At 36.4% G+C, this 72,089-nt stretch overlaps 2 protein-coding genes and 1 pseudogene across 7 annotated transcripts; 2 read left to right on the top strand and 1 right to left on the bottom strand.

Moving 5' to 3' along the window:
• The first annotated feature begins 14,432 nt into the window (after positions 1-14,432).
• Positions 14,433-48,818, top strand: LOC105049216 (uncharacterized). Of its 6 annotated transcripts, none has more exons than XR_012142843.1 (10): positions 14,433-14,696; positions 19,838-19,975; positions 22,076-22,181; positions 31,147-31,266; positions 38,394-38,507; positions 39,456-40,823; positions 42,316-42,717; positions 47,405-47,509; positions 48,376-48,420; positions 48,630-48,818. XR_012142843.1 is itself a non-coding variant. In XM_073261049.1 (9 exons), the coding sequence occupies exons 2-8, from the start codon at positions 19,874-19,876 to the stop codon at positions 47,461-47,463; spliced, it is 2,271 nt and encodes a 756-aa protein (XP_073117150.1). In that variant the 5' UTR covers positions 14,433-14,696; positions 19,838-19,873; the 3' UTR covers positions 47,464-47,509; positions 48,376-48,608. The 6 variants fall into 6 exon arrangements, 3 of the variants coding, with proteins under 3 accessions (XP_073117150.1, XP_073117151.1, XP_073117152.1); XR_012142845.1 differs by lacking the exons at positions 47,405-47,509; positions 48,376-48,420; positions 48,630-48,818 and adding exons at positions 43,764-43,795; positions 43,891-44,024; positions 45,952-46,123; XR_012142844.1 differs by lacking the exons at positions 47,405-47,509; positions 48,376-48,420; positions 48,630-48,818 and adding exons at positions 43,764-44,024; positions 45,952-46,123.
• On the top strand, positions 32,472-35,610 carry LOC105049234 (uncharacterized acetyltransferase At3g50280-like; annotated as a pseudogene).
• Positions 48,819-55,106: 6,288 nt separating the features above from the next.
• On the bottom strand, positions 55,107-57,023 carry LOC105049218 (uncharacterized protein PHLOEM PROTEIN 2-LIKE A4). The gene is made up of 3 exons (XM_010928796.4): positions 56,862-57,023; positions 56,203-56,324; positions 55,107-55,834 (listed from the first exon to the last, which is right to left on the bottom strand). The coding sequence occupies exons 1-3, from the start codon at positions 56,913-56,915 to the stop codon at positions 55,432-55,434; spliced, it is 579 nt and encodes a 192-aa protein (XP_010927098.1). The 5' UTR covers positions 56,916-57,023; the 3' UTR covers positions 55,107-55,431.
• Positions 57,024-72,089: the final 15,066 nt, after the last annotated feature.

Below are 72,089 nucleotides of genomic sequence, written 5' to 3' on the forward strand. Positions count from 1 at the left end.
TTAATATGGTATACAGTTAAATTAATACTGCATGCAGTTAAATTAATATGGTACACAGTTAAATGAATATTGTATATAGTTAAATTAATATGGTACATAGTTAACTAGACATGATACATAATTAAATAAATACTATATACAGTTACATGAATACTGCATACAGTTAAATTAATATGGTATACAATTAACTAAATATGATATACAATTAACTTAACACAGCATATAGTTAAATGAACACTGTACATAGTTAAATTAACATCGTACACAGTTAAATGAATACTATACATAGTTAAATGAATACTGCACATAGTTAAATTAATACGGTATATAGATAACTAAATATGATACATAGTTAACTTAACATGATATACAGTTAAATAAATATTGTACATAGTTAAATTAACATGGTACATAGTTAAATGAACACTACACACAGTTAAATTAACATCATATATAATTATAGTTAAATGAATACTGTACATAGTCAAATTAATACAGTACATAATTAACTAAATATGATACACAGTTAACTTAACATGATACACAGTTAAATGAACACTGTATACAGTTAAATTAATATGGTACATAGTTAAATAAATACTATATACAGTTAAATTAATAGGTACACAGTTAAATAAATACTATACATAGTTAAATTAATATGATATACAGTTAAATAAATACTGTACACAATTAAATTAATATGGTACATAATTAAATGAATACTACACACAATTAAATTAACACAGTATATAATTAAATGAACACTATACATAGTTAAATTAACATGGTATATAGTTAAATTAATATGATACATAGTTAACATAGCTCAGATTGTGCTTCGAGCTGATTCGAGTTGCGTTCCTCAAAAATCCATATTCTGTTCTTCTGAGAGAGCCGACTCGAATGTGTCTCGAGCTAGCTCGAGTTGCAGTTTTGAAAAATCTTCTTTCTATTGACCTGAGAGCCGGCTCGGATCCTATTTCGAGCCAGTTCGACCTGCAGGATCCAAAAATTTTTTTCTGTCACCCTGAGAGAGTCGGCTTGGATCCATTTCGAGCTGGCTCAACTACATGCCAAGCCAAAATAGTAGGGATATACCATGCCAGAGTCAGCTCGATTTTTGGGTGGGTTGGCTTGAATTCTTTGAGGTGGTTTTTCTTGTGCCGAAAGTCTTCAAAATCAATTTTACTTGACTTAATTGATTTTCAATTATATTCAGAGTCTTTCAACGATCTTTTTTTCTACAAAAATATTATTAGACATCCTTGAAAAATATTATTATCGAATTATGCTCTAATATTTTGTGATCATCAAAATCATTCCTGAGGATAACATGGTACACACTGAATATTGAATGGTAAACAATTCCATTGCCACATATATACAGTGAATATAATATTTACCTACTGCACATTCGAACATGCCATATTGTAAAAAAATTTTGGATGCTATTAAATATAATATATGTATCAAAATAGTATGAGGATAGAATTTACAAAATTATTTACATTTGATATAAACTACCGATATTGTTTACATAGTCCATCATGTCCTAATCTTTTGTACTTATCTTCTCCCCATACCATGATCAAAATTTTTATATGTAACACTGTACCCATGGAATAAAATATTGCTCACAACCCAACTCCTATATAGCTTAGCATCCTTAAATTCATCGTGCAATGGTCTCTTACTACCTCTTGTGAGGATCTCCACAAATATCAGCATATGCACCCTATAATCTATAGTATCATAGCGCTGCTGCGTATAGCCACGAACATCACAAACTTGAGCTTCAGGGATATGGATTCCTACTTGTTTTGACAACCAAAAATGCACGAATGTTGCCTACAAAACATGGTACAAAATACAATACATTAGAAATAGATGTCGTCACACATAAAAGCAACAAACAAATATTAAACAATATTACATGCATATTTATTTGCATCATCTGATACGTTGAAGCTCCATATTGAGTTGTAGCATTCAAACTATTGTTCCTTCAAATCCAAGACTAAGAGGTACCAATGCCATGATATGTTCATCAGGATGAACAAGTACCTACGGTGCTCGAGATCAACTAATTGGAAATCAGCCATCCATTTTTGTATACTCGATTGTGCTGAATCTATGATTTGATTGGTGACTTCACAGATCACCATAGTGTCCCTTGAAAGGTATTGAAGCATAATAGTCTACACAAAAAAGGAAAAAGAGATGGGTAACTCGTAACATCTGTTAGTTGAAAACAAAACACATGCTTGTAATAAATTTTGTACCTATATCTCGCAATGCAAAAATAAAGCAACATTCTCCATGGGCTCCCTATACTTTACATGGAATCGCTCCATAATATAGAAGTATACATTAATGAGCTGTACATGATCCAAAAAAAAATTATTAGGATAAAAAAAAATATAAGAGCAAGGAAAATAGGTGAGCAGTTAATTTTTATACATCACTCCATAGCGGCCCATCATGAAGGAGGTGATCTAATGCATGACATGTGCAAGAATGTTTAGATGTATCTTGATCCTCCCAGATTGTCTCACTACATAAAAGATGCAAGTATTAACGAAAAAACTCATTCCGAATAATGTAATATAGAAACTATATTCTATTGACTTACTCAGAGTGATCTCCATGGACATAGAAATCAATTGATACTTCAAAAAATGATGAAAGTATACCTTTCTCCTTCCCGTGAGAGGTGTGCCTTCATGCCAATTGTATTGGCATATCTGGCAGCACCAATGTTTTAATATTTATAACTGTACTAGAATCTCAAATATGCTAAAAGTAATAAAATATAAGAAATATTTTGAGTAAGTGTATTGAATGTTTAATATATATCACACAAGCACACGATACAAAGACAAAAACCATCACAATAATTTAATAATTAATACATGAAAAAAAATTCTAAACCTCTCTATGGCTGGATCTATCTTCTTGATTCTTAACTGATTGACGTAGCTCCATCAGTGCAGTAGTGATAGATACTAAAAATAAAGACTAGTGAGCATTTGGATCACTCGCTGGTGGGTAAGGCCGTACTTCATTTATGTTCCCCTCTGATTGTTTCTTCCTAGCATGTTTATAGGTCTTAGGAAGGTATGATATAGCTTTTTCCTTCTCCGTAGGCTTTCTCTCGTGAGTTTTCATTTTCACTCACCTACATAATGAGGACACATATTTTGCGGCGGCATAATCCTTCTCACGATCAACTTCAGCCATAAAACTAACCTGTTAACAACAAACATGTTAGACACAATAAGCATTCCTATTATAATATAAAAATCATATCTTTGACCATAAATTAATAAAAACTACCTCCACAGCTTCACTATTATGAGGAATAGTAGGGTCTACTTCAGCTGAGTGGAGCTCTTCACATACAATAGAATACTCTGCCCTCACCTAATAATTAAGATTATTTAGGTCAGAAATAACATCATATCTAAATTTTCATATTACAACTACAGCATCGTACCCACCTCAATAGGATCTGTATCCATGCCTGCAATGTCATCTGCCAACATTAAATCCTTATCACGGAGCATCTTCTCGATGGACGAAAGCCTCCTATCGAAGGCAAGAGTCCATGCATCCTTCATTGCAACATCCTCAATGGATTGAGGATCCTCTAAGTGGAAACTATGACAAATCAAGGACCTGTCAACTACTGCCATACATGTCTCTAAAGCATGAATTGGACGTTGTTTGGGCTGGCTAGATGATGAAACCTGAAATACCACAAAAAATCTTAAAGATTATATGCAATAGGTAATGTGCAGTGAGGAGCTATATGTGTTCCTATATAGTAAAATTTAAGTACGCCATTTCAAAATTTAGGTTTTGTACGTGCCTGACCCTGTATAGAAACTGTCCCCTGTGGCCTTCATTGTTACAGGAGGTGTAACTCATCCTTCTTAGGATCTATCCTCTGGATCACCTCTCAAGGACAACAAAAAAAATTTAGTTATACTTTTTTTAAAATTTGTATGATGTTAGATATAAAAGTTAATACCTCAAATCCTTTTAGTTTCTTTATAACTTCGGTGATCGCCTCCATCTTTCAAAGGAATGGGGCATTGCTCCAACGCAAGAGACAGGAATAGATGAATGATGGTCTATGATTTCCAAGTAGACTGTTGGCATGCTCAACGGCCCATGCCTACACAAATAAAGCAATATAAGCATTATATTTTAGAAGAATCTAACTGTATATCATATCAAAATAATATTAAAATAACTATGTACCATATTAAATTAACTGTATATCATATCAAAATAATGTTAGATTAACTATATATCATAATAGATTAACTGTGTACCAATATAGATTAACTGTGTACTATAATAAATCAACTGTGTACTAATATAAATTAACTGTGTATCATAATAAATTAATTATGTACCAATATATATTAATTATGTACCAATACATATTAATTATGCACCAATATAGATTAACTGTGTATCAATATAGATTAATTGTGTATCATAATAGATTAACTATGTATCAATATAGATTAACTGTATACTATAATAAATCAACTGTGTACCAATATAAATTAATTGCATACCTATATATATTAACTGCATACCATAGTAAATTAACTGTGTACCAATATAGATTAACTATGTACCATAATAAATTAACTGTGGACCAATACAGATTAAATATATACCAATATAGATTAACTGTGTACTATAATAAATTAACTATGTACCATAATGAATTAACTGTCTATCATTCTATATTAACTATGTACTATGCTAGACTAATTATGTACTATACTAAAATAATTAATACTATATTAAATAACTATCAAATAACTAAAATAAAAATAAACATAGACAAGCTTACCACCATAGTGACCGTACATCTATCCATATACCCAACAGAGCCTCTTCCGATCGTATTCCTCATGTGCACACTCTTTGCTAGGCTAAAGATCTACTGTCGAAAGAAAGAAAAAACCGCAAGACCCCAACTAAATGATCCTAGATGGTCCAAATCATCAAAATATGAACATAATGCCTTAGTAACATGTAGCATCCAATTGGAAAGAGAATAGTTACAAATAGATAAAGAACCAAATACTTAGTAAAGTCCTCTGCATCTTACAACCTAGACTTTCCAACAAGAGATATCAATTTATTTTTAACTAAATTCTTAGTAGTCTTCTTGTGGTCACCATCAAAAAATCAGATGATGAGGTCCGACTGAACCCTCCCCTCCCTATATAATTCAACCTCATCACCCGTGCCCTCAAACCAAGGATGAGGGCAATATCGTGTTGGAATTTCGTGAAGAGTGCATGCATGTGTGTTTCAATTTTTTTTAAAATAATACAGTAAAATTAAGATTAAAATATCTTTTAATCTAGTTTGTGCATGCATAAAATCAAGAATACAAGGACCTACTTCATATGCTGAAGTTGAATGCATGCTGAATTTTATACTGAAATTAAATATGTGATCGAATCACATACCTGTTTCGCTTTTTCTTTTTTCGAAGCTAGATCTGAAAAATAGTAGATTTTTTCTTAGCTATGTAGGTTTCTGACCTCTATAGATATCCACTTAGGATCAGTTTGGAATAGCCCTCTATGGTGGTGATCTTTTTTCTTCAAGAATGATCACCCTTCGAATATGAATGAAGCCTGGATCGTGATCAACTCTTTGATCATTTCTTTAATCTTTTTCTTCTCTTCTTTTCTTGATCTCCTTCCTTTGATTTTGCAGCAACCAAGTTCTAGAGATCAGCAACCAAGAGGGGGATGCCCAAGCTCCTTGGGCATTGGTAGATGGGGATGCCCAACACCTTTGGGTGTTGGAACCAAGAGAGAGAAGAGAGGGAGGCATAGGGAGGCTTTTGGAGGCTTGGAGCTTGCTGGGATTTAGATGCTAGGACCCTTAGAAAGGGCCCTTTAAATAGAGAAAATGTTTGATTCCTATTCAAAATCAAACAGTCCCTTAATGTGAGTCCTACTCGCATTAGGAATCCTTGTTGCTCCCTTTCTTTGACCACCCCTGAGAGAACCATGGAGGTGCCCTCTAGGCCTCTCTCTCACATGCCATAGGGAAGAGGGGTGAGACCCTCCTTAGTCCATCACACCATCAATAAAGTGGGCACACCCAACTTGATCAAATCAAGTGGCGCCCCATGCAATTCAATCAAGGAATTGATTAGGATTTTGAACCTCTAATACATATGATCCAAAATCTTAGGCACCCAACAATTGGAGCCCAATGAATCTAATTCATTTAGATTATTAGTAGATAATTAACTCAAATTAATTTTATCATATAAGTAATTCAAGTGCAAAGAGAAAATTATATTCATAGCAAGGTTACCCTGAATCCAATAAGATTTCTCTAAATCCAATTGAGACTTCATAAGCCCAATTGCTTATTTCAGATATAATTTTTTTATTGTATGATCCTATAGATTTAATTCTGACTGATAGTGAGATATACCATGATCTTTATTATAGTATCATTGAAATTATTTTCCAATGGATCAGAATGATTCCATTCTAACTTAATAAGAATCATCGATACTGAATAATCCTAATAAGCTCTCACAATCCATCAGTGATATTTAGTAGTATATAGTGGCAACCTAGTAGAATCAAAAAAGAGCCTCAAGGTATAGTTCATATGTGATTTAGTTCCTCTATCGTAAGTTTTGACTAAATGACAGGTTATGGATAAATCATCAAACCTCATTATCAATCATATGATAGATTCGATTAGCTCAAGTTCAATTATGATCCTCATAAATTTTTTTTTCATTAATCACACTGCTGTGGTCATAGACTTACGGACTTAGCCTCTTAAATCTCATAAGACTTCTCCTCTCTATCAAGATCAATAGATCCCATCTAGATGTGCATCATACTTCTACAGTAGACCAACTGTCGCCAACATCTACTACAAAGATTTAATGAGGCCATATTTATGTGTCAGTCAAACTCTAACAGTTATATTGTGAGTAACCATGTCATCGTAGGTCAAAAGACTATTCACACAACTACAGTATCAAGATGATCCATGATGATTGAGTAGAAATCCAAGTGATCTCTCATATGGTCATGCTCAGTACTAGTTATTCTCTAACAATTATCCATACTTGTCGCTCAGTGTCTCTATACTGTAAATCAAAGACTCAATCTATGCATCGATCTATCAGGATCGATCACCACCCTCATAATGATATTATGACTGGAAGCAATTTAGGAATTAATTATACATGCCTCTAATTTTCAACACTTTAAAAATATGTATTGAAAGTATTAATTCTATGGACGATTCAAAGTCATATCACACTTGAATGAAAATAAAACTTGCCATTTTATTGATCAAATCAAAGTTTTAAGTACAAAATTATGCCTTAGAGTTATTATAATATGTCAACCGTATTAGCTTCTAGGACATACATCCAACATGTCGGTCTCCACAAAAAGAACCATAGTCTTATGAAATCTAAGCCCTCATTCTCATCATCCTAGAAGGAGAGCAACACATCTAATAATGGCCTACTTTGCTTGATATATGGAAGCCAGAGCAAATGACCAAATGGAGTCGTAGCCACCCTTACCTTCTGCTCCTTAGACATGGACTTCGTAAGTATGTCCATAATCTTGATGTAGTGGTTGAAATAGCACCTTCCATTCATATTTGTTGGGCCAACACAAAATTCTTTGCCTCCCATTGAACTACCCATCATAATACTGCATCACAAATCAAATTCAAACGATACATATTAGAAACATCATTATAATATAGTAAACATATATCAATCAAAATAAACTCAAAAAATCTAGAAAAAAATTATGAATGCAAAGCTACTACTAGAAAAGCATCATTCTATTTCATAAATAATAATGAAATCTTAGGTAAATCTAGGTACATTAAGAAAGATATAAGTCCATGATTGATGTAATGTGTTCAAAAGAATGATTGAATCTTAACAAAATCTGTTTGAAAGCTTATGAGAAAATTATTTTTGTAAATCCTTACCAATTGTTTTTTATTTGACATAGAATTTTTGAAATAAGTATTAATGGAGGATTAGGCTATCAAGAAAATCTTCGCTCCACATAATGCAATCCTATTCAAAAATAAGAGAACCCTTGCTCTAATAACACATCGAATGAAATTACTAAAATCCATTGAGAGGGAAGAGAGGGAGAAAAGAGAGAAGAGAGGGAGAGAGAGAAAATTACCGATGGACCTTGTCTCCACCTGCATCCGCCACCTCCGTCGTCATTGTCGTTGAAGAAAAGGCCACGAAACAGCACCGCAGCACTCACCACCTCCATCGTCGTTGCCCTCGCAACCCTCGCTGCCGATAGCATTGAAGAAAAGGCCACAAAATAGGTCACCGGAGCTACTCGTTGAGAAGAGAAGTAGGGAGATGGGAATCGAAGCTTCTCGCTAGGAAGAGGAGAAGTGGGAAGATCCGAACTGGAGCTTCTCGTCGGGAAGAGGGGAAGTAAGGAGATGGGAAAGAGTTTCTCATCGGGAAAAGGGGAAATAGGGAACCGGAACTTCCATATTGATTTGAGGGTAGTTTTGTCTCATTAGGGACTTAAAATTAAATCCCTATTTTTGATGGATCGAAAGTTACACTTTTGGTCAATAAGGTTTAAAAATTGAAGTCCGGTCAACTAATGGACCAGCCATTAAAATCCCCTATAATTTAACCATCATAATGACTACTATTGACGTTACCTTTGCTATGTAGTTAGGTGAAGAGCCCGATTAGTTGACTGATTTATAAGGATTCTTGAATAGCTTTTATTGGTGAAATAGCAATTGCTAATGTACATAATCTTGGTTTATAGATGATTTGGATCCAACCTCAACTTCAGAACTATTACAGTGAACTTGGTTTTGTGCTGATGATTTCAGGGTGCTTTGGGATATTGTCAAGGAAGTCGGGCTATTGTTGCCCAGTTGTACTTGACCCATATTCTATATGCATCTTTGGGTGATTTTAATAAGATAAATATTTTTTTGTATTTGTTGCCGCTAATCTTCGATGGCAATGTATCCGAACATCGATCAGGTGCCCAAAGGGTATGGGCCAATCGTGATAGTCAACGTAGGTGTAAAAAATATCTACTCATCGGGATGTATCTGATGCAGGATCCTCCGATGTTTAAGTTAGTTGAAGTTTAGAAAATAGTTGAAAGAGAAAAGAGGAGAATAGGAGCAGGATAATCACTTTGGAGTTGAGTCCTTTTTATCTTCGGATCCTATTTTTCTATTTATATATAGATTGAGCCGTAGGCTAGTACATTGAAATTTGGTAAGCCATTAGGGCTTATGAGGCTATGATATAACAAGTCGCTAGAGTCCATCCACTAACATGTGAACCAGGATTGTTAGTGGTGGGCGCCAGCAGCAGATTGTGTCTGCAGATCTTGTTTGTTAGTCGTAGATATCAGTCATAGGTCGTGCTCATATTTTGAAAGTTACTGGAAGATTTTAGAAGTCATTTGTGTGGCTGAATAGAATGACAGCCTGAGGTCGGGATGGAATTGAGGCTCTACCTTGAGCGTATCAATGCTCAAGCAAGTCATTGAGCATTGTTTTCTGTCGTCGGTTGGATCTTGATCTCGAGATCGATAAATGTCCTGATCTAGAGATCGAATAAAAGTTGATGACATGGCACCGCATGACCTCAGATTCTTGGGTCTCTCCCTAACATCCGAGTTGGTCTTGTCGGATCATCAACAGATGTTTGACTATGATCCAAGCAGAGGAGATTGGCTCAAATAGCAGGTAACCTCCATAATAGTATTAATACTTTCATGTAAGTATATTATAGTTATGTGAGCTATGGAGTTACATATATCTCGATATTTGTGTTGTCACCACATTGAATCTTGAACAAACATGAAACATGTTTCTCCTGACCCATTTCTACACAGCTAAGATAGCTAGGCCTATTTATGTTCATGTTGAGGTACAAGGAGGTGGATTTCGTTAGGCCAAGTTGTCCTAGCCAAGAACTGTATTTTGCTTTTAAGTATCTGACTGTTGCAAGAATGTAGCCTTCTATGTAGAATTCAAAGAACTCATCCTACTTAATTTGGTGTCATCTAGCAATCACTTTCAATAACAAGTAGTTTTGACATAAATTCTTTTTTTATAGTAAGAGATTTGATTGCTTGTAATTTATAACCTAGACCTACCTAATTGTTTAGACTTGACCAAATTCTCAGCCTTTTGTTGCTTGACTTATCTTTAGTCAAATAATATCTATAAACATTACTTGTAACAATGCAGGACTTTATTGAAAAGGATAATTTGGAAAGTATTATCCCTTAGACCTCAAATCTACAACCGATATGAGACTAAATACGTTCCCAAATGGATCCTCACACATCCCCTCTCATCTTTTTAAACTTTGGCTTGTACATCAAGGGTCCAAATTCAATTACAAATACTACAATCAGCCCATAGCCAAACCCCAAAAAATCCATGCTATCACATCTTCTAGTCCATGTGGGCTATCCATCAGGCCCACCTAATAGTAATACCATTTCTATCATGTCTCCAAACCATAACTCACATCAGCCACACGATAAGGCTGCATGCTCTTTAAGGCAAGATTGGAGAGAATACACAAGACCTATAAACTGAAACACAACCTAAATGTTATTAGAATAGCGATCCCCATTTTAAAACAAGATAAAATAATGAGTAAATTATAAAACCCCCATAAGGTTTATGTCTATTGTACTTACATCCAATAGTTTAAAAAACTTACACTTACACCTAGTCAATATAAGAAATCAAGATTATCTCTTTTGTACACCCAACATCCTCACCACTCTGCCTTCGTCTATGCCCTCCTCTTTTTTCTTCTTATCCTCCTATGCTTCATCAACCTCATCAAAGACAACCTCTCCAACAATGATGTCATCATTGGTGGTGAGCCTCCCCATACACACCTAGCATCCCCACCACTACCTCCTTTTCTCTATCCCCCCCTCTTCTCTCTTCTCCTCCTCTCTTCCTACATCAACCTCATTAACAATGACCCCTTTGAGTACAACACCATCATCAGCAGCAGCATCATCGAAGAAGTCGCCAATGACCTCTCCATCCAAAAGATGCTTCAAAGATACTGCAAGGAGGAAAAACTTTGAAATATTGGTTGCTTAAATATATTGTAATTTATATATTTTACAAGGACAAACCTTTAGTGAGATTTGTCTAAAATCAAAAATAAAATTTAAAATATTTTATCAACATATAGATTTTTCGTACAATATAATATATAGTATCTTCATTAACAAAAGAACTAACGTCCATGCTAAACTTCATCTTCCATAACCTCTTTATTTAAATTGAAAATATGAATATCAAAAATTTTTATTAGAATACTACTGAATTGAAAATGTTCCATAATAAAAAAATAAATCAAAATAATAGGATAAATAAGCTGTAATATTTGAAATTAGATTATCCCCAATGAAATTTAAAAAAAGGAGAAAAGACTAATAATTAAGGTATGTGACTGACTATGCTTGATGATTTATTTAGGAGGTATTTTTGGAAAAGATTTAATATGAATCTACTTTTTAGGAGTTTTGTTGAATCTAAGATGAAGAAGTTTAGAGTTAGAATTTTTTGACAAATTATCAAGTCCAAATTCACTTTCTGAAAATATATTAATGACTATAAAATTATACATGCTATCATTAAAATTTTATAAATCAAATATAATCTAAAACATATAAGTACCATTGAGGATATTTTTGATAATAATCGATAAATTAAATCTATCGCATTTTGTGCCCATTGCAAGATTAAGTGTTAGGACAGTAATTAATTGCTGAGCTAATTTTTTAAAATTATAAAGATCATAATATCAATTTTATCTTCAACAATACTGTTTAATTTATACCTTGAGAGTTGAGACAATAGATATATTAAATTTTTTCTAATAATTTAAATTTTCTAAATAAAATAGAATATTACAAAATGTATTGCAACTTTACCATGATATAGGGGGCTAATCATTTTTATCATATTGATTGCACAAAAAGTATCATCATAATTTAATGCAGCCTTGAAATTGTAATATGCTTTATGTCACCGACCATAGAATGTGTTAATTGATTTTAAACTTACTTTGCAAGTAAATTTTATTTCTTAAAAATAATTAAAAAATTTTAAATTTTTTGTATATACAAGTTATTGGACATAATGAAATATCACCCCATACTTAAAATATTATCAACCAAGCTCCCAACCAATCCTAGTTGAACTAACAACATACCCAAACTCAATTTGAAAAAAATAAACAAACTCTATATTTTAATCCAATATTGGCTATTGATTTTTCGAGCCCAATCTCCTGTACAACATTAAACTAGAGCCGATAAAATATGACCCAACCCATCAACAAGATCCGTGTTCAATCTATCATAAATAGATTTCGATTTAGGCTAAGGGAGTTTGGATTATAAACAAGTGGATCTATTTAATCCATTTAATATTTGGATCGGATTTTAGTTTTAGATTTCTGATTCCATTTAACCCATTTAATCTATTTAATATTCAGATTTGATGAGTCAGATAATTTGTTTAACTTATTTAAGGCCTGTTTAAAACCTGCTTAATCTATTTTTAACATATTTAATCCAACTTGTTTAACTTGTTTAATTCGTTTAATCTATTTAATTTAATTTTGACCTATTTAATAAATTGATTAAGCGGATAGGATCATGTTATCTATTTAATAAATAGGTTTGGGTTGATGATTTTCTGATCTGACTTGTATCTAGCCCAATCTGACCCAATTGCCACCTTTATATTAAACTAATTTGACCTACCATATCCAAGCAAACCCAAGCCTATAAATAGATTATTTATTATTAAATATTAAATCTTAAAATTAATTAGTAAATATTCATAATTTTAAATTTATTTTTCTAAATACCAATTTTGTAAGCCCAATATATATATATATATATAATAATAATAATAATAATAATAATAATAATAAATTTCTATAATCTAAACTATCAATTTTATTTATTTTGATCTTAGGATATTTTCGGACCATATATAATAAATTTAAATATTTCTAAATGTTTCAATATAGAATCCTAAACTTTATTTTTGCTGATATTTAAATATTTTTAGAGCACATATAATAAATCTAAATATTTTTATGCATTCCATATGAGATCCTAAAATTATTTTAAAAATCCAAAACAATCTTTTTTGACAAATTTTTTATCATCCAATTAATACAATCAACTTTATTTATTCATTTTCTAATATTTCTCACCCACATATAATAAAGGGTAAATTAGTGAAAACTCTCTGTTTGTGTATAAACTTAAAAATAACTTTCCAATTGAGTTTCACTTAAAAGCAGCTTTTCAATTGGCATAAATGACCAAATTATCTCTGCAGTTATAAATCAATACTAAAACAACACTGCGATATTAGAAAACAGTACTATCTTTTTATAGTATAATCTACCTTATTATAAAATAATACTGTCTTATTATGATGTAAGGATATTATAAAATAGTATTTTTTTATTATAATATAGTACTGTCTTATTATAAAACAGTACTGCCTTATTGTAATATAATACTATTATAAAATAATATTATCTTATTATAAAACAGTACTGCATATTATAAAACAACACTGCGATATTAAAAAATAGTACTGTCTTATTATAAATCAGTACTGCATTGCGTATTATAAAACAATACTGCGATATTAGAAAACAATACTGTCTTATTATAAATCAGTATTATGTTATTGTAAAATAATATTATCTTATTATATAATCGTATGAGGGTATAAGGGTATAATATTCATTTCAGCTAAAAATAGAGAGTTATTTTTAGTTTATATTTGGAATAAAAAACTATTTTAATTTAAACTTAAGTGGGGAGTTATTTTTAATTTGAAATGTAAAATGAAGATTTTTGTCTAGTTTACCTTATAATAAATCCAAATAATTTACATAATATAAATTATTAAAATCTATCTAAAAAATTCAAAAAATATATTAAAATATAATACATGAGCTAATCCTACATCTAATGTGCAATAGACGTAGGAATGATAGTTGAAAATTTTTTTCAGATGCCTAATCTCTTTGGAAGCTAAATAGGATATATTTAGCAATTCATTATAGAGTTTGTGATCGGTTTGAAATTTAAAATTAAAATCGATTCAAATTATAGATTTGTCCCACGGGTGCTAGTTTTCTGAATCTAATTATATATATATATATTTTATAAAATTATGATACCCTGATCAATAAAGATATATCTATTTTTAAAATTAATTAATAATATATTTATACCCTTTAAACTATTTTTTATATATATTACCTGTGATGATGCAATCAACCACCAATCATCCGCACGAATCTTAAAGCAGCCACAAACAAACAGAGCTGTTAGAAGACTCCCATGGAAGCCTTCTTCTCCGATTGAATCCGAGAAGTGTCGGAGTCCTAGGGCTGGGAAGACCCTAAGGCTCTCTACAAGTTTCCCCCACGTCCCCTGTGGGCCCGCACCAGCAATCATCGAGCCTCCTTCTCCCTCTTTTCTCCTTTTGAAGCCGCGGCCTCCTGTGCTTACGCCCGCCGGATATCGAAGCTAAGAGCCCACAGAGCCAAGGTAAGGCCCCAATCCCACCTCCTCTCCCTCTTCCCCATCTTCTCTTGACCTTAAGCACCACCGACGGCCGCCGGTTTCATCGGAATCCCACCGCAAAATAAGAACTCTGTTCATCCCCTGTTTTTCCAAGTTTTTATTTTCTTTTTCCAGCCGGCGGCGTCTCCGTCCCTTGAAGCCGGGTCCTAGGCCGAATACGCCGACCTCCCCTCAACCCTACACAGCAAGTCCACGGCCGACGGCCAAAAACAAAGAAAAGCCCCCGGATGCCCTGTTTTTTCGAGCCCTTTTTCCATGATTTCTTACCGGCAACCACTGCCGCCGGCCGTCCACTTCTGCCCACCGCTGTCGGCCTCCCGCTGCTAGACCTCTGGCTGTGCCGCGGCACCCCGCTGGAGCACCAAACCCCACCCGTATCCCTCCCCTGTTCGGCCAAGAAAAGGTAGAAGATAAGAAACGAAGAAGAAGAAAAGAAAATAAGAAGAAAAGAAAAAAAAGAAAAAGAAAAAGAGCGGACTCTTGTCTCTCTCTCTCCTTCTCTCTTATGTCTCTCTCTACCATCTCTCTTTCTCTCTCTACTCTCTCTCTTTCTCTACTTGATCCATGGACTCCAGTACGAACTTGAGATGATTTTTTTCAAAAAGATCCGGATCACTTTGATGTCCATATAGTATGTCAAATCTTAGTCCGACCCTTACTAGATATTCATAGAATCTGATCACTGTTAACCTCTATTGAGTCACTCTGTTATGACCCCCGATGATCTCAATCATGATTTGCTTTTTGAGGGATACAGAGATTCTATCTCTATTTTCTCTCTCTAGTTTTTCTCTCTTCACCTATTTTTTCTCTCTAAGAAGATCTAGGGACTCCAGTTTCGAGCCATGCCTTCCTCTTCTATATATCTATGTTGATTCCAACAAGATGATCTAAAACTGCTTTGATATTCGTGCTGTACGTCAATTTCAATACGGCCATATTGAGTATTTCTGAAATCTACTATTGATGAATCCGTTGATCGATCTTGGTCTTGATCTAATCCATGCTTCATGATTCTTTAATCAAGTCGCTTAGCTCTGACCCTCGTCTAGGGGACCTTGAATTATCCAATGCCTAGACAACCTATCGGATCGAACATCCGATCAACAGTTCTCTTTTTTTATGATTTAATTTTATTGAATTCATTGAATAGAAATTGATCATATTTTTGATATTTTAAATATGATTATCTGATTCTTCGAACGGAGTCTAAAGATTTAGAGCAAACAAGGTAAGTGGATTTTATGCTACTTATTTTTTTTTTAAATTATCATATTTTTCATGCAAATAATCAGTTGTTGATGAAATCATATTTTTTTATAAAATATGGATCATCATATGAGATATGAAAAATTATGTTTTATTATGATTATTGATTCTATAAATATATTTTATAAAAATAACATGTTTATGAAATATGAATTTATTATTTTTTTACCTACATATATGTATCTTTTTTTTAAAAAAAAAGATTTAAAAAACTCTCAGATAGCTATGAATGAATCTCTATGGGAAGGCAACATCCGAAGCTAGCATTCATAAGAACATATGCCTTGCCAGCGAGTATAAAGTTAGCATACAAAATAAGAATTTTGTCGATCAGGAACACTGACCTTGTCACAGTTATAAAATGACTGTAGTATAAACATCTGAGAGTAATATTTTAAAATATGATATGAATGTATGACAAGAATGATTTATGAATTATATTTACAAAATGTTTATAATTTATACATGGATGACTGATTTATGATTTATTTTATTATATAATCTACGAAGTAATTTATTTTTGTAATATCTATTATTTTAAATATTGCATTATCATGTAAAAGTTTATGCTTGATCTGGTAAGGAAGTATGGGTTTTACTTATTGAGCTAGTGTAACTCATACCTCTTTAGTTTTTTTCTTAAAAAAGAGGTATAAGGTTTGGAATGATGAAGGATCCAGGATTAGGGGTCTGCATATCAAGCTTAAGAATTTTGTAGTTAAAACTTAGTTTATTGGATTATCTTAGACTTGTAGTTAACTATTTATGAATTTTGAGATATAGGTTTGGTATTTGATTTTGGATTTAGATACTCTGAACCAATCTTAGTTTAATTACTTGATGAATGGTAGAATTGAATCTTTTATCATATTTTATTTATGATAGATTTTAACTGATTAGACTTTGTATTATCGAGGATAGCATCTCTCGATAGTATGGCCGTGTTATGTCCCAGATTTAGGGTGCAACACTACCCAATAGAAAAACCCAGCCGTCATCTCAGCTTCTTTATTTGGCCGCCACTCCAAGCCTTCCATCCAATTAAGACTCCCGAGGAAAGATGGAAAAAAAAATTAAATATATAAGCAACCAACAAAAAGCCTAGCCATCGTCTGAGCTTCCCTATTCAGTTGCTACTCCAAGCCTCCCACCTGATTGCGACTCATGGGGATGGAAAAAATAGAGGAAAAGTTGGGGGAAAGCATAGAAAAATCAACAAAAATAGGGAAGGAAAAAAATAAAAGGTAAGACCTTTTCCCACATAGATTGATTAGTTTTTTTTCTTTTGGCTTTTGTTTCATTTTGTCGGAGAGGTTTCTTAAGTTCTGATTGGGGGTTTTTTTTTCTCAAGGATATTATGCGAGTTGTGGTGGTGTGAGTTGGCTCTTTGAGATTTTGAGAGCTTAATCTTGGTAGAAGCATGATTGTAGGGTTTAGTGATTTTCCATCCCACCACTCTTTTTTTTTAGTTTGCATAGGGGAGTTCAGAAGCAGGCATGTGTTGTCAATGAGAGGCACCACATATCATGAAGTGGCATGGGGAGGCTTTGGACTCTAACCTCCTTTGGTACAAAGATGGATTGAAGGAAGAATGGATGTAGGAGGATGGATAAGGGAGAGGATGGATGGAAGAAGGATGGATGAGGGAGAGGATAGATGTATCTTCCATCCATCCTTCCATATTTCATATGCTTGGTTAAATATGGAAGGATGGATGGAAATAATCTTCTCTTCCGTTTGGTATGGAAGGAATGAAAGAGAGAATGGATGATATTTATATAATATTTTTACCAAACTATCCTTTGATAAAAAAATTATCATTATCAATTTATAACACTTATTTATACTAAAGAAGTAAACAAGGTATAAGCTTATAATCATTATAATCTATAATTATATAAAAAATTATATAAGTATTTAATATTAATTTAATTTAATAAATAATTTTATGAATGAAATATTAATAAATTAATTATATATATTACTTATATAAATAATTAATTAATTTATAATTTAATTTAAATAGTTAATTAATATTATACAAACAGTTAATTAAAAATAATAAATAAAAATAGAGAAATAGAAGATAATTCTAATTATTTAATTATAATTATCAAAATTATGTACTAAAATTAAAATAATTAGTAACAAAATTTAATAGTATATGATTAATAGTATATATAAAAATATATATAAATAATATGAATGAAAAGTGAAGAAATATTATAGTTTTGTCAAAAAAATTAATGAGGGATAATTTTTTCAATGCAAAAATCTTCTCATCAATGCTCCATCCATCCTTGCATCTTTTCAATTTGAGAGGATGCAAATTGATGGGCCAGGGTGGATGGACAACCCTCTTTCATCCATCCTGCCTGCAACTTTTTGAATCAAACGGTGGATGGAGGCCATCCTTCCAACCTCATCCATCCATCCTCTTATGATCCCGACCAAACATAGGGTTAATGTAGTGTATAGATTTCTGCAAACACTGCCAGGGTTGACTATTACTTGCATTGGCAAGTGGTAGGATAGTGGCATGCTGATCTTTGGTTGGCCTTTGTTTGCTTGCTTTTGCTGAGCCCTCTGCTGGTTCTTCCTTGCTGCCTATTCTAAGTGTCAGTTGGGTTAATCATATCATTGCTACTAAATATAGTCTTCATGGTGTTTGGATCATGATCCGCACTCTAACACATGCTTATCCATTTGGAAGGCAGTATATTAAGCTAGTTCTCTGGTAATGGATTATGGATCAATATTCATGGATTGTGGGCACTTCAGAGAATACCAGTGTGATAGAAGGCCCCTGGGTTAATAATATTTTCTTGTCTCAGCAATTGATATACATCAACATAGATGTTCCTTTGGATGGTTTAAAATCTGCCATTGACTAAAAGTTCTGCCTCTTCTTTTAGTCATTTAATCAATTTTTTCACATTCAAAGTACCTTTGAAGTAGTTTGAACTCAAATCCACAAGAAAATCTTTATCAAGAAAAAAAAAAAAATCCACAAGAGAATGGCTTATATTTTCCTCCGTACTCAGTTCTCCCCCGAGAGTTCCTCATCTCTCCATTCTTCTCCATTCCTCTCTCTCTCAAACCTTTATAAATAAGCGAAAGACTCAAGATTTCATTGGAGGAATAATTGGCGTCATCAAAGACTTCTCGAGCTCACGAAGGTCTCTCCCCACCGTCCCCCAACATACACACATAACATATTTTCTTTCATTGGAATCTATTGATAATTCTTTTTTTTTGAATTTTGGTGTGTTTATCATTCCTTTTTCTCGACTAATATCTTTTTGAATCTTTGTCAATCTGCTGTTCAGTGTATAACTTTTTATAACTCGAATCTTTCACTCCAATACTTATGAGATATTATTTGAAAGTTTTTTGATCCATAGTTTTTGTTAAATATAATGGTTTTAGAGAAATATACTCATTGGGACATGAGTTTCTTTTAACTTTTCCCTTTTGTTCTACTATCTTTTTTTGTTCTTGTTTCTTTACTGAGTAAGATTATTGGTTCTTTTTTTAATTTTAGGTCGGATTTTTTGAATATCATAAGTGGGATGGCTTTAAAAAATATTATTTTGGTGAATGTTTCGTTAGACATTCTTCTTTTAGATATTGTATAATTTTCTGATTTTTTTATCCTTAATGTGATTAACCAATCAGTTCTTTTTGTTTTTCTTTTCAAATTTTACTCATATTTTGGTATGTGTTCTTGGATAGAATGGCTGAAAGATTGGCATTCAGTTGATTTTTTAAGAATCTGGATTTGATTAATTGATGCACTATTGATTCTTTCTTTTTTTCTTTTTCTTTTCATCTAGTGAGTTCTTGTTCAGTTTTGCAACAACGGCCAGAAAATGGGTAGAAGAAAAGAGAAAAGAGAGGTTGGACAGACAAGTGCGACAAGAGAGATGATGGAGACACAAGAGAAAAGTGAGATTGATCAAATGGTGGACCATGTAAGGAAATCTTTGCACTCATCTTGATAACCTTTTGCCTATGTTCTTTATTTTTCTGTTTTTTCCTTATTGTTTTTGGTGAATTCTTGCAAGAATTGCTTTCCTTCTACTGAATAGCTATGATAATTTCAATCTTGGTGTATAAATATGATGATACCAAATTGTTGGAAACTTGGTATGGTAATTTTAGGAGTTTTCGAGTATATGAATTTTGCTGTTATTTCTTAGTTATTAGCCATTTTTCATCCTTTCTATTACAGAAAAGAAGGTGATCTTAGAATATGCAACTAAGGAATTTAGTGATATGGTAGATGACATAATCTCTTGATTGGTAATTGGTGGGGTATTTTGCGGGGGGGGGGGGCGGCCTGGGATGGGGGAGGGGGGAAGGTGTCATTTGTTTAGTGAATTGATATCTTTTGATTTAAAGTGGATATGTAAAACCCCAATGACCAATGCCCGCTTCTCTTGTTTGAACTAGGATGAAGTATCATTAGACTTTAGTTCTGATTGTTAGTATTCTTCCGATCTAAATTAAAGAAATTTAGAGATAGGAGTAAGGAGAAAATATAAATGTAAGTAAAATAAACAAACTGTCAATTAACCTATGGGGATTGAGAAGAATGGTGAATAAGTTGATTTATGTAATTGTTAGTTTGTTTCATTGCTTGATATTTCTTTGCTTGTTGTCCGTTTCATGCATGCTCCTAGAAAACCATATTTGAATGCTTTGAGTTCTTAATTTAGATATTTAATGTTGTTGGCATAGACATCTTGTACAAGAGAATGATCGTTAACGGTTTTCTTGAGAGTAACATTGAGAAATCAAAAGATAAATAAAGTTTTTTTAAATAGAAGTATTCAACAAAGTAAGGTTATGAACATTAGCATATAGTGTTCGTCAATGGCGGAAGTCTATATAGTTGACTGTACATCAATAACAGACATTTGCACATTTGTTAATAGCAATGTGTTCATGCTGTGAACAGAGAAAGTAGAATGTGGTTCATGATCTTGTGTGGAAGCTCGCTTTCTGCACGTATATGTTTAACTTGTGCAGCTGAAAAATAGAAGTTGTCCCTTTTCCCATAGAATGTTCCATTCCATGATAAGCAAACAGCTCCTGTATAGTCAAGATCGAATATGTTAAGAGAAAATGGTGAATATCAAAGGGAAACAATCTTTATTAATTGTAGGTTGGAAATCATGAAAATATCATGGATTAAGTCTGTATGTATTAGTTTCGGAGATCAAACCATGGGCAGGTTTACAAATGTGAAAGGAAGGATATGAAAGTTGGAATTTGTTTTCTTACCGGTGGTCATGTTGTACATGCTTCAGCTTGAGGATATGTTAATGTCATCCTTATAATTATGTAATTCTGTTTGATATATTACTTGTAGTGTTTTGATGTCTATTTTGAATTAGACAGCTGGTAGAGGTTAGCTTAATTAGCGGGATCCAACAACTTTACCTAATCAGCCTTTGAAAGGAGCACTTGGCCTCCTTCTGTCCTCAATGGCTCACCATGTATGCTAATTGAACTTGTAAACAACAGAGGATCCATTAGATCTTCTGTCTTCTTTCTCTCAATCTCACCTTTCTTCAAGTCTACCATTAAGTGAACTTGAATCCTAGTAGACTAATCAAGATTCTAGAAACATAAAGGTAAGCTCATGACCTTAGTTGTTAACTTTCTATTATAATCACCATCCCTTTCTTCATTGCATGATGTGTTGTGGCTTTATTTACAATATCTACGTCATCCCTCCCAATGAAAATGTAAAATCATCAATAACAAAATCAATTTTAAGATTGGTGACAAATTCATTCTTTATTTGTTATTATTGTTTCACTTTTTACCTTCCAAAAATAAAATTTCTTGGAACATAAAAAGTTAGTCTCTAAATTAGTTTGCTTTTGTAAAGTTCATTGTTTAAATGATAATAAGCTCTCTCTCATATCAGTATTTGCATATAATTTAAATGTTATGAAATTTCTAGAAAAAACTTATATGACATGAACACTAATATCCATATAACAAATAATTATCTCACCCTTTATGGAAATGCATTTTATGTTCTAAAATTTTATTTTCAGGTAAAGAAGATGATTGAGAGGTGCCTTATGTTGCACATGAACAAGAAACAAACTGTGGAAACTCTTTGGAAGGAAGAAAAAGTACAATGTGCATTCACTGAGACCGGTACTTCCATGGAAAACCATCTGTCTCACTTGATCTGAGCTTGAATTTTACACTAAATATTTCTGTATTTTAAATTATACCATTTTTCCCTACAATTCTTTTTACTAGAAATCTAAATTATGATTCATAAATTGTTCTTTTTAATATCAATCTGCTTTTTTCGTCAAGTTGTAAAGTCTAGTTGTAGTAGTTCTTCATGTCTGGTTGTCTTTTGTAAGCTATAGATGGAACTTGATGACCTTAAATGGTGATGCATTTGTATTCATGATCAGGAATGAATCATTAAAAACAAAGAGAAATAAAACAAAGAAAAAATTGATTACAGAAATAACCACAGAACTTGGCTATCATAGAGTTTTCTACTAATAATAATTATCTGGGTCTTATTTATAGCTTAACTACTTCTCTAGAGTATCTCTCTCTACATTAAGATACCTTTAGCTTTTTCCAAATAAAACATAATCAATGACTCTTCTAAAAAATAATAAAAGTTGGATTCCCATGTAATCATATATAGAAAGCCATCAAAATCATCATAAAATTCATTGTTAGGGTTGTCTTTTGTAAGCTATAGATGGAACTTGATGACCTTAAAAGGTGATGCATTTGTATTCATGATCAGGAATGAATCATTAAAAACAAAGAGAAATAAAACAAAGAAAAAACGGATTACAAAAATAACCACAGAACTTGGCTATCATAGAGTTTTCTACTAATAATAACTATCTGGGTCTTATTTATAGCTTAACTACTTCTCTAGAGTATCTCTCTCTACATTAAGATACCTTTAGCTTTTTCCAAATAAAACATAATCAGACTCTTCTAAAAAATAATAAAAGTTGGATTCCCATGTAATCATATATAGAAAGCCATCAAAATCATCATAAAATTCATTGTTAGTATCTTTGAGAATATCTGTCACTTTAACATATTGCTAAAGTAGAATCAAAAACTAATCCTGCATAAAATATGACATAAAAACCAACCTAATTAAATACCTAAGTCTTTGCAATTGAAATAAAAAATATCTAACTTATTCAAAATCAATTAGCTAAAGAATTCAAATCAAAAGTTCTATTTATTATTATTTTTCTCCACTACCTAGTTTTGGAGGGTGTGGGAAAGCTTCTCTATCTAATGTAAGCTCCGCTCTCTACTTGCACCCTAAGAAAAAAAAAGTTGACTGCTGGTGAAAACTACAATTCAACCTCTAGGATAGAAATTATCAGCTCTTTAATGCTTAGAAGCAGGTAAAGATATTAAAAGATAAATATTCTAAATTGCATCAGATGCTCTTATCATTACAGATTTGCGTTAAGTAAAATAAAGGAAGAAACCTCTTCTATATAAATAAAGATTACATAGTCTATTCGGATGAATAATAGACTTGCTTTCTGATCAAGGAAGCCGGAAATGCCAATGAGCTACGAAGCAAAACATGTATCTTGAAACTTAACTATAGCTGATGTACCATGAAATCATGGAAATTGATTGAATTGATGAGTGAAAGCACTCATGAAATAAAGTGAAAGCAAAAGCTAGAAGAAAAGGTGAAGTGAATGGTTGGAGATTATCAATGATGTCAATGGGGTGACTTGAAGGCCTCAGACCTCGTCATCCTATTCAATGTTTAGCCATTGCAGACTTATTTAAGGGAATTTGGAGTATGCACCAAACTCTCTTCTTAAATCCTAGCCACATAGCTCAGGTTTCTGAACAGCCTGTAACTGCACAATAAAATTGAGAAGAAGACAGAGCTCAACTTTCTTGATTAATGTGTAAAATTGTAAAGAACATTTAGGTGTCCAAAGCTCCTAAAGTCCCTTCTTTATCATCATTTATTGGTTTCTTTACCTAAACTATGAGTTTGCACAACAGAAAATACTTATTTGAGTCAAAGATCTATTCCTTTGGCACTTTGGAGTACTTAATGATAGAAATCAGGTGTCAGATACATTCGACATTTAAATTGGGATATTAGATATATATGATCTTGATCTGCAATCATTTTCAGTATCATGCTAATGTCATATTGATATTGGTTGATTTGTACCAAAAAAGTACTGATATGGTGGATCTAGATACAAAATTGACCCATCAGATCCTTTTCAATCTAATGGTGCTTTTATGATGCATCATATTCCCTAGTCAAACTTTACTAAATATAGCAAGTTCCTCGTCAAACTTTACTAAACACAGCAAGTTGTATTTGGCAAGGTGATCTAGTGCAGCAAACTACCTCAAGCCATTGCAGAAATGAATCCCAAACCTTGTACCGATGTGCCAGCAGTATAATAATTCTCTTTCATCTCATATTTTTTGGAAATATAACATTAGATCCTATAGCCTAAAAATCTTTCAAATTAACTGCTTGGTAATAAACAACATTACTCCTTTCCTAATAGAACAAAAAAATTTATGAAGATAATAACAAAATCTGAAAAACCTAGAAATATATCCCTGAAAGTCATTCAATTATATATGACATATATATAATTTTTACATATTTTGGAAAAACTAATGAAGGGCCATTAATTTAGAAAATAACAGCAAATTAACCCCTTAAACTGTACAGCATTGACTCTTTAAGACTAAAATAACAGAAAATAAATCTTTAATAAAATTAAAGACTAAAACCTAATCTAACTTCGAACATTATACATAGTATCTTGAAATTATTTTTGTTTAATATAGTCATCTAGAAGGGATACATTGCCAAACTTGTGTTTGCAGGTTATGAAAGAGAAGAGGGCCTAAGCTAGCATAGATGTTGTGAAGGATAAGAAAGAAGTTGCAATAACTGATATGTTAGGTGTAGGAATCCAAGTTGACCCAAAAGCTTAAAACTGTTGAGCTTTGGGTTCAACTACTATATCAACTCCTTCACCTTTCTTTTACCATACATTGTGGGACTATCTTTTCATAGATGGGTTTCCAACATTAATGTTGCATAAAGATGTGAATCAGATATATGTGTCTTTAATTCAAAAGAGAAAAATAAAAGGAAATAGAAGGATAACCTAGAAGAAAATATATTTTAATTACCAGCATCACTAATGATTTCAAGACTTTTCAAATTTTGAATGGTTACTGCTTAAGAGCTAAATGATAATAAATTGGTAATGCCTTCATTTGTCGGAACTCAGAATTGTATCTAGTAAATAGTAATATATAAGATTGTTCATTTTGCTTCTCTAATCATAACGGAGGGCATTAATATTGATAATGCTGAGAAAAAAGAAAGATTAAGTAATTCATATGTTCATCTGTTAGATTGTCAAAAAGAACCTATTAAAGTTGTATGGCTTATCAATAGCACCATGGTTCGCCGTACCGGGCCGAACCGCTCGGTACGGGGCGTACCGAGCCGGACCGGTCCCTTACTGGTCTGGTTCGGGCCTGTTTTTCGGAAAAGGATCCCGAACCACACCGAACCGCTCGGTTCGGTGCTGTTCGGGCCCATATCGCCCGGAACCGGGTGGTACGGCTCGGTTTTGGACCGGTTCGGGGTGAACCGAACCGTACCGCCCAGAGAAAGGGGGAGGGGGGAAGGTGGGGGCCTTTTCACGTGGTTTGGGGGAGGGAGGGGGGAGAGAAATGGGCGTGGCCCACTTCACATGGGGGGAGGGCCTGGTGCTTTAATAAGCACCAGGCCTTCGGTGTTCTTTGAGAGTTCTCAGAGAACACCCATGGCCGTGGACAACTTAATCGTTGAGACCTCCAAAAAATTAGAAAAGAAGGCAAAATTTCGTGAAATTGGAGGAGTGATTTGAGAAGAGGCTGATCTTTGATCGGAGGTAAGATAATCTGTTATTTTGTTAATAAATATTTTTTTTTGTTTTTGTTGTTAGAAATAGGATAAAAATGAGGTAAAATAAAAATAGGAGAAAATCATGCCAAAATCTTATGATTTTGGTATGATTTAATTATATGTGATAGATCTTTGGAAGATCTACACGATGACACCAAAATTATTAATTTTTGTTAATTATATTTTTTAAATATTTTTAAATATTTATTTATTTAAAAATAAAAAAATATAAATTTTAAGAAAAAAAATTAGAGTTTGAAAATCATGTTTAGAATGATTCAAGCTACTTAAATCTAATTTCAAAATTTTTTTTCAAATATTTGAAATTAAAAAATTATTTTTTTAATTATTTAAATTAAAAAATTTAATTAAAAAATAAAAAATATATAAAAATAGTGTTATATTTTAGTTAATTTAAAAATATTATTTGAAGCATATAACATATTTATTTTAAATTTATAAGTTTTAAAATAATTATTATAATTATTTTAAAATTATATATAATTATTTTAATTATCATTAAACTATCATATTTTGTTATACTTGCATATATTTTAATTATATATATACTGCGGACGATCTTGCATGTGGAGTAGGGTCCATGGATGTATCTGGATCATCCTCGCATTATGGATCCTATTATCCACAGCCACCTTATGATCCATATGCATATGGTGCATCTGAGGCATCATCTTCTAGTGGTTACTACCCTATGCAGCCTGGAGCATCTTACGGATCAGATTTTGCTACTGGCATATTTGGATGGGCTCTTCCACAACTGTACCATCATCTTGAGGATACTTCTCAGAGTCAGAATTTTAGCGAGAGGTCTGAGATGTCTTACAATCCAGAGAGGATGCCTTATGGGATGATGAATATTCGAGAGTACGGTGCAGCTTGGCTAGAGGGTTGGACTGATATCCCTTTAGACTATGTTGATGATCCAGACATCTACGAGCGTCACAGACACTCGATAAAAAATTAAATGCAGAGTACATCTTAAGATTCATATATCAGTTATTGCGCTTTGTACTTAAATATTTAGATATATTTTAATACATATTTTATATATTTTTTTTAGTTTTAAGATGACATAGTTGAAATATAATGTAAATAAATATATGTTTGAAATTTTGGATCAAGAGTTTTTGTACCGCAATCTAACTCCAAATTGAATCCAAATATGTCAATAATATGCAATATAATGTCATATTGAGGTTGTATTTATCAATTATTAACTTCAAAAATTCAAAAAAAAAATTTGAAAATCGAAAAAAATATTGTGTATCGATATCGGACCGGTACGCCTGGGCATACTGTGTGTCGGTACGGTATGGTACGGTACCATACCGTACCAGTCTGGCACCGGCATGCCGTCCGGTACCGGTACAGGAACCTTGAATAGCACTATTGTTGATTTACATTTTTCTGCATCCGAACTGCAATATTGACTTAAGGCTGCAACATAATATGATACTAGCTTAGAATCCCATGCGAGCACTGCACGTATTTATTTCTTCAAATAATATTTTTATAAATTAAAAATCTCGCCAATGGACGGTGAAAAATATAATCCCTCTTTGAACCAAATCCTCCTCCTTTGGTCCTAAAAAAAAAAAAAAAAACAGAGGAACTCTCTCGAAAGACCCGCCTTGCCTTCTACCGAAACACCTCTACATCTCGGAAGAACAGAGAAAAAAGAAAAAAACAAAACAAAAATAGAGGAAGAAAGAAGAGAAGGAAGAGTCTATTACCTCAAGTTCGGTGTCCACAACAATCGAAGGAACATCGTCGGCGATGGACGGAGTTTTGGAGCAGAGCAGACTGGCGAGGAGGGTTACGTCGCCGATGATGGACGGATTTTGGAACAGAGCAGAGTGGCGAGGAGGGTTAAACAACCTTTTATAGCCGGAAACAAAGAAAAGAAAAGACTCCCAATGGGAGTCTTCCTCCTCCTTTAATCTTTAATTTAACCCTCCAATTTGAGATCTCGCATCTCCTGCTCTCCTAATCGAACACGGAGAAGATCTCGCTCGGCAAAAATACTCCTGCTCTCTTGATCGAACACGGAGGAGGAGACGAACTCCACGTGTTTTTTTTAATAATCCAAATCTAAGATCTCACCTCTCCTGCTCTCCTGATCGAACATGGAGGAGATCATCGAACACGGAGGAGATCGAACTCCACGTGTTTTTTTTTTAATAATCCATGTGTCACATAGAGGCTTCTCCGTTGAGAGGCCTCCATTTTATATTACCCTTTGTTTGGCCTCTGTTGGGCCTAATGCATCGACCAGATTGGACAGTCTTCTTGGGCCTTCCTTTGGACATATGGCCCAAGTCTATCCACCTATTGGTCACCGAGTGTGACCTTTATAACTTTTTCTTCCTCCTTATTTGTAGATAAATCTTTATAGTCATTGTTAAGCTTTACCCTGTTTTATAACTTTATACATGTCTGGTTCATGAGCTTATCTATATTTCATTATTATTTATATATGCTTGATTCCTTGAACAAATTTGACAATGAAATTCTTGGTAACACAATGTCTAATCTTTTTTTTTTCAGAAGTAAGATGCTTACTTTATTGTCTCATCATTTGATCGATAACTTAAATAAGTAGATTTGGAGATACAGAAATGGAAAGTCCTATTCTTAAGCTCACGCTTGGTACTCAATAAAACTCATCTTTTCTTGGACTGTCAAAAATCAAATAGTTTTGAATTCATATACATATGTATAAAATACCTCATAAACTATCATGTCTCTTTCAAGTAATTCGTCAAAATCCCTAATTGTGATGTTGTAACAGTAGAAGCAAGAAAACCTTGACCGAGAAATCTGGTGAACTTCCTATCCAAAAACCGCTTCTTCTCTCCCTTCTCCTCCTCCTCCCTACCGGCTGCCTTCGGGAACACCCGGTTCCCAGATCCACAGCCCTTCTTCCCCTTCCTCCTTCCACCTTCGACGGCCCCGACAATGACCGCCATCTGCCGATTGAAAAGCCTGGATCCGATTCATTCCACCGAAAGCAGCAAGTACAACTCTTCGAGCTGCAACTCCTCGTCGGCCCGCAGATCGGACATGCATCGCGTCCTCACCACCTCCTCAGCAAGCGCCACCGGGTGACTTGGGGCCTCCAGCATCAGCTTCGCCACTCCGATTGGAATTTCGATGCTTTAGAGATTTTCCTTGGTGTCCACCAGCTTGGCCATGCACGGATTCATGGATGGTGTCAAGCACGGGTCTCCACTGCCGGTAACCATCAATCCTTTGACTAAGAAATCTGGTGAACTTTCCATCCAAAAACCTCTTCTTCCCTCCCTTCTTCTCCTCCTCCCTACCGGCTGCCTTCGGGAACACTCAGTTCCCAGATCCATAGCCCTTCTTCCCCTTCCTCCTTCCACCTTCGACAGCCCCGACAATGACTACCATCTGCCGATTGGAAAGTCTGGACCCGATCGAGATTTCCCTTGGCGTTCACCAGCTTGGTCGTGCATGGATTCTTCCCATCCATCTCCGTGGCTCTCCATCATGCCAAAGCCAAAAAAAAACACACCACCTTGGACACGTGGCGAATGGTAGCTTAGGAAAAAATATATATATGGCGAACGGAGGCTTCTCCATTGAGAGGTCTCCATTTATATATATATATTAGATTCCACTGAGTTTCTAAGGATTCAGCTGAAGGTTTTAAAACCGTAGTATGGGTGACAGCACAAGTAAACATAAGGAAAAAAAGTCAAAACACCTTTAAGCTTCATGCCAAGCAGTACCAATGACTAGGGTTGATTTGGATCTGATTCATCCCTGAATCAGTCTTGAGGGCAAGGTTTTACGTCTCGGTGGGACGGGGGCTGTTCCAGCCATCCCATCCTGTTCCTATGAGAAAATAGGACCGAGACAGAGTCGGAACTCTAAAACCCATCCATGTAGGGATAGAAGAAGAAAAAGGAAAGAAAGAACAGAAGATGGAAAAAAAGAAAAGTGAAAGGAAAGAAGAAGAAGAATAATGAAAGAAAGAAAGGAAGAAAAAAAAAGTAGAAAAGAAGGAAGAAAGGAAATTGAAAGAAGAAAAAGAAAAAAAGAAAGAAAGGGATGATGAAAAGAAAGGAAAAAAGGAAAGAAAGAAAGGTAGATGAAAAAGAAAGAAAAGAAGGAAAAAAAAGAAAGAAAGGAGAAAAGAAGGGAAGAGAGATGGAGGATATCTATCAGAATGTACGATCGGAACGGCTGTCGGGATAAAATGAGACAGCAGGGTATCTCGTTCCATGGAGATACCGGGACACCTCCGTCCCATGGAATTTAAAATCTTGCTTGAGGGGACATTGGGCTCTGGTTCTTGGACAGTGCAGTATGTGCCAGCCTATGCAAGCTGGTACATCCACTATTTTATTCTGGATCCAGTCAATCTCCAAGAAAAACAATTTCCCATTTCATTGTTGTAGAAAATTAATATTTAATTCTTGGAAGTGTGTTACTATACCCTGATCCTTTCAAGCCATCAAGAGTCTACTACATATCTAAAGTGCATGACAGCTACCTGTCACAGAAACATGTCACCACAAGTCCAAGAAACATTTGAAATAGAACCAGCAATAGCCTTTATTATGGATGATTTAGTGAACCATGATTCATAAAGTTTGGCATATCTAATTGGGAAAAGATTTGACAGTCTTAGTTATGATCAATAGTTTCCTTATGATCTAGCACCAGTATGGGCTTGTTATTGCATGAAAGCTTTCCTGTCAACATGAATGGGTTACTAGTTGAATGTACCGACACAATAAAGAGTGAAAACTGCCTTTCCCCCATATGTTTTGCTCAGTATTTGTGGTTGTCCTTCCATGTATTTATTAGACTCTATAATCATAACATTCCTTAGCTTTTAAGATCTTTTTTTTCTCAAATGGAATATGCATTCTTGTGGATTGTTTGCATTATATGCAAATATAATCTGCAATATTTTTCTCACTGAATTAAGCAGGTATGCATAAATAAAAAACAGGAACTTATATTTTAGGAAATTTCTGTTAACTAAAAGTCTCCTCTCTTTTACATTGTACAGTAAAGCATGTAATGCAAGAAAGAATATAGAGATTGTGTATATGATATGCATTTTCCCTAATGTTTGATATTTTTCTCCACTTTCAGTATGGGAGGGGCTTCAGCATGATAATCCTGATTTTTTTCCGGTATATCATCTCAGACTGCTTTTAAAAGAGCAAATAGCTGTTTTCAATATGCTCCTTGAGAAGCAGGCTAATAGCATGGGTAAAAATCTGTCCATCTGGAATTGCTTTACCTAGAGATTCTTCTTCCATATGTGTACTTATTTTATATTTTTTATGCAACCTTTCCTTGTCATGTATTTACCCTTTTCCTGAATATTATTTTGATTTCTTTATCAATTATCACCATTTCCTTTTGTAAATTAATTGGAATGTTCATTTTAAAGTTTAAACAATATTTTGTCTAGGAATTTTATATGCCATTTTTGGAAAAATGAACATGCAACAGATGCAAAACATACTGAACATGCTTCTTATGATCAAGAAAATATTGTATTGTTGTAGCACTCCAGTCTTGAATTATTTGTGATATGCAAATGCAAAGAAATATTGAATATGTGTACAAATTTTATGAACTCCTTCGGATTTCATCAATCACACTCTATTTCTATATATATATGAATTAATTAAACCTGACATCGTTTCTGTTTTATTCATTGTTTTAATTTAATGAAAAAATCATGGTTGGCTCATTTTATGAGGAACTTTTTCATCGATAATCTTTTGATGGATGTTGTTGTAGGTATTGTTGTTATTCAAGTTACTTGTTTTGTTAACTAACCAATTGGGTCAAAAGCATAAGCTAACAGAGAAAGTGTCAACGATGCATATCAGGCTTAAAACCTCCCCCTTTACATATTGGCCTATGCACGTGGAGGGATCATGTGACTAAAATAAGTCAAGATATAGGGGGAATTCAAACTCCTGCACCCAACATACTTGGCTCTGATATCATGTTAACTAATCAATTGAATCCAGAAGCTTAAGCTAATAGGAAAATAAGGCATGAAATTTTATGATTCTCAAAGAGATATAATGGAAAGAGAGATAAAACAGTAGCTATGAGCTCAAGCATGGCTGTAACTTGCCATTTTTGTTCTATGCACCTTAGTTTTTTGGGTGACTAAAAAGGTTTCAAATTTTGTAATTTCAAGTAAATTTTGTGTGTGTGAGTGTGTGAGAGAGAGAGAGAGAGAGAGAAAGAATGCTTGAAGCAAATAGAAATGTAGTTAAACTTAGAGTAAAGAATGTTAGAGACATTTTGGAGAAAGGTTGTATTCAGCATACTCCCCTTCTTATTTTTAAGTTTTAACAAATTCATTCAAAATAAATGTTTTAAATTTTTAATATTTTATCACATCTCCAAAATATAAATCCTGTCATTTTAACTTAATATATTTGGGTGAAATGGGGATTGCCTCGTTGGTCACATCCCTCTGCTTAGAAACCAGAGGTTCTGAGTCTGATTCTTGGATGCTGCATCCCTAAAATCTGGACTTCTGTAACTGAAGTGCTGGTGGATCTCCTCTTTCTAGAAAAAAGCTTGACATGTTTGGGAAAATTTCATTCTTCAAATTCAAGAATTGTAGGTAGCTACTTTCACATGCACAGAGTACTATTATTGGAATTTAGGGTAACATTTTATTTTGTATGTGAGGCTTATAAAGTACCAGGCTATAAAGTACTAGATGCACCTCTCCTTCATCTGGAGGAGGTTCCAGTTTCAAACCTCGGGAGGCAATTGCTCAAGTGCTTAGATGGGTAACTATCATATAGTTTGGTAGTGCCCACCATTATTCCAAAACCAAAAAATAAACATCTGAAATTGAAAGATGAATTTTGTCCTTTTACTCAAATTAGAAATAAATATGTAATTGAAAGTTTACATGATATACCAATGGCAATCAGAATTCATAATCATCCAATTTCCATTCTTTTCTGTCCTTTGATCATGATGTATACTGAAGGATCATCTATGATTTGGGAGAACTGAGGAAGTGTGGTTACTCATTTTATTCTCTCTCCCATTGTTCTGCTTACATAGCTTGTTAAAAGCACCTTCACCTATTTGCTCTTCAAAAACATGGAAATTGCATATTCAACTTTAAAAGTTGAGTTATGCAAATTGAGTTTGAGGTTCATTGATTGAAGGGAATATCTAAACTTTGAATGTTGGATAATGAGATGACTGGGATGCCCTTTGTGTGTATGTTTCCCAACAAGCCTAATGATGAAATGGAAAATGATGCACAATAGAAATGGTATATAAGCAAGGGCATAGACTTAAATGGTCATATTCCAGCAATCTCTGTTGTCCCTAACATGGGTGCAATCTTAAATGATCACGTTCCTGCAACCTCCATTTTCCCTAACACTAGTTTGGATAGTGACAATGAATTATATAGATGCTTAGCGAGGTCCAACCCATCTAAGATATATGATCCCTGCCAACAATGCCTAATGGTAGGATCATCTATTCACATTTCCTTGATTTGCCATGCTCTGCAAGATCAAAAATCTGAACATACAACTACAAAATGTGATTTTTCAAGTGGGGTGCTTGCAGATTTCTACTCTTTATACAACTTTGCATGGCATGTAAAATCTAAAAGAAGTTGCTGATGAACAAATTAGCAAGCCCCTCCTGTTTTGGAAAGCTTGCGTATTAGTAATGATGCAGTGGATCTGACAATTTCAAGGTGGAAGTCAATGAGTTGTTTGTTGTTAGGTCATGACACTTATTCTGCATAGGAAAGATTGTTATTAGGTTTCTTGTGCAAGATTTTGCACATCAATCCCTGAAATCTTCTATATTTGTATATTAATCCTTGTATTTTTCATATTCATAAAGATCCTTTTAAAGTTTTATGTTAGTATAAAAAAAAAATCAGTCCTACTAGTTTTCACTGATTTGGAACCTCATTAAGGTTAATTGGGTTTGCAGAGGAACGACATGCCTTTTTTTTTTTTTAATAGTGAATGAGGCTGGGACTTAGCTTCTTCTCGCTCACTTTGCCCTTTTCTAGACTAGGATGGGATGATAGATGATGGAGATGCATAAGTTAAGAGGTTGGTTAGGTTTGAGTTAGAGGCAAAAATATTGAGGATATATGAAATTAACAATTTAAGAGAACAAAGTAAAATATTCCATCCTCATTCATATAACCCGAGGGACTTATAAGCAATAAGTTACAAATTTCAGGATGAAAATACAAGAATAAATTACAAAATCTCCTTAAGGTTATCTTTTATTACACTTACATCCAATAATTTGGAAAACCTAAACTTACACCCAGACAAATTAACCACATCAATCAAACTGTTTACATAATATGAAAAGATAAAAATACCCACCTCTCTATACCTTAACTCAGCACTTTTCTCCTCATCTTGTTTTTCCCGTTTCCCCTAAGATAAGGGTGTCCTATTGGGAAATTATTCTACCTCTCACATCTAAAAAGACATTCTCTTGCTTAAAGCACCTCCTCATCTTGCTGCTGCTAATGCTAAAGCGTAAGATGAGCAACGAGAAGTAGATGGTGGAAAGGACGAGAAGAACTCCTCTGTCATCATCTCCGACCTGCTATGCTCCTTCGCCCATGCCCTCGACCACTTCTTCCCTATGGCGGGCCACCTTGTCATGATGAAACATGAGGGGACCAACTCCCTCTCCATCTTCCTCAACTGCAATGACAAAGCAGTCAAGTTCATCCATGCATTTGTGGCCAATGTGATGGTGGCCAACATCCTTGCCCCCATACATCCCTCCCATCATCTTGTCCTTCTTCCCTCTTAATAGTGTGCTTGGCTGTGACAACCACTCCAAGTCGCACCTCGCCATCTAGGTCATCGAACTGGCCAATGATGGCATCTTCGTCGGCTGCTCCCTCAACCATGCCATCACCAATGATACCTCCTTCTGGCACTTCTTCAACTCGTGGTCCCACCTCAATTGTGACCACCACTACGTATCGATCCTGAATCCTTCCACCATCGACCACTAGTTTCTAGTTTCATGCCCTCCTCTTGTCCATCTCCTCTTCATCGATGACAAGACTTCATTTCTTGTGTGCTCCATTTCTTGGTGCGGTCAATCATAAAGCTCAAGGTCAGGGCCAACACAGAGATGGGCACCGATCAAATCTCCTCCCTTTGGCCTTGCTGGGCGGCTGGGCCTCCTCTAGTGCTTCATGAGTTGCAGTTGATGCCTCAACCCCTCACAAGAGACCACATACTTGGTGTTGGTTAGTTGCCAGTTGAGGCTAGGCCTGTCGGTCCTAGCCACCTACCTCAGCAACACCATCTTAATCGCCAGAGCCAAGTCGATGGTCGGAGTCCAATCTCGATTGGGCGGCCTAGCTCTTGAATGTGGTCCTAACATCTCGCAATAAGGCCACGATCAGGGACGGATTGGATATGTGAGGCAAGGAACCATCCTTTGTCTACATTCAAGTTCGATCTCTGCAATCTTGTTATGGGGAGCTCTCCCCAGTTCAACATATATAGCAATGACTCTAAGCATATCTTGTCTAGGCAAAATTTTTGAAATGATACGTTTATTCCTATGTCTCCAGCTATATCACCTACTTTGATTTCACATTTTGTGAAATATATACATGAATCATTTCTGGATTATAACTGGAACCCCCCTTTTTTTGGATCCATCTCATATCAATAACGCGACCCCTTCCACCTATAGGTAGTTTTAGAGAAGTTTTCTTTGCAGTGGATACCTGAATGCCGAGTATGACTTGTAATAATCTATCTTCCAAGAAATATGATGATTCATTCGCTGTCTGAGGCGTTAATTTGTCTACTAAAATATCACCTATTTTTACGTAAGATCCCAGCATAACAATTCCATTTCTATCTAACTTTCAAAGTAAATGAGTCTCTAGATGCGGTATTTCCTTAGTAATTCTTTTAGGGCACTGGCTTGTCACATGAGTTTGAATTTCATATTTTCAGAAACTAATGATTGGTTCCATGGTATTCTGTATTGGTTCGAACTGGCTGGTACATCCCGTATCGTACCATACTGGTAGGGAACTGGCACGATTCAGGCTAATTTTTCAGTAAATAAAATGTGAACTGGACTGTATCGATCGGTTGAGTATGGTACGGGCCCGAATCGCATAGTACGGTGCGGTATGGGCCGGAATGGTGCGATATGGTACCGATATGGATCGGTATGGGGTTGGCACGGGTTGGTTTTTTGTTTTTTTTTTGCCGTTGGATGGATTTTTTTTGATTTTTTTTATTGTTGGTACAGACCGGTATGGTATGGTACGGCACCATACCGTACTATACCGGCCGGCTGGCAAACGGTACGAGGTGCGGTATCGGTATTGCAAATCTTGATTGGTTCGGTCTACAACGATTTTGGATTGGTTCATAACGATCAAATTATATCGAGTCTTGTTTCCACTTTTTCAGTTATTCTAGATACAATTATGAAATATTGGATCTTCATCTTCTATTATTTAAATCGTGTATCTCCTTCACTTATAGTTATTTATGATTCAATGAATGAATAAAGAATTCATTTGATCTCCTGATATCAATCAAATTAGAATCTTTCTTTATATATAAACAAAGCATTTTCAATCTTACTTAATTCTTTATACTTCTAGCTCTTCAAGGTATTCATCTTATATTGCAGTATCTGGTACAATTATCCCAGTACAATGACAGACTCGTGTATGGAGAACTATACTAGCTACCTATCTAATTTATTGTAGAAATTCCAGGATCAATGTTTGGACATGCAAAATAGAAATACTTTTTCTTGGGTAAAGGAACAGATGAATCAATCAATTTCTATATCGATCATGACATATGTAATAACTCGGGCATCTATTTCAAATGCATATCCCATTTTTGCGCAACAGGTTATGAAAACCCACGAGAAGCAACTAGACGAATTGTATGTGCCAATTGAAGTGTAAACTAAAAATAAACCTCAAGGGTATAAGTGCAGATTTTCAAACTACTAGATGTAAGTGTAATTTACACCTAACCTCAAGAGGGTTTTTGTAATTTACTCAAAATACAAAAATAGAGAAGACAGGGATCATCAATAAGCAAATATAAAACATTTTAGGGACTAATATCAAAAATAATTTTGTTTTGAGGGAATTGTGACACTTCTGGATATGTAAGACGTGACAACACCTTTTGGTCCAACTTCGAAATGGTTTGCTAATGATGTAACTTGGATTCTACATGGATCTGGCACATGGATACAATGTGATACAAATATTCTAATCCGCATATACTTGAAAAGGTAGGAGATTAGGACATCGTAATGGGTATATATTTTTTTACATATATCCATACAAAATATTTATAAAGCATAGAACAACATCAAACTAACATAATTAACATTCACAAACTCATCATTTAGTTGTCGTTCAAATCTCTTGGTCTCAATCCATACTTTGTAACATAATATCTACATTACAAACTCCAACTTTAATCACTTAGCATTAAAAATTTAACATTCATTTAGACAGAAGTAGAAGAAGCCCACCCTTCAATCTTATAGTATCAGGGAAATATCTTAGATGTACTATCAAAGTATCTAGAGTATTTTTTTTTTTTTAATTTTCAACAACAAGATGCTTAACATGAGCATTGGACATATCCAAGAAGTATCCTGCCAATATCACATAATACCAAAAGAAATTTGACCCTAAAAATCAACAGAAACACAATATTATTTTAGATAAATAAAGTAATAACAATGAGAAAAGATCAAATATCAATATGAAAACTACTTGAAAGTGTACTTATTTAGATCTTTGAAAAAATATGAAGTAAATGATACAAAATGCTTCATTTGATTTTGGACAAGAAAAAGGTACTAAAGTGGTCCTCCTTAATGGAAAAAGGAAATTCATTTATCTCTTCTTATATTGATTTTGTTCGGGATTTGAAAGTTGCTTCCTAAGCCTAAAGCAAATAGTAAATGTTTCCCATGTGATGGGAAACACCTCTTCACTAGATTATAGGATGATTTCAAATGGTTTTTTGTTGCACAAAAAACAAAAAAACTTCAGGTCGTTGATCTTAATTCTCCATAAACAGAGCAAGAATAGTCTGGTTGGATTATCTTTTGATGCTTTTGGATTGTATGGTGGAGATTATTAATACAAGAGATCAATGAAATTGCAAGTATCCCCAAACTTTTCATCAGTTAAAAATATTTAAGAATACCCAATGGACGCTTGCACAGTTCCCAAGTGTTGTTAACAATAGAGTATTGTTTTTTCTTTATTCATTATTTATGCACAGTCAATAATGTTTGTTGATTTCTTGTAATTGTAGGTATTCCAAGAAAATCTGTGTGCAGTAGATGTGGCACTGCTCTTCTCCACCAATGGGGAGCCATTTATGTGCGCTGTGCAAAATGTTCCACAATATTCTCAGTCACCCCTCAAGGTCCCTTTTATAATTTAAAAAAATTTCCTTAGCTTACATCTGACCAAAGAGTTTTTTTATTATGTTTTTTTTTTTTTTTTGTCAATCTCCTTAATTTTAATGACCAATCTCTCTTTTCAAAGGAAGTAATCTTCCGTGTTATCATCTCATGATTCAATTTTAATTGCTGTATATTTTAGTATTTTTTCATGCAAATCACTTATTATTCTTTGGACAGCTTGCTATACCATAGTTGTCAAATAGCCTAGTTAATGCTGGATGATGGACTTAGCCAATTGCATAGATGGCTACCCATCCAATTGGCAATCACTTCTGTGGCATGCTCAGTACAGAGATATCAAGGGTCAGGTTATAGCTACTCCTACATTTTTTTTAAAAAAAATCTGCAATCAAATGAGGCCTAAGAAATCACATTTCTGTTCCATTATAACAATTAACTTTTTGGAAGGACAGCAAGGATAGAATTTGGTATGAGAAGAATATAAAGATGCATGTTTATCTTTTCTTAGCTATTAGCATATAACTTATAATGGATGAATGAAATTATTTGGTTAGAAGACTTCCATAACAGATCCATATTGCTGACTTCTTTGGAGTTGGCTGGGGTTATCAGATGTCAACAGAGGTTAATTTCAGCTCATACTAGCAATTCATTCGCAAAATTAAAGTATACAAGTTGCTAATTTTTCATATGCATTTAAATTGTTTGTGAATCTAAACTTTTCTTGTTTGGGAGGTTGCCATGCATGTTTCTTAGCATGTATTTAACTTTTTCTGAGAAAAGGTTTCTATGTATTTCCATGGTATTTGTTCCTGACTAGCCGTTTCATCTCTAAACATCTGATAACCAAATTGTGTATAAATGCATAAGTGTTGCCATGTCTCAGTATAAGATTTTCAATACAAAATGGATTAATATATCACAACCAAATTACCTCATTATTCCAGAGAAGGTTCAAGAACATGCCACTGGACATGCTTCAACTTCTTTGGCAGCACAATATGTGCCAAGCAACGCAAATCCTCTCAGTGCTATTAAATATGGTGGGTCCTCGGGAAATCCAAACATCCAGGTTGGTGCTGGTGATTTGTTTCCTGCTGAGAGGATGGGCATTACGGGGAGAATTCGAGAACATGCGACTGGACATTCTTCAACTTCTTTAGCAACACAATATATGCATGCAAATCCTCTCAGCGCTATCAAATACGGTAGGCCCTCAGGAAATCCAAACATCCGGGTTGGTGCTGGTGATTTGTTTCCTTCCGAGACAATGGGCATTCGAGGGAGAATTTCAGATCATGCGACTGGACATGCTTCAACTTCTTCAGCAGCACAATGTATGCCAAGCAACGAAAATCCTCTCAGTGCTAACGAGTATGGTGGATCCTCAGGAAATCCAAACATCCAAGTTGGTGCTGGTGATTTGTTTCCTGCTGATAGAATGGACATTACAGTGAAAATTCCAGAACATGCGACTGGACATGCTTCAACTTCTTTAGCAGCACAATATATGCCAAGCAACGCAAATCCCCTTAGTGCTACCACATATGGGGGATCCTCAGGAAATCCAAACATCCAAGTTGGTTCCAGTGACTTGTTTCCTGCTGAGAGAATGGGATTTCCAGGGAAAAATCCAGATCATGCTTCAACTTCTTTAGCAGCACAGTGTATGCCAAGCAACGGAAATCCTCTTAGTGGTGCTGATGATTTGTTTTCTTCTGAGAGAATGGGCATTCCAGGGAAAATTCCACAACATGTGACCGGACATGCTTCAACTTGTTTAGCAGCAGAGAATGTTCCAAGCCATGCAAATTCACTCAGTGCTATCAAATATGGTGTTTCCTCGGGACATCCAAACATCAACATTGGTACTCATCCTATATTTCCTGCTGAAAGATTATGCATTTCAGCAGACATCCCGGGAACAGAAACATTGAGAATGCAAATATCTCACGAGGTGACAGGGACAGCAAACAAGTCATATCCCAGCTTTATGAGAAATTCAGGATCTGGAGGTGATGATCTCTTGGCAATACAGTCTTCAACTGGAGATGCTGATGGTGCATCCTCCCACCAGTTTGAGATGTCTGGCAAACCATCCACTGAGCTTCCTCTTAATGCTGATACATCATTTAGATTTTCTGTTCCTCAAGGTTTAGCTGACATACTCCCTGATGTTGATGAATCTTTATTTGGATTATCTGGTTTATCTCTTGACAAATTAAGTGAGTATCTCGTTGAGCATGGCACAGATCAGTCTGGGTCACCCGATCAGATTCCTGAACTTTTCAGTTCCCCTGATTTAATAAGCGATGGTGTGTTCCTGCTATCTCTACTAAGTGACAATTTAACTCAGTGCATTGTTTTTCTTTCTTTTCCATTTCTTGTATCTATTGGAGCATCATGTAGGTCTCCTTTCCTCCAATCACAAAGAAAATTTAACTTAAAATTTCTGGAGGAGAATGTACAGATGCTGTGTAGTAAATGCGCTTCTTATTAGAACATGAAGCTTATTTCACATGTTTATAGGACTTCCAACTGAGGAGTTCAACATCACATTAGAGATTTATGTATGTGAATAGCTATACATGTGCAAACAGACTCATACAATAAAACAAGTTCATACATCAGTCATCGTACTACATACTATGACATAGTGTGCGCATAATACAATTGGTTTCTGTCCTATTTATTTATAGTTTTGTTCATCACTGTCAAAATCAGTCTAAGTCGTACAACTCCAGCTTTTTCAGCAAAACAGATTAACTATGCTACAAACAAATAAATCCATTGATGATGCAGGATACATTACCATGGATTCATGAACATAAAGATACAACATTAATACTGGTAAGTTGGAGAAACCAGAGGGGACATGCTAATGTGGCATCTTAACAAGTCACTGAAATAGTAATGACAGAAGAGACAGAGAGCTAAAATTGGTACACAAAAGGTGAGTGTATAAATACTAAAGCAAGTTGGATCCTTAAGCCTTCACCAAGAGCCTTAAGAAAATCAGGTTGATATGGTAACTGAAAGGTCTACTCAAATGTGACCTTCAGGAGTGAACAATTGCAGACCAAGAAGCTTGACAATGCAGGCTAATGAAGGGATAATTTTAAGTTTTCTCGACTTGTTTTCATTGCTGTATCAACTTTAGCAGATAGATTGTTCATAATTATGACAATCTGGTCTGGTCTACCTTATTTTGAGCAAAGTCCAGTCAGGTCTACCTAGGATATACAATATTGTATTGATAATTTCTTAAAGAAGAATGCATTATGTTCTTTGTTTTCTTGTTCTTTGTAAAAGAAAACTGATAGATAAATTATTCTAGAGTTGGCAAGAGAAACTATCTTTTAAAAGATAAAGGTGTCTGTTTATCATGTATAAGCCTAATAACATGATATATGGCTCATTAAACATGGAAGTTAACTATTAATCTTAGCTTTAAGGGTGCAGAAATTATGCTGACCTCTAAGCAGTTGAAAAGAACTTTCTGCTACAGGCAAAGTTCTACGTAAAGCTTTAGCTGGCCATTTTTGTTTACTTGCATACGAGTTGCATTTACTTGGTTTGCATGTTTTCAATATTTAATTACGTATGCTTGGTTAAATATAATTTTATGATTGATCTTCAATACCAGTTAATCTCACAACATTTGGATACCAATGGCATTATGGTGCATAATGAAAAAAAATTAAAACTGTTACTTCATTTCCCTCTGGAACCTTTGATTCGAAACAGAATAAGTATCACAAATAAATTAACTCATTGATCCTATGCAAACTTTGTCGTCTACCACAGAACATGCTTCACCTTCTTTGGGAGCAGATGGTGTTTCAAGTTCTATCATACCTGATGGATCCTCTGGACATCAAAGAATCCAGGAGGATGGTAATGCTTCTGTTCCAGCTCATGGGCTGAGCATATCAACAAGCATGCTGGCAACGGAGAACTCAAATACAGGAACATTTCCTCAGGTGATAGGTACAGCAAACATGACTGATGATGGCTATCAAAACAACTCAGGATTGGCATTATCTACTGACATTAATCAATCTGGAAGTGCTCCTGATTCTCCTTTTAAAGAGTTGGAGCTGGCTGAACAACCATGTGACAAGCAAATCCTTTATACCCATACAGCATCATTTGAACTTGAGAATCAGATTCCTCAAACTATTAGATTCTCCAATTCAACAAGTGCTGGTATATTTCTGTCTTCTGGCTCAAAGATTCACTCATTTTTCTGCACTTCTCAATTTTTGTCTACTGCACTATACATAATTCTTTCTGCTTTTTAACTGTTTAGATAATATTGGAGCATCATGGTAGGTCTAGTTTTCTTTTGTGGGAGCAAGTAATTTCTCAGAGTAAGTAAGATCTCAGACTCTTATGGAAGGGAATATACAAATTTGGTGAAGTAAATCCACTTCTTATCAGCAGTAGAGGCCAATGTAGAGTTTCCAGGACTAACGTCAAGGAGCACAATATCATACTGGACTTGCATGTTAATATAAACTCTTTACATTTTGTATAGACTCAAGAGAAAAATAAAATTTTATGCATCAACAGGCACTATGAAATAGATGTAAATATCTTATTGTAACTGTAGTAGGTCAACTTTTCTATCTCTATACCTCCTTCATAACCAATGCAAGTAAACACCCTAGTTTCTTAGAAAGCTGAACCATTTAGTTTGTAGAAAGTAAATTGACTAATGAGAAGCACAGTAGGCATGGAAGATAGCAGAACAGCCCAAGAATGAGTAGAACAGCATGCAGGATGAGAGGGGTACCAACATGCTGGACACAATGAGATGATGCTTTAAAGCCAATAGTGATGAAGGAGGGATGAGCAGAAGCATGAATCACAATCACAAAATCTGCTATGTCTAAGGAACAAAGAAAAATCTGAAGGCAAGTCGAGATGATACTGAAATCTGAAAGCTATATGAATCCAGATTTTTGCATCGAAAGAAAGTGCATAAATGTCAGGCAGATGAGTTGATAATCCATGTAAAGGTTTTTGCAAGCTACAAGCAGTATAAAGGAGAGATCTATTAAACTGGTGATGATGGCAACAAGAAACTGCAGTGAACAAACTTGAAAATATGGATTAATGAAAAACCTGGATTTAAATTTCTATTATTTGCTTCAGCTAGCTTGTTATTGCTCAAAAACTTAAGATGCTTACATAGGGCATGGTATCACGTAGAGATTACTAACATTTTGCTCTTCTTTCATCTCTTGCAGTTGATGTGGTTATTTTTCAAAAGGACTATTAGGTGATGATTTCTTTACAATATTATGTTTTCCTTCTGTTTTTGTTCATTAACATAGATCATGATGAGTCAATTTTTTCTTTTTTACATGAAAAAAGAAGTCAAACTTTGGAAGAGAGAAGCATCTAGTATTATATGAATGAGTACTCGGCACATGCAATGCGTGTGCTTCATTTAAAAGGGGAATGTTACATGAAGTACTGTGATACCATTCTGGATCCCAGCTGCAAAGGTTAATTTACTTCAGTTTCAGTAATGCATTGTTTCGTAAGCATATGGAAAACAGAGACACCTAGTGTTATAGCCCAAAACCAGCCCAGCAGACCTAAGCCCAAAAAAAAAAAAAAAAAAAAAAAAAAAAAAAAAAAAACAGGGAAAAACCGGGAAGAAGACTCCCGATAGGAGTCTTCTTCTCCGGCGAGATCCGGGCGAGACCAGGAATCCTAGGACCTCTCGGAGTCCTAGGGTCCCCTATAAAAAGACCCCCTCTCCCTTGAGACCGAACATCGGCCTCCTCCCTCTCTCTTTCTCTCCATCTTTCTCGATCGAAGCCGCGGATACCGTTTTGATTCTCGTCGTGATTGCCCGCTGACGAGGTCACCGGAGGCCGAGGTAAGTCTCTCTTCTTCCCCTCTTCCTTCCCCTTCCTCCCATGCCCTTGTGCGCGGCGGCCAGCGACGAGCGTCGCCGATTTTCGGTCGGGAAAAAGACTGTTTTTGGGCCTCTTTTTCGTGAATTTTCCGGCGCCGGCGATCGCAATCGATCGCCGGCCACGCTCCTCCGTGATCGGGGGAGTGGCCCCCCTCTGCTGCCGGCCTCCGCCGCGGCGGCCGTAGCCCGAACGATCGGTCAAGGCCGGAGGACTACCGTCCTCTGTTCGGCCTGGAAGGAACCAAGAAAAAGAAGAAAAAAAAAAGAAAAAGAAGAAAAAGAAAGAAAGAAGAAGAAAAAAAAAAGAAAAAGAAAAAGAAGAAAAAGAAAGAAAGAAGAAGAAAAAGAAAAAGAGAAAAAGAAAAGAAAAGAAAAGAAAAAAAAAAGAAAAAGAGAAAAAAAAAGAAAAGAAAAGAAAAAAGAAGAAAAAGAGAAAGAAAAGAAAAGAAAAGAAAAAGAGAAAAAGAAAAGAAAATAAATAAATAAATAAAATAAATATATATATATATATTTATATATATATAAACAAACAAATAAATAAATAAAAAATAAAAGAAAAATGATGAGAGAGAGAGTTTCTCTCTCCTCTCTCTTCTTTCAGTCTGAACCCTGACTTTCTCTCTCTGAAATTGGACTTTCTCTCTCTACTTTCTCTCTCTAGGATATTTCTCTCTCTTGATGGATTTCTCTCTCTCTAAAGTTATTTCCTCTAGGATTAGCGTAGTGGAAGGCTTCATCTGATGATTTTGATCGAGTTTAGGGAAGAGTCTGATTTTAAGTGAGGTTTTGATTTTGGGATTTGTTAAATTTAATTTTGAATTAAAATTAATGTAAAAATATAATTTTGGATAATAGGCATGGAAGAATCTCCTAGAAGTTAGTCGATCTGTTCATTCAGTGCTCCGTGAAAGGTAAGTAATGAATCATCTTCTCGAGATATTTCATATTTATTCTGAAAATAAATAATTATTCTCTGAAATTATGCATGATTTATGAAATTATGTTTTGTAAGAAAAGTGCTTTTGAAATATTATGGTACGTCAATTTATGCACATGTTCAGTGAAAAATTATGATATATTATGATACAAAGTGTTTTGATACAGATCGGATTTATGCTCTCAGCCTAACTATGTTTCAGTGGGCCCCGCCAATGAGGATTATACGTTGGTACTCAGTGGACCCTGCCAGTGGGGGTTGTGCGCTGGTATTTGTGGACCCTGCCAGTGGGAGTTGTGCGCTGGTATTCTGTGGACCCCGCCAATGGGGATTAAACATTGGTCATAGTCGAGGCTGTTGAGTTACGAGTGTTTTGAATCGAATCGGATTTATGATTATATTATATGTGAATATTTGAAAATATTTGGTTTGTATTAAATCAGCATGAAATATACCCTTATGTTTATTTACAGCATTATTCTTGAAAATTATATAATATCTGAAATATCTGGTAGAGATACTTGTTACTTACTGGACTGTCTAGCTCATTACCTTTCTTTCTATTTTTCAGATTCAGATAATTAATTTCGAGCGTGGGACGAAATATTGGGACAGAGCTTTTAGAAGCGAGATTAGCATTGTCAACTTCATTGAACTTAGATCTATTGTTTTAGTAAAATTTTATTGGATGTAAGACATTTGATTTAATTACTTGAATTACAGTTGAATAATAATTATTTGAATTTATTCCGCTGTGATGCATTGATATCGTGATGAGATGCCTTGCATGCTTATGGAGAGAGTTCTTCATAAGTATGCGGCGGTTGTCGCGACCCTCGATTCACAATCTCGGGTCGGGGGCGTGACACCTAGGTTGACAAATGTGTGCCGCATCCTGGTAAAAGGCTGGCTTCAGAGTCCAGGATGGTGCTTGACTCTGGCTGTTCCAATTATAATACAGCCAAAAATGCATGTTTAGCTTTCATGAGCTTCACTGGATTGGCATATAACTTAACAAGACTGGTTGAAGTGAACAGCTTAGCTGTCTTTCTTGATCGCAGCCACGTAAGTGTATCCACTGCTTTCAGCTAGACAGAGTACAGTTTCAAATTCGTGCTGAAAGTTTTAACATTGTTGATGTGCATATACAACACAATATACTTAATTACATTTCATGTAAGTTGTAACACTTCTGGATTTGATTTTGAGTTAAGTCTGTGCATGCTTGTCAGTGTATAATCAATTCATTCAGATTGTTCCTTCTGGCTATCCTTTATTATTTGTTTTGTTTCACAACATATAGACACCAATGATTCTATGGGTCATTGTGGAATGCTTCATTGCTGATACACATTTCTTTCTTTTTATCTTCTGAATAAATTACTTGGATTCATTTCATTACACATTTTCTTAAAAAACGAGGAAAATTGCCAAAAGTAAACTACTTGTCCCAGAGCAATCCTTTATGATGCACCATCCTTTCACTCCTCCAAGAACAGACTATGTGCCAGACACTGATAATTCATTGAGATCTATCATACATGGTATGCCCCCAGGAAATCCAAAAGTCCAGGTTGGTACTGGCGAATTTATTCCAACTGGACCAACCAACAGTTCAAGAAGGGTACAGGCAAAGGAAAATGCAAAGACAGGAAATTTTCAAGTGGCGGCAAACAAGACAGTGCCTAGATCTCCAAGCAATCAGGATATGTTATTCCTTCCTGGTGATAATTTCTTGAGAAAAAGATCATCAACTGGTGATGCTCCCAGACCATCCTTGGACCATTGCTCTGAGCAGACTGGACAACCATTCCATGAGTCACACTCTGGTGTGGATACAATAGCATGTGATACCTTAATTAAGAATCCACTATCTTCCAGTTTCACTAAATCAACTTGTACTGTTATGTCCCCATCCTTCTTTCATAATCAGACAGAACTTTATTCCACTTTTAGATTCAATTAGTGCTGGAATTTCTTGAATTTGCTTGCTAACATGTGTTACTTTGGTTGCTACATGAAAGATGATGGAAGAGTAGATAACAACCGCGAAGGCATCATTTTTGAGGATTCCAGAAGTTGAACAGAATGGAACCAGAGTGTTTTCACTTCCTTGTGGTCCTTTCGAGGTATCTGAGGCATGGATACAGAGAACTTGTTTATTTTTCAAAAAACATAATTTTCAAAAATGCATGAATCTGAGGAACCTATCATAGAAGATCCTGGTCATTTCCTTATTTTGATCTAAGAAGCTATAATGGATCTATCTGCATGCAAATTTCATCAACAGTAGGTTGTTGCCAGCCTCTGGATTATGTATTATGCCCATATACGAGGAGTAAGTGCTTCGATTTTCTTAATTTTGTTGGTAGTATCATAAGTGAAAAACCAATATCAAACATTGTCATCTTTCCACTTAACTTGCATTCTTTCCTAACCAGGGGAGTCGTAGAAGTTTTGCTCTCTGGTTGGATGAACTCTGAACTTTTACCAGTAATGTAGGTTTTCCTACCTCTCACTAAAAGTAGCTTTTCCTACCAACCAAGTAGCCTTTTGGCTTCTTGGCAAGCCTTTTTCTTGCCTGTAGTTGCCACAAATGGGATTATGGCACCATTGTCTAGAGGATTGGCATTAACTTGATAACAAATTGCGAGAATATATGTGAATCTGCTCAATTCTTCAAAGGAGCTTTCTTAAGCTCTTAAATATGGTAATCCATAATTGACTCATTTTGTATGCAACAAGATTGTTTGAAAATTACATATGCCCATTAAACATATAATGTTAGTCAAGTTGGGACATTAATTACTCTATTAGGTGAGGTTTGCTCAGGGCTCAAGGGGTACCAACATGAGTGGGGTCTGAGCAGTGATTCTTCCTTAATTACATGAAGTGGTGCCTATGGCAAAATATGTCTATTATTTTACTCAACTGATCAATGGATGTCACTGACTCATATAAGTTTTGAATCATGACCTTCTTTGATGTGCTGCAGGTTGATTCAAGCAGTGGAGAAATTTTGTAAATAAAGGGGCTACAGGTGTGCATGCATTTGGTATATACAAATTTTTTATGCAATCTTTGTAAAATTAGCTGCCATTCAGTAACTTGTCTTGGTTCAGCTGTTGTCATACTTCAATTGTCATGTATTTGATGCATGATAATTCTGGCCTTTCATAGATTCTTGGTAGTTGACCTTTAGGTCCTTTACAATTTAATTCATTAAACTTTGATTCTCTTTAAATGCAGTTATATTTCAGCTACATTGGAGATGAATAATTTGTGAGTGTATGGTTTCTCTTCTGTTCTTTGCCGACTCGATACTTCATAGTTTTGTCAGCAGTCTCTGGGTATCCATCGGTGATATCTAGAGAAGGCTAGAGGAATTGGTAACAAAATCAATGATCCAGGTTGAATAAAAGAGCCGTCAGTCATCATTTTATATAGGTTATATAGCAGTTGAGTAAGTTGAAAAGAGATACAAGTATTTGCATGTGAAATATTATTCAAGCTTTCTAATTTCATTTTATCTTGTTTGGAATCTCATGTGGCAATGACAAGGTACCTCTCCTGATATAATTGATCTCAAAGCTTTCAAAGCTTCGCCCATATTAAATAGCATTTGATACATTCAACCAAAGTTTGCCATATCAAACGAAAATGGTACATACCGACGCATTGTATTGTACCAATATTGAATAGTATATGGTATAGGGGTGTACCAACACTCGGTACGTCAAACTTTGTATCGTATCAGATGCATCAACATTGTAATAAAATGATACCGATGTAGGGTCCAATATTGAGACAATGAATCTTGCTTTCAACTAAGAGAACCATACATTGTCTCACATATTGCAAAGTAGATTTTCCTTGGTCTACACACCCCATGTGTTATTGCTTTCCTTTTGGCTTTTTCTTTTTGTTTCCGACATCACATGGCATTAATCAATCTGTCTTGCTAAGTAGTTAGATGACCTAGCACAAAGTTTTAATATAGGTAGTAAAAGTTTTGTACAGGGTTCCATGCAGATACGATCCAAATTGGCTTGGAGAAAGATTTAGTGACATATCCAATCTGTCTAATGGATCTGGCCGTTCGGCGAGATTTTTATTGGATCCAATTCAACGTAGCTTTATGTCCTAGACTTTAGCAGCTTATCGCCCTCTCCCATTTCTTTGTCAAAGCCAGTCCATGAAAACCAAAATGTGACCTTCTGTTGGATCTGAATTTAGAACCTATGAACTAATCCATGGGTCTAAATACTGGTCAGCTCTTACTCGGACATGGATCATGAGTTTGTGGGGTTATAAGCAGCTCATTTCCAAAGAATTACAAAATAGATAAACCGAAAGGGCCGGAGAAATAGCATGAATCGTCAGTAAAAGGAGACAACTTCAGGGTTGCATCTGAAAAATGGTCTGTTATCTGAAAAATCCAAATGTTCATTAATTATGCTACCTTCCTCTCAAGCTCATCCAATGGCCTGATATGATTAATTCAAATTATCAGCATTTCTCACATCAAATGGCTAACTGCAAAACTTAATATATGTGGGTTCTTTGAGTAGAATTTTGTTCTTCTTATTGATTTTCCAACACATAGCAGTGATGTCATTTCCAACTTTCAATCAACCTAATTATAGTTTATAATGATGGAAGTTCATGGACAATGATTACGTTCTATGTATAACATTACTTCGCATGATTCTTTCATAGTGGTACCCTAACACTTATCTAACCCTATTATGTAGTATCACAACCCAAATAAGCACATCTTCTGCAGAAAAGGAGAACACCTAAAAATTTTACAGGTTCTACTGAGGAAGAAAAGGATCACAATCATAATGAGCATTGAATTTAATCCGTGATAGTTTTAGGGGCTTAGAATTTTTTTCTATTCTAAGCATTGGCCCTTCTCTTCATCTTAATAACCATGAGTACTACATTTTTAAGACAACTCCATTATTCTCTTAAACTAAAAAAGAAGCCCCATAAATTCCCTAGGCCATCAAATGGTTGAACCATGCCAATAAAGTATTCCAGCATGGTCCTAAGCAAAACTTTATTGACCAGTTTTATAGGGAAGTCAAGGATCAATCAATTAAACAAAAAGTAGCCATGAAAATTTAGGCCAGGGAATAAAAGGCTAATAGGGATCGAATAAAATATGATGGTCAACCTAGATGGCAGATGCTAAGGGCATGTTTGATTGGAGGGAGATAGACTCTAAAATAAGAATGGAAATGAGTCTCTTATTCTAGTTGTTTGGTTAGAGGGAGTCCTACTTCCATTTTGATTCCAGAGGAGAATGTTGCTCCAATTCTACAAAATCCAATCCGCACTCTTTTCTAGTATTTAAATTCTATTCTGATTACGATTCCAACTTGGACGACGAACCAAACATATCGGGGGATATAGTTATTCAAACTTCCATTCAAGTTTTGATTTCGGTTGCGAACCGAATGACACTTGATTTCCCCTGAATGCTTTGTCTATTCTTTTGCCTCTACTGAAATCACTTAAAGACCAATGATGCATTTGATTTGCGACTGGAGTCGAAATTAGAATCATAATAGATTGGAATGAGAATCAGAATGGCTATATCCTTATTTACATTTGGTTCGTGACTAGAATTGGAGTCCAAATCGGAACGGGATTTGAAACTATGAGAGAATCGAAATTAGATTTTAAAAGATTAAGGTATTTCATTTTTTTCTATGTTGGGTGGATGTCTGGCCAGGACACCACCTCCCAAGACCCTTTCAGTACCACGCGATGCAGCAGGAAGAAAGAAGAAACAAAACAGAAGAAAAACAATCAAAATACGTGGATCAGCCACAAAAGGGCTCGCCTCCACGGGGCATGCAAACTTCACTATGAAAAGAAAATTTTACAAGAGGAGACCTCACCCTCAACCCTTGTACACCCAATTCTCTCTCACATGAAGTTCCCCTCACAAAAGCTCTCTCTCTCTTGGAGACCCCCTGAACCCCTGAAGAGCCTGGCGACCGCTGTCCAGGAGCCTCCTGCTCCTTCTCTCACAGCGCCTCACGCCTCTCTCTCTCCTCTCGGTTCGTACGGCGGCGAGAAAACCAAAAACCACACTCTCTCCTGTTCGTCTCAGGCCTTTTAAAGGCTTAAACAAGACTTAAAACATGTTAGAGAAGGATTAGGACTCCTTAATCAAGCCAAATCACGTCCCAGACCATCCGATCAAGACCGGGAGCCACCTGGGCCGTCCGATCGCGCTCCGGTCCACGAAATAGGGCCGTGGACCGCGAGAAACGCGTGGGAAACGCCCACGCGGTCCACAGACCGCGCCGTGGACCACCCGGTCCACGGTGGACCGGGGCAAGGGCCAGCAGGCCGCTGGGTCGCGCGTCCCGCGCGGGCCTGGGCCTGGGTCGCGCGTCCCACGCGGGCCTGGGCCTGGGACGCGCGTCCCGCGCAGGCCTGGGTCGCGCATCCCGCACGGGCCTGGGTCCCGCGTCCCACGCGGGCCTGGGACGCGCGTCCCGCGCGCCGCCGCCTGCGGCCGCGCTGCTGCCGTCCGCCGCCGGTCGCCGGCGGTCCTCCGATGCCTCGATTTTCGTGCCATCTTCGAAAGCTCGTATCTTCTCCATCCGAGCTCCGATTCAGGTGATCTTGGTCTCGTTGGACTCCATTTTTCGCCGCGAACCTCGCTGTGGGCTCAATGTGGGCTGAATCTCGAGGCGTCAAATCCTAACAATCTCCACCTCGACTCGATATTCGGCCTCCTCCAAACTCCGAGAGCTTCTGGATCTCCTCGCCCCCATGCCCTGGGGCAATCGCCTGCTGATCATGGATGGGCAAACATGGGAGTCGAGCCAGGCTGCTCGATCCCATCTCCGTCGTATGCTGTGCTCCTCCTGACCTGAGACCTGCTCGGGGCATCATCCTGCGGCAATAGGAATCTTACCATGCGACGTCGCCTCTCGTCCTCCCGAGTCTCTTGTCTCGTGCCCGATCCGCCTCCTGGAGCTCCACCTCGCTCTGGGCTCCACCTGGCTCCCGATGCTCCACCTCGCACTGGGCTCCCTGCCAGGTAATAATGTCCTCTGCTCCCCTTCTTCCCCTCCAGCACAATCCTATCGCCGCGTAGCACCCTCAGGATTCCTCCACCAGCTACCGTCCTGTAGCCTCTCGAATCCAGTCTGCTAAGTGAGATAAGATTCCGCCTGAAATCGGGTATGTATCGGACCTCCCCCAATCTCCTCACTGCACCGTCATGTGTCCTCCAGCTGACCGTCCCAATGCCTCTGATCGCACAGCTCGATCCATTCGGCAGATATACAGTGCTCTCACTGTTCTCCAGGGAGTCAAACTGCTCCTCTCTGCAACACACATGATAGGGGCATGCAGAATCTAATATCCACTGCTGGGAAGAAGTAGATACCTCGTCAGATATCTCCAGGACATCTCCATCTGAATCGCTGCCGGCCGTCGCTACAGCAGCCACCGTCCGATTTTTCAGTTGAGGGCAATCTCTGGCTAGATGCCCCAACTCCTCACACCGGTAACACCTGGTTTTGCTCAAGTCCCTCCTGGACTTAGACCGCCCTCGATGCGATCTCCTGTCGCTCCGTCTACCGCCTCCTGCACCTCCAGAAGCCACCAAAGCTGAGCTATCGACACCTGAGCTCGAAGCTGGGTTCTCCCTCATGAGAACCTCGTTCTGGAGTATCGCCGCGGTGACCTCGTCCATCTTGATAGTGCTCTTCCCCACTAGAAGAGCAGTCACCAAGGACTCGTACGAAGAAGGAAGCGACGCCAGCAAAACCAGCGCCCTGGTCTTCTCCTCAACGTTCTCGCCAACGCTGAGAAGGTCGGTGAGGATCTTCTGGAAGTGGCTCAAATGCTCCTGCACGCTCTGTCCCTCAGTCATCCGCAGTTGGTAAAACTGCCTCCAGAGGAAAAGAGTATTGGTGAGAGACTTCGCCATGTACAACTCCTCGAGCTTCGACCACAGCACCGTCGGGGAAGTCTCGCTCAGCACATGGATCACCACCTCATCCGTCAGGTACATACGGATGGTACTCACCGCCTGCATCTGTAGCCGTTTCCAATCCTGCACCTCCATGGTGGTCGGTTTCTCATCGCACAAGAGAGCTTCGATCAACCCCTGTTGGATGAGCACGTCCTTCACCCTTGCCTGCCACAAGGAGAAATTGCTCTTACCATCAAACTTGTTGATCTCCATCTTGATTGTTCCTGTTTTCTCCATCTTCAGTCTTGCTCACCACCGCTGCAATCTGCGTCCTTGTACCGCCTTGCTCTGATACCACTTGTTGGGTGGATGTCTGGCCAGGACACCACCTCCCAAGACCCTTTCAGTACCACGCGATGCAGCAGGAAGAAAGAAGAAACAAAACAGAAGAAAAACAATCAAAATACGTGGATCAGCCACAAAAGGGCTCGCCTCCACGGGGCATGCAAACTTCACTATGAAAAGAAAATTTTACAAGAGGAGACCTCACCCTCAACCCTTGTACACCCAATTCTCTCTCACATGAAGTTCCCCTCACAAAAGCTTTCTCTCTCTTGGAGACCCCCTGAACCCCTGAAGAGCCTGGCGACCGCTGTCCAGGAGCCTCCTGCTCCTTCTCTCACAGCGCCTCACGCCTCTCTCTCTCCTCTCGGTTCGTACGGCGGCGAGAAAACCAAAAACCACACTCTCTCCTGTTCGTCTCAGGCCTTTTAAAGGCTTAAACAAGACTTAAAACATGTTAGAGAAGGATTAGGACTCCTTAATCAAGCCAAATCACGTCCCAGACCGTCCGATCAAGACCGGGAGCCACCTGGGCCGTCCGATCGCGCTCCGGTCCACGAAATAGGGCCGTGGACCGCGAGAAACACGTGGGAAACGCCCACGCGGTCCACAGACCGCGCCGTGGACCACCCGGTCCACGGTGGACCGGGGCAAGGGCCAGCAGGCCGCTGGGTCGCGCGTCCCGCGCGGGCCTGGGCCTGGGTCGCGCGTCCCACGCGGGCCTGGGCCTGGGACGCGCGTCCCGCGCAGGCCTGGGTCGCGCATCCCGCACGGGCCTGGGTCCCGCGTCCCACGCGGGCCTGGGACGCGCGTCCCGCGCGCCGCCGCCTGCGGCCGCGCTGCTGCCGTCCGCCGCCGGTCGCCGGCGGTCCTCCGCCGCCTCGATTTTCGTGCCATCTTCGAAAGCTCGTATCTTCTCCATCCGAGCTCCGATTCAGGTGATCTTGGTCTCGTTGGACTCCATTTTTCGCCGCGAACCTCGCTGTGGGCTCAATGTGGGCTGAATCTCGAGGCGTCAAATCCTAACATTCTATAATCAAAATGAGAATAGAACTTTCTTCTAACTAAATAGTTAAAATTGGAGTTCCAAAGCCTAATTCTCTCCAACCGGACATGACCAACAGTTCATAACCGGTGTTCTCCACGATGGCAATATTGCTATTCGTAGTTGCGAAGGAGGGGAAAGAAAAAAAAAAAAAATTTCATTCAATGAGCTGTACAATAGCACTATAAGTAATATATATATATATATATATATATATATATATATATATATATATATATATATATATATATATATATATATATATATATATATATATATGGATAACTCGTGAAAACATAATGAATTGATTTTACTTTAATACTTGGGCAAAAAAAAGGAAAAAATATAAAATAAAATCCAAACAGCCAACGTAGGTATGTCAATCCAATGCACACAAAAGTAACCATATCGGATTATAATAGTTGGGTGGCAACAATATTACAAATAAAAGTAACCAGATAGGATTATAACAGCAATATATTGCTTAGCACTATCAAGGCGCTGAGATTTAATCTCTTAGTTTATATCTATTAACTTTCACCCAGGATACTTTGCAGTGCATATTTTGCACCACGAAAAGTGGTGCAGTCCTAGATGGCTGCCACATCATTGAATCACGGAGATGGACGGTGGCTATCAAAGAGGGGCAGTGTATGACATGCAACATGCCTAGTGTATAGCATGTACCACCCATGCTAGAGGATCTGAACTCATTAACTTTTATCTGATGAATGCTCCTGGGCCAATTTAGGCTTGATTGTAACACCTCCGAGAATCATCCCCCCCTTCCACCACTCACTATCATCCCCATACATGCTAAACGCCACTTCCCCAGTGTGAGAAGCCAAGCTGAACTCCCCAGCATGGATCTCATGCCATTTGTTGCAGTCTTTTCTGTAAGGCTCCAGGACTAAAGTTCTCTTGCTCTTTTGCCCGTGTGGGGGGGTCACTTGAAATGTGATGTGGGATGAGTGCCACCCAAAAGCATCATCCTTAAACTTGATTGTATAAAGGACTTCATATGTTGTTGAAAGAGAGAGTTTCTCTGCGGCTAAGGTCCCCTTGGCTTCAATCCAGTTCACCTGAATGAGCTCTGCACCCTCCGTAAACTTTATACTGGCCAAAAAAAAAATCAGCAAAACTTAGCACCATTTTAAAAGCTACTGTTAAGGCTCCCAAGCGTATGATAAAAAAATTTTAACCACCTGCACTTGAGATTTGCATTAGTGGTTACACAAAATGCAGGTCTAAACTCAGGACACATCCAGTAGTCGAATACAGGGCAAATCTTTAAATCAAACAGGCTGATATTTTTCAGCCGTACTATTTTTTCTTTTTTAGCCAAATTGTGGGATAGATTTGGTTCCCAATCTGAACCATCAACTGCAATGTTCATCCATAATTTTTATTTTCCATTTTTGTAATCTTTTGTTCACCTACTTAAGAGATAATAATAATTAAGATTAGACATAGATGTCGGATACCTTGGTTTATCTTCTTTTAGGTCCACCCACTGCCAGAACCTTGTGTCATTGCCCCACGTTATGTCCAAAGCTCTTGCAGGGAAGTGAGCAACGTTAAGATTCTCTTCTTCATCAATTACAGCCTGTGAAAACGTAAAGAGAAAGAGTCGTATCTGTTATGAGCATCATGCATCAATTGGGCATGAGAAAGTTGATTGAACAGAATGACGGAAATCAGAAAATATCGACTATATGACAAAAAAAAAAAAAAAAATCAAATATAAATGAGTAGTTCTATGTCGAAATATCATTTCCAAAAGATTAACGATCGAATTTCTCTTGTTTGTTGACAATATTTGAAATCTTTTTGTTCTTATTTTTTTCAGATCACACCAAACTGATGAATTATGATGTAGAATTCTTTTCAGAAAGTAAATATTTTTCATGAACATACATTTTGATCAAATCAGCATATAATCATAACAATCTTAACATACTATCATTTACATGTTGGTGAAAAATGCGAAGATGCATGATTTTTTGGAGTATGAAACAAATTCCTTCACTTCCATATATACAGTTTTCATTCGATAATATTAATCTTAAACTCTAATGAAATTGGTCGAAATTTTCCTTTACCAAATAAGAAAAAATAATAACAAGTTTCGTTTCTAAATTACCTGATGATCACCCCTCCAGTGAGGGCCGGTCTGTTCATGTCGTTGCTGGCTCATCTTTAATTCCCGCTGCTTTGTTTCTCTCCGGTTAACGCTGCGATCTTCCCTTTGGGCTTCAACTATCTATTTATGATGAAAAAAGAAAAAAATTTTTATACCATCGAATCTGCCTTTATTAAAAAAAGTTTTATATCATCGGATCATTTGGCATCGTCCAGGCTTGCAAAATTCCGTTTGAGGACATGTACCAAAAGAATCCGCCTGAGGACCTTCAACGCGGTTCAACTTTTTCAGATTGATGTCCGAAGGAGGATAAGATCTGTGTTACGTCTATATCTAACTCCAAAATTAATGAATGGACCTCGTCAAAGCGAATACCTACTTTGCCATCGTATGTTAACGGGGGCTTGAATTTTGGATATTTTTATGGGCCGAATTATGATCCGATATGAAGAGCTCGTATTACGATTCGAATAGAATATTTTGTGAGATCTGTGATGGTAGTAAAAGATATAGGCTGAGTGTGGAGGGCAATGCTCTCTGCGGTATGGATTAGTATAAATATTATTTTTTTTGTCAATCTTGATAGTTTTTATAAAAAATTTGAAAAATCACATAGGGACTAGGGTTTAGAGAGTTTTGAGTGATTGTATCTCTCTTTTCATCGTAGTAAAATTTTTTTTCTCATATTTTATCCGTGGACGTAGACTTTATAGCCGAACCATATAAATTTTATGTCTATTTTTTTTTCTCTTCTCTATTTTTTCTTCTCTTTTCTATTTCATGTGATTGTGCAAGTTTGTGTGCGCCTTATTTTGTATCTATTATAACATCATATATATATATATATCTTTCAATTATTTTGATGAGCGAATATTTTCCACACCGTCATATGTTTCCTCTTTTCCACTGGGCCTTGAGACGATGGAAGAGTAACATGGGACCTTCTTACCTCGTAATGTAGACATCCTATATTTCACTGAGAGAAGCTTCATCAAGCTGCTTTCGAGTAATACTTAACTCGCCTTCTAAGACAGTCGACTTGATGAATCTAGGATTTGCTGCCGAATTCTTCAAACTGTGGGCTAACTCCAAAACCGTTTGGATCAAAAGTAGCACCTAGTAAGAATAAAGGAACGATCCATGTATACTACCCACTTTACACTTGTCTTGTTGTTTCCTGGAATAATTTTCTTCCCTTGGAGGGACCATACCTATTTATTCTTTGGATGTGTTTGGCGAAAGCGGAAAGCTCAGAGACTAGGGAAGGGCTTACCGCGTGGAAAGGATGGACCAAAGCGCGCGAGAAAAAAGAAGCAAAAGTTAGGGAAAAAAAAAAAAAAAAAGGAAAGGTATTGGAATCGAATAAAGTGTTGGTTGCAGAATTTTATTGAGGGTTATCTCTTGAGGTAATTTTTTCTATGTTGACATGGTATGATAGCAGCAAGCTATTTTGGAGACTTTTTCTCTTTTTACCATCGTCATTCACCGCCATCTTTACCTTCACAACACCACCACCATCCTTCGCCACACCACCACCTCCACTGTTGCTATCTTCATCGTATTGTCATCATCCCACCTTTAACACCATCATTATTGTTCATTGTCTTCATCTCTCTTTTCATCGTTATCATCACCATCATTATTATCACGTTGACTATATATATATATAAACTATACACTATTCTCTCACCAAAATTTCTAATTTTTCTTAAATACTTTCAAAACATTTAACTTGAATGGATTTAGAAAATTCTTTCCCCTTTTCGACCGAATTATAAATAGAATAGATGTAAAAATAAAAAGAAAAACGATTTGGGTGAGTACCTTTTATCAAATATAGTTATTATGGAGTTAAATCTCAGCCCCAAGCTTGTGACATCAAAGTTATCAATTCAATCTTTCTTTTTTATTCTAACTTCTATTACTCTAGAATCTTGAAATAAAATAAATTAATTATAAAAAAATGATAAACAAAAATAATGTAGAAAACTTCTACTATTGGCTCTCCCGTGCAATTCCTCTTGTGCCCGGTCTAGAATGAATTTCTCTCTGTCTCTCCTGACACAATTCAAAAATTATTGGTTGGATCATATTCATCTTGAACAACTGACATTTGATTAAGTGAAATGGGAAAATGTTTAAATACATTGTAGCACGTTTGTTGCCTATAAAATAGAGAAAAAGAATGCGACACACCACATGCCACCGTGTATTTAATTTTTTTAATTAATTAAGTTATTAGTGACCCACAATGAGCGTGGTCTCACTAACAAATTTTCAGTGCAATTCCTCTCGTGGCTACAGATCAAGAAGGAAGTTTTCGTACATCTGATACGACGCTACGTTTCATGCATTATTGGCAATGTGATATGTCTTAGAAATTTGAGATTGGACGTCCGACAATTATTTTTTGTTGGATTGTCCTTTTCCATGCTTTCTAGATCGAAGAGTCCATATTCCGCTGCTTTTCCTCTGCCAAAGTGGGATTATCCTTTGCCATGATTTCTGAGATTTTTTACTCATTTATTATTATTTTTAAAATAATTTATCAAAATAATATTTTTAAAAAATATTTATCAAATTATTGTTCAAAAAAAAAAAAACGTTCTATGATAAGATGATTTTAAATACCATCTGAAGCCATATGAGAGTATGAGTCAACCAACAAATTATCGAGTCAGCCCCTATGGAAGGACGACTATTATAGTCACCTTATTACACGACGACTACATGAGTTGTTCTTCCAGCGGGCGACTATAAAAGTTGCCCTTGCAAATATGGTTCTTAAGGGACTTAAGTAAAAAAAAAAACCACCCCTCTCCTCCCCACAGTCGTCCACAGGCGCTCCCCTCCTCCCCACTCCCCACTCCCGACCCTCCACACTCAATCCCTCCTTCCCACTCTCGGCCCCCCACGATCTCCCCTCCATGGTTCCCCTCCTCTCCAAACGATCTCTCCCTCTCAGTCCCCTCCTCCTCCCTGCATGATCTCTCCCTCTCGATCCCCCCTCTTCCTCATACGATCCCCATCGTTCGGTGCCCCCTCCTCCCCACGCAATCTCTCCCTCTCGATCCCCCCTCCTCTCCGCGCGAACCCCACCACCCATCTCGATCCTTGGTGCAAATGCCCCCACCGCTCCTCTCAATCCCCGGCGCAAATGCCCCCGCCTCAGTCCCCTACGACCGTCCCCCTCCTCTCGACGCGAGAACCTCGGTCCCCTCCTTCTCCCCGACATACCTCTCCGTACTGCCGCCGGTACTAAGAATAATTTTTTTTTAATTTTTAAAAATTATTTTTTATTTAAATTATAAATTTATTTTTATAATATTTATTTATAATTTTATAACAGAAGGTAATTTGTACAGGAGGATAATTTGTTTGATTGGTTGGCCCAAAATCCCTTAGATTCATGGCCCATTAAGTAAATTTTGCATTACTAGGAATTTAGACCCGTCTTTTGATTAATGTACATATTCTAAAACATCCATACAATTATATTTTTTTTGTATGGATGGGAGAATTATATACATTGATCAATTAATTATCCAGTTTAGACAGTTTGAGAATTGTAATTAATTCTATAGATAATTATGGTAATCAATCGATATGCAATAGGGACCGAAATAAATTTTGGACAGCATTTTCTTTTAGTTCTCCTCACACATTTTCAACCGTGTGAGAAAAACTAAGAAAAAATACTATCAAAATTTCTTTCGGCTCCTATTCCATATCGGTTGATTACCATAATTACCTATAGAATTAATACAATTTCTGAATGAGATAGGATCTAACTTTACCTAGTAGACAGCAATAGGATGCATTTATTATGTAAATCATTTGAAATATTAAGTATTTCCTCTTAGTGAGCATCTGTTTATATGTTCATGCAGTTCCTTCACACAATAATTTCCAACAAAATGGATCCAAGTCTTATCACTGTTATCTTTCATTGGGATGAGAAGATCAGTCATAATGCTAACGGTGTATATTATGATGGTGGAAAGATCCGGATGACCACGGTAGACCGAAATGCAACAAATCTAGAACTTGTGCGAGTCTGCTATGCTATCACCGGATGGAACCCCAATCACTGTAGAATTTCTCTATTATATAGATTTTTGATGCATACCGTTGGACAGTATTTGATTGTACCTATTGAAGATGATCAGAATATTAACATCATCTTGAGCATCTCATCAGAAGGGGTTTTTCGAGCTGTTAAAATTTTTATTGAACTGACAGCGGTAGGAGTTTCGGATGGTGATGAACAGTATGTTAGTGTGTCTCAGACTGTATCTACCCCACTTATGCAGTCGGAGATGAGTGGTTCTCTATTTGATACAGCTTCAATGACTGATGAAGCTGGATATCAGTATGAAGGCATCCCTGTATGTACCATTGGTGGACCAGCAGCATCCGTAACTAGTAGTCCTCAGTACATGGTAGGTACGGAGTCTGCATATCAATATTCATATAACACCGTATTTGATGATACGGATGTCGGTCCTAGTTATGTGGCAGCTATCGTGGAGCACGTGGAGCACGTGGAGCACGTGGAGCACGATCCTATATCACTTAATCAGCCATATACAACACGTGCCAGACTAGAAGGATTGGAAACTATAATGGCTGAGACAACTTTATTTGAAAATGAAGCTGCTGTTAGTTATGATCCTAATCCTACTGATGATGAAGATGAGGATGATGATGCAGAGTCTGATGGTAGTGATAGTGGAGAATCTAGTGCAGAAGAGGATGTCCCACCACATGAGGCACCCCTTGTTCATGAATTTGGACTAATTGATGCATCCGACGATGAGGCTGCATCCCATGGAGCTTTACCAGAATATCCATTATTTAGTGGGAATGAAGAGTTAAGAAAAGGAATGGTATTTGGGTCGAAAGAACAAGTCCAACGTGTCATGAAACAATATACCGTTCGCACCCACCATCCTTTCAAAGTCATCGAGTCAGATAGAGTTAAATGCAACATCATGTGTAAACAGTCTGATATTTATAGTTGGCATCTCTGTGCATTCCTTCAGACCAAGACACAGTGATGGAAGATTACGGTATATAAAGGGCCACACACATGCTTGAATACAGATGTGATGCGAGATCATCCACAGCTTGATGCACGCATAATTGCCGATATCATTAGAGGATCAGTTAGAGCAGAGATATCCATATCCATATCAGCCTGTCAGGCTTATATACGTGATGCATGGCAGTGCAAGGCATCTTACAGAAAGACATGGATAGCTAAATAAATTGTTATGGGTGAGCTGTTTGGAGATTGGACAGAGTCTTATAATGCATTGGATCCTTGACTAGTTGCAGTTCATCATGCCAATGAGGGGATCGTGGTAGATTTTACAAAATTTCCTACAATAGATGCAGATACGGAGGTGTTCCATTGAGTTTTTTGAGCATTTGGTCCATGTATTCAGGGTTTCTAATTCTGTCACCCACTGATTAGTATCGATGCAACGTATCTGTACGGTCGATATAAGGATACTTTCATGATAGCTGTGGGAAGAGATGGAAATAGAAGTATCTATCCTCTAGCATTTGCCATTTGTGAAGACGAGAACCATAATAGTTGGTTATGGTTTTGGCTTTTACGCTATTATGTGGCACGTGATCGTATGGGGATTGGCATAATTTCAGATCGGTATAAAAAAATATTAGCTGCTGTTTCAGATCAATCTGTTGGATGGACAGCATTATATGGATATCATGGATTATGTCTTCGACATATTGAGGCTAACTTAAATGGTCGATTCCATGATGCTGCATTTTTAGCTTATTTTCATCAAACTGTAAAGCAAAATCAACCCTAAAAGTTTGATCGAAGCATGCAATATATTGAGAGAACATGGCCCAACTGCTTCCAATATCTGAAAACATATCCACTTGATGATCTAAGTAAATAGACACTGATGCATGATACAGGTGGATGTAGGTATGGAATAATGAATATCAATCTATCTGAAAGCTTCAATAAGGTGTTGAAGGGGGCTCACTCATTGCCTATTACTGCTCTTGCTCATCTTTTCTTCGAACGTTTGTCAAAATGGTTCAGTGTCAGATCTGCAATTGCAGTACGAAGAAGGAAAGCCGGCAGAATATTCATAGATAAAATTAGATGAAGGTTAAATGCACGACAGTTGAAGTCTAGAGAATATTGTGTGATTAAGTACAATAACCAACTAGGTTTGTATGAGATTCACTTGAGGCGAAGGCATTACAGTCCCGATGAACCTGATTATACACAAACAATCGACTTAGGGGCATGCACATGCGCATATAGAAAGTGGTACTGCATTATCCATGCTCGTACTTGTTTGCTGTTTGTGCCAGCTGAAGCTTAGATTGAAAGCAGTTCGTTGATGACTATTACACTATTGCATATTATGAGCAGTTATATGCATTTACCTTCCATCCTCTAGAGAGTCTGCATTATTGGCCTGAGTGGATTGCACCAAGACTGATATCGTACCCATCCACAAGAAGACAAGGAAAGGGACATCCACAGTCAAAGAGGATTCGAAATGATATGGATGCAATGGAGCGTCAAAATATTGTACAGTGTGGATTATGCTAGGAGATAGGGCATAATCGACGTAGATGTCCCCAACGACACTGATTTATCTCTACTTTTCATGTGGTCTACATTTATGTAATACTTGTATTCTTTTTAAACTATTTTGATTATGTAATCATATCATGTAAACATTTGGAAAATGTACGAAATGATCATATTATTAATATTGGCTATTTAATGTTCTTATTATCTTTATCGTACACTTGTCTTTATATTTTGCACCTCAGATATGACTTGTTCAGACTCCGACGCACATCCGGAGCCGATTGACCCTACCGTGCTCTATCTTCAGACTTGACACCATAGTGACAGTATATATTCTGGAGAGGATATGGGCCCCTACGCTACAGACATAGAGGCTCCACCGCGATGTGCGCCTGACGGCCACATCAGAGGATTATAGAGTATTTTTATATGGTTAGTTTTTATGGAGTTTTTAGAGTTTATAACATACAGCTTGATTGGGCCTTCATTACAACCATGGTAGAGCGATGGTGTTAGAAGACTCGCACTTTTCACCTCCACGTTGGAGAGGCAACGATCACGCTGCAGGATGTTGCTGTTCTCCTTGATTATGAGTGCATGGGCTTGCTATCACCGATACTACACAGATCATTTGGTCAGATCTCTATGAGGAGTTGCTTGGGATTAGACCGTCAGAAGCGATATTATCAGATCTTCATTGAGATTTCACTGGCTTCGTGATATGTTCCACCACTTATCGAATGATGCAGATGATGAACCGTACAATGATATTCATGGGCATTTATTCTTTGTCTTATTGGGGGGTATCTGTTCATCAATAAGTCCAGTTCCTATGTGCAGTTATTGTACTTACCCTTGCTACGTGATCTCGACGCATGTGGGCAGTTGAGTTGGGGCAGCGCTACCTTAGCCTTCTTATATCACGAGCTATGTAGGTCCTGCTTCACTTTTATTAAATTGAAGTCTTTCTTCCTCAGTTTCCTCATGTTCTCTGCTTCCATTCTTTCTAGTCCACTCACCATTATCAGTTTTAAACCAATGCATTTTGTGGAGGGCTCCTTCATTGATTTTGCTACCTTTGCCTAATTTTGTTGATTGTTCATCTTGAATCCTTACTCCATAATATTTAAAGATATGGGTTAAAATCATGGCATAAGATAGAGATGTCTGTGCTCTATCCACCGCTTCTTGCATAGCTTTAATGATCATTTTTGGAAGGTTGAGTGGGATGCATTGGACTACATGATATATAATTGCTAAGTCCATCTCTGTTACAGTATCAAATCCTCCTGCTCTAGATTGTATAATCCAGCAAATAATGATATGGAGGAGTCTCATTTCAATATTTAATTATCGTTTATAAATTTTATGAAATTGACTGTGATTCTCTACCCCAAGAACAGTTTCTATTCTTACACTTCTATCTTCTTTACTGTTCCCTAGGTCACTTATGGTTAGAAGTTTTAAAATTTATCCTAGTATTTCATCATCAAAATAAATTTTCTTTCCTTTCACTGAAGATGATACGGTGTTTTTTTAAATAAAATATTTTCATAAAATTCTCTAACTAACTTTATAAATATTGGGGCTTCAGCTGTACAGATAAATTTTCACCCTATAGCTCTAATCAAATTTGCAATCTCGAATCCCTCTGAATCTAAGAAATTCATATCAATAATACGAGCTGAGAGAATATTTTTATCACTTACTAAAATTCTTGGAGGAGGTAATCTCGAAGGAGGTGATGAAGCTGGTGCTTCACTTGCTTCTCTTCTCCTTCTGCTTTCACTTCTGGTAGGTGATCTCCAAGGAGGTGATGAAGCTGGCACTTCACTTGCTTCTTTTCCCCTTCTGCTTTCACTTCTGGTTGCTCTTTGGCATTGGAGAAGATGCATCTTTGGAGCCATCTTTCGAAAGTTGGCCGGAGATGGAAAGAAGATTTTTTGTTTAGATTTAAGATATGAGTGGAGATGGTATAATGATTATAGAGATGGGAGCTAGAGATTTTGAGAGGAATGAAAGGGAAAGAGAAAGAAGATGAAGTCATATTTCAACTAGTTCGGTGCCTTGGGTCCAATAAATATAAAAGTATAGAATGAAGGTGTCTAAAATTGAAACCAATAGAATGGATGTAGGCGCCTACATCAGAACCAATAGAATGGATGTAGGCGCCTACATCAGGGTAGGTGCCTACATCAGGAATCTAGGCACCTACATCCCTTATGTAGGCACCTACATCAGGGATGTAGGCACCTACATCCCCTACATCCCTTATGTAGGCACCTACATCATGGATGTAGGCGCCTACATCTCTGTGTCCCTTTCTTTTTGTATCTTATTTATATTTTTTTATTTTAAATTAATATCTACATTAACTTTAAAATATAAATGTAAATAAGCAAATACCCCTATTTAAAATCAATAAAAATATCAAAAAATTAAAATCTTTGAGAATAAGAAGTCAAAACTTGAGTTTTAGTTCAATTTTTTTTTAAATCTGAAATTTTAAAACTTTTCTTCTTTAGAACGAATAGGTTAAAGGATCTCAAAATTTATTAAAAATTATTTTATGATTACTAACATTCAAAAATTAATTACCATTAATTTTAGTTTCAAAAAAATAATATTTTATATAGTCCTTCATATAGGTGCTAGTTTTTTATCTTAGAAAATTTTCAGGATCCGTAACGACAGATAGTAACAAATTATGCCCAACTGACTTCAACAAATTTTGATAAGGTTAGTTTAATTCAAACTACTTTGGTTGAATTATAACTATTTTGAATTAAACTTATCTTGCCAAAATTTGTTGAAGCAAGTTGGATACAATTTGTGACTATCTATCGTTACGGATCTTGAAAATTTTTTAAGTTAGAAAACTAAATCTATACGGAGGGCTATATAAAATATATATTTTTTTAAAATTAAAATTGATGGTAATTATGTTAGTGAGTCATAAAATAATTTTTAATAAATTTTGAGATCCTTTAACCTATTCGTTTGAAAATTTTAAAAGTTTAGATTTGAAAAAATTTGAACTAAAATCTATGACTTCTTATTCTTAAGGATTTAATTTTTTTGATATTTTTATTGATTCCAGATAAGTATATTTATTATTTATATTTATATTTTAAAGTTAATGAAGAGTAAAATAAATGAGGATATTAACTTAAAATAAAAAAAATATAAATAAAGGGGAGAGTCACCCTATGAAAGGGCGACTTATAAAGCTGCCTTATCAAAGGATGACTCATTTCTCTCATCCACCTGGGCCCCAGCTAGCGGTTAGGTTGGTGAGTTGGCAAAGAAAGTCATCCTTTGATAAGGTGACTTTATAAGTCTCCTTTGATAGGACAACTCTTTCCTTTTCTATCTATTCCTATAAGGTGGCTTTATAAGTCGCCCTTTGATAGGGTGACTCTCTCCTTTTCTATCTATTCCTATAAGGCGCTTTATTAGTCGCCCTTTGATAGGGCGACTCTCGACTCTCCCTTTTGGTGACTTTATAAGTCACCCTTTGATAGGGCGACTCTTGACTCTCTCCTTTTTTATCTCTTTCTTTCTATGTGGCGACTCTCTCTTTTTCTATGTCTTTTTTTTTGTGTGGTGACTCTCTCCTTTTTTATGTCTTTGTGTGGCGACTCTCTCCTTTTCTATATCTTTCTTTCTGACTCTCTCCTTTTCTATGTCTTTCTTTGTGTGTGGTGACTCTCTCCTTTTCTATATTTTTGTGTGGTGACTCTCTCTTTTTCTATATCTTTCTTTCTGTGTGGGACTCTCTCCTTTTCTATATCTTTTTTTTTTGTATCTTATTTATATTTTTTTATTTTAAGTTAATATCTTCATTTATTTTACTCTCTATTAATTTTAAAATATAAATATAAATAAAAAATATCCTATTTAGAATCAATAAAAATATCAAAAAAATTAAAATCTTAAGAATAAGAAGTCAAAACTTGAGTTTTAGTTCAATTTTTTTTTAATCTGAATCTTTTAAAACTTTCGAACGAATAGGTTAAAGGGTCTTAAAATTTATTAAAAATTATTTTATAACTCACTAACATCCAAGAATCAATTATCATCAATTTTGATTTCAAAAAAAATATATTTTATATAATCCTCCATATAGGTGCTAGTTTTCTGACTTAGAAAATTTTTAAGATTCATAACGACAGATAGTTATAAATTGTGTCCAGCTGGCTTCAATAAATTTTGGTAAGATAAATTTAATTCAAAGTATTTATAATTCAATTAAAGTAGTTTGAATTAAACTTATCTTGCCAAAATTTGTTGAAGTCAGTTGGACACAATTTGTGACTATCTGCCGTTATGGATCTTGAAAATTTTTTACGTCAGGAAACTAGCACCTGAAGGGCTATATAAAATATATATTTTTTTAAATTAAAATTGATGATAATTGATCCTTGGATATTAGTGAGTCATAAAAAAAAATTTAATGAATTTTGAGACCCTTTAAGTTTTAACCTATTCATCCTGAAGAAGGAAATTTTAAAAGCTTCGAATTTAGAAAAAATTTGAACTAAAACTCAAGTTTTGACTTCTTATTCTTAAGATTTTAATTTTTTAATATTTTTATTGATTTCAAATAAAAGATATTTATTTATTTATATTTATATTTTAAAGTTAATGGAGAGTAAAGTAAATGAAGATATTAACTTAAAATAAAAAATGTAAATAAGATAGAAAAAAAGGGACACAAGAAAGGGACACAGAGACGTAGATGTAGGCGCCTACATCCGGATGTAGGACAGAAAGAAAGAGACACAGAAACACAGATATAGGCACTTACATCCTACGCAAAGACACAGATGTAGGCGCCTACATCCGGATGTAGGCAGAAAGAAAGGGACACAGAAACACAAATGTAGGTGCTTACATGAGGATGTAGGCGCCTACATCCACTACATTGCATTTGATTTTAGGTTCCTTCCTTCCACCGCTTTTATATTCATTGGATTGACTCAAGTCATCGAACTAGTTTGAAATATCGACTTCCTATTCTTTCCCTCAAAATTTTAGCTCTCCATCTCCACAACTATCATACCATCTCCACTCACATCTTAAATCTCAAACGAAAAACCTCCTTCTCATCTTCTTCTCAAACCAAAAATCTCCTTTCCATCTCCTTCTCAGCCAACCTTCAACCTGATGGCTCTGAAGATGCATCTTTCCCAATGCCAAAGAGCAACCAGAAGTGAAGAAAGCAGGAGAAAAAGGAGCAAGTGAAGCACTAGCTTCATCACCTCCTTCAAGATCACCTCCTCCAAAAACTCCAGTAAGTGACAAAAATTGATATGAATTTTTTAGACTCAGAGGGATTCAAAATTGCAAACTTAATTAGAGATATGGGATGAAAATTCATCTACACGGCTGAAGCTCCAATGTTTATGAAGTTAGTTAGAGAGTTTTATGAGAATATTTCATTTGAAGAAGAAACCATATCATCTTCAGTGAAAGGAAAGAAATTTATTTTGATGATGAAATATTAAGATAAATTTTGAAATTTCCAATTGTAGGTGATCTCCGGGACAGTGAAGAGATAAAAGTGCAAGAAACTATTCTTGGGATAGACGATCATGGTCAATTCTATAAAATTTATGGGCGATATTTAAATATTGAAATGTGACTCCTCCATATCATTGTTTACTGGATTATACGATCTAGAGCAGAGGATTTGATACTGTAACAGAGAGAGACTTAAAAATTATGTATCATGTAGTCCAATGCATCCTACTCAACTTTCTAAAAATGATCATCAAGGCTATGCAAGAAGGAGTGGGTAGAGCACAGACATCCCTACCTTATGCCATGATTTTAACCCATATCTTTAAACATTATGGAGTAAAGATTCAGAATGAATAATCAACAAAATTAGACAGAGATAACAAAATCAACGAAGGAATCCTCCACAGAATGCATTGGTTTAAAACTGATGGTGAGTGGATTAGAATGGATGGAAGCAAAGAACATGTGGAGGAGGATATTTCAGCGGAGGAAGAAAGACCTCAATATAGGAGTGAAGTAGGACCTTCCCAATCTACAGAGCGTATGAAACCTGTTGAGCAAGTGAGGATGACTCCAGATGTGGTCAGTGCAATCGCTCGGAAGGTTGCATCTATTCTTCAGTCTCATCTTCAGGAGAGAGCACTGCACGTATGGATCATAGCAGTATACATAGTTCTTCATTCGAGCAAAAATTGGATAATCTTATTTCAGTGGTGCAGGATATAAGATAGGATATTCATAATTTGGTCTGTCGTATCGAAAATTAGAGAGATATTCATCTCGTAATTTGGACTTATTCTTTCGACACAAATATCATTCTTTTTCTTAACTCTTCATTCCCATCAAATAATGAATGTTCTGGTAAAGCTCCATAGGATGCGGCCTCATCGTCGTCGGATGCATCAACTAGTCTAAATTCAGGAACAAGGGATGCCTCATGTGGTGAGACATCCTCTTCTGCACTAGATTCTTCACTATTACTCATATCTCATCATATTATTCTCATTGCATAATCTTCTGCACTATTCTTATTATACCATCATACTCTGCATCATTATTATTCTCATCTTCATCATCAGTAGGATAGGATCATAACTAACAGCGGCTTCATTTTTAAATAAAGTTGTCTCAGCCATTACAGTTCCCAATCTTCTAGTCCGGCACGTATTGTATGTGGCTGATTAAGTGATACAGGATCAGATTCGTGCTCCACGTGCTCCATGGTAGCTGTCATATAACTAGGACTGGCATCCGTATCATTAAATATAGTGGTGTTATATGAATATTGATATGCAAATCTGTACCTACCATGTACTGAGGACTACTAGTCACGGATACTGCTGGTCTACCAATGATACATATAAGGGTGCCTTCGTATTGATATCTAGTTTCATCGCCATTGGAGCTGCATTAGATAGAGAACCATCCATCCCTGATTGTATAAGTGGGGCAGATACAGCTGAGACACACTAACATGCTGTTCATCACCACTCTGTTCATCACCATCCGAAACTTCTATCGCTGTCGGCTCAATAAAAATTTTAACAGCTCGAAAAACCTCCTCTGATGGGATGCTCAAGATGATGTTAGTATTTTGATCATCTTCAATAGGTACAGTCAAATACTGTCCAATGGTATGCATCGAAAATCTACATAATAGAAAAACTCTACAGTGATTGGGATTCCATCCGATGACGGCATAGCAGACTCGCACAAGTTTAGATATGTTGCATTTCTGTCCACCATTATCATCGGATATTTTCACCATCATAATATGCAACGTTAGCATTATGACTGATCCTTCCATCGTAATGGAAGATAACAGTGACAAGACTTGGATCAATTTTGTTAGAATTTTGTTGAAAATTATTGTGAGAAGTAACTGCATGAACGTATAAACAGATATTTGTTCACTAGGAAGGAAGTACTTAATATTTCAAATGACTTTAATAAATGTATCCTATTACTATCTACTAGGTAAAGTTAGACTCTATCTCATTCAGAAATTATATTAATTTACAGGTAATTATGGTAATCAACTGATGCGCAATACGACTGAAAATGTGTGAGACGAACTAAAAAAAAATACTATCCAAAATTTTTTTTGGCCCCTATTGTGTATCAGTTGATTACCATAATTATCTATAGAATTAATTATAATTTTTAAACTGTCAAAACTGGACAATCAATGTTCATAATTCTTCCATCCGTATAAAAAAAATATAATTGTATGGATATTTTAGAATATGTATATTAATTAAAAGATGGATCTATGGTTCATATAATGCAAAATTTTTAAAAAATATAAACTTAATGGTTAGGCCATGGATTTTGGGCCCAACCATCCAACTATTATAAAAATAAATTTATAATTTAAATAAAATAATAAATCATAAAAATTAAAAAATTAAAAAAATATCCTTGAGGAATGCCGCGGTAGTATGGAGAGGTACGTCGGGAGGAGGAGGGGATCGGGTTTCTCGCATCGAGAGGAGGGAGGGCCATCGGAGAGGAGGAGGGGAACGGCCGCAGGGGACAGAGGTGGGGCATTTGCGCGGGGATGAGAGGAGCGACGGGGTTCGCATGGGGAGGAGGGGGGACGAGAGGGAGAGATTGCGCAGGGAGGAGGGGGCATGAGCGGCAGGGATCGTGCAAAGAGGAGGGGGAGCCGAGAGGGAGAGATTGCGCGAGGAGGGGATCGGAGGAGAGATCGTGCGAGGAAGAGGGGGGACCGAGTGTCACGAGGAGGAGGGGGGATCGAGTGTCGTTGGAGGGGGAACCGATTGTCCCCAGGAGGAGAGGGGACCGACTGGCGGGGAAGAGAGGGGCCGACTGTGGTTTTTATTTATTTTTTGGGTAAGTCCCTTAAGAGTCGACAGTTGGAATGGTGACTGATATAGTCACCCTTCCATAAGGTGACTATAAAAGTCACCCTCTCAAACATCGATATTATCGACTGACTCACCACCCTACACCCTCCCACATGACGTGGAGGGGGGTCCAGATGGCATCTAAAGTCGTCCTACCATAGGGTGACTTTCTTGTGGGCAGTAGTTTGGTAAATATTTTTTAAGAAATATTATTTCAATAAATAGTTTTAAAAATAACAG

Source organism: Elaeis guineensis, chromosome 7, assembly GCF_000442705.2.
Source record: "Elaeis guineensis isolate ETL-2024a chromosome 7, EG11, whole genome shotgun sequence".
Lineage (NCBI taxonomy): Eukaryota > Viridiplantae > Streptophyta > Magnoliopsida > Arecales > Arecaceae > Elaeis > Elaeis guineensis.

Bases quoted from the DNA above. Each gene is read 5' to 3' on its own strand.
- LOC105049216 (XM_073261049.1), top strand. From the start codon at position 19,874: ATGGGTAGAAGAAAAGAGAAAAGAGAGGTTGGACAGACAAGTGCGACA. The intron at 22,182-31,146 runs GTACTTCCATGG...CTCCACTTTCAG, and splicing joins ATGTGCATTCACTGAGACCG to TATGGGAGGGGCTTCAGCAT. The intron at 31,267-38,393 runs GTAAAAATCTGT...TTGTAATTGTAG, and splicing joins GAAGCAGGCTAATAGCATGG to GTATTCCAAGAAAATCTGTG.
- LOC105049218 (XM_010928796.4), bottom strand. From the start codon at position 56,915: ATGAGCCAGCAACGACATGAACAGACCGGCCCTCACTGGAGGGGTGAT. The intron at 56,325-56,861 runs GTAATTTAGAAA...ACGTTTTCACAG, and splicing joins ACTGGAGGGGTGATCATCAG to GCTGTAATTGATGAAGAAGA. The intron at 55,835-56,202 runs GTATCCGACATC...TTTTTTGGCCAG, and splicing joins CTAAAAGAAGATAAACCAAG to TATAAAGTTTACGGAGGGTG.